Source organism: Cajanus cajan, chromosome 4, assembly GCF_000230855.2.
Source record: "Cajanus cajan strain Asha chromosome 4, NIPB_CcT2T_4, whole genome shotgun sequence".
Lineage (NCBI taxonomy): Eukaryota > Viridiplantae > Streptophyta > Magnoliopsida > Fabales > Fabaceae > Cajanus > Cajanus cajan.
The window spans coordinates 61,904,118-61,976,206 of NC_138520.1; the positions used below are offsets into that span (position 1 = coordinate 61,904,118).

General features: G+C 34.8%; 3 protein-coding genes and 1 long non-coding RNA gene across 8 annotated transcripts; all 4 read right to left on the reverse strand.

Moving 5' to 3' along the window:
- Nucleotides 1-11,338: 11,338 nt before the first annotated feature.
- Nucleotides 11,339-19,630, reverse strand: LOC109800085 (delta-1-pyrroline-5-carboxylate synthase). Of its 3 annotated transcripts, none has more exons than XM_020360772.3 (20): nt 19,467-19,630; nt 18,722-18,793; nt 18,252-18,355; nt 17,731-17,833; nt 17,428-17,589; nt 16,998-17,293; nt 16,312-16,462; nt 15,987-16,151; nt 15,737-15,814; nt 15,425-15,514; nt 15,151-15,237; nt 14,934-15,020; nt 14,773-14,869; nt 14,585-14,688; nt 14,360-14,435; nt 13,484-13,634; nt 13,319-13,387; nt 11,952-12,018; nt 11,794-11,864; nt 11,339-11,662 (listed from the first exon to the last, which is right to left on the reverse strand). In XM_020360772.3, exons 1-20 carry the CDS (start codon nt 19,515-19,517, stop codon nt 11,581-11,583), a joined length of 2,163 nt encoding a protein of 720 aa, XP_020216361.1. In that variant the 5' UTR covers nt 19,518-19,630; the 3' UTR covers nt 11,339-11,580. The 3 variants fall into 3 exon arrangements, with proteins under 3 accessions (XP_020216361.1, XP_020216363.1, XP_082928875.1); XM_020360774.3 differs by having other exon boundaries at nt 16,998-17,275; nt 19,467-19,628; XM_083072749.1 differs by lacking the exon at nt 19,467-19,630 and adding an exon at nt 19,102-19,368.
- A 5,067-nt stretch (nt 19,631-24,697) lies between these two features.
- LOC109801524 (uncharacterized) lies at nt 24,698-29,134 on the reverse strand. Of its 3 annotated transcripts, none has more exons than XM_083072750.1 (5): nt 28,541-29,134; nt 27,685-28,455; nt 26,854-27,519; nt 26,649-26,740; nt 24,698-25,347 (listed from the first exon to the last, which is right to left on the reverse strand). In XM_083072750.1, the coding sequence occupies exons 2-5, from the start codon at nt 28,315-28,317 to the stop codon at nt 25,257-25,259; spliced, it is 1,482 nt and encodes a 493-aa protein (XP_082928876.1). In that variant the 5' UTR covers nt 28,318-28,455; nt 28,541-29,134; the 3' UTR covers nt 24,698-25,256. The 3 variants fall into 3 exon arrangements, with proteins under 3 accessions (XP_082928876.1, XP_082928878.1, XP_020218196.1); XM_083072752.1 differs by having other exon boundaries at nt 27,685-28,458; XM_020362607.3 differs by having other exon boundaries at nt 27,685-29,134.
- Nucleotides 29,135-34,824: 5,690 nt separating this feature from the next.
- Nucleotides 34,825-39,037, reverse strand: LOC145957090 (uncharacterized). The gene is made up of 5 exons (XR_014433510.1): nt 38,451-39,037; nt 36,613-36,678; nt 36,403-36,461; nt 36,199-36,243; nt 34,825-35,847 (listed from the first exon to the last, which is right to left on the reverse strand). It is a non-coding gene; the product is annotated as an uncharacterized LOC145957090 (long non-coding RNA).
- Nucleotides 39,038-39,446: 409 nt separating this feature from the next.
- Nucleotides 39,447-41,405, reverse strand: LOC109800465 (uncharacterized). Its single transcript, XM_083073687.1, has 5 exons — nt 40,791-41,405; nt 40,646-40,669; nt 39,740-40,474; nt 39,538-39,629; nt 39,447-39,459 (listed from the first exon to the last, which is right to left on the reverse strand). Exons 1-5 carry the CDS (start codon nt 41,403-41,405, stop codon nt 39,447-39,449), a joined length of 1,479 nt encoding a protein of 492 aa, XP_082929813.1.
- Nucleotides 41,406-72,089: the final 30,684 nt, after the last annotated feature.

A 72,089-nucleotide genomic window follows, 5' to 3' on the forward strand; every position in this document is an offset into this window, starting at 1 on the left:
TGTGTTTTAGAGGGGATTATTTATTTTTTGAAAAATGGATTTTGTAAGAATGGCTTGGCCAATGGTAGGCTTAAGTGTTTAGGCTTGTTTGTTTAAACATTCATGAAGTTAATCAAATCTTGTTATTGACGTTGTGATTTGACAACTTAGATAACTTCCCTTGAACCTTTCTTTTTGAATTCGGTTCATGGTACCATCATGAATTTCTTTCGTTTTTTGATTGTCCTTATTTTTGCCTAAAACACCCTTTTGTGGCGTTTTAGCGGACTTTTGTTTTTGTTCATTTTTTCAACCCTAACTTTTGCCTAGGTCACCCTTTTCGTGGGATTCCTAGCGGGTCTTTTGCTCTTATTTTTGCGCAGCCCCCTTTTTGGGTTTCCTGCCGAGCTTCTTTTATTTTAAAAGATTTCTTTTTACCCATGATGGCACTTGTCAAGGCCAAGGAAAGGTGCTCTAAGTTGTCACGCACACTTCCACATAAAAATGATGCAGGTTTATTGTTATTAAGACAATTTTAACCTCATTCATGCTTATTCAAACAGGGTTAAAAATAATGTGGTCTAGAGATTTATTGCAAGCAAGAAAAGAAGCAATAAGAAATAATAAAGAATGATTTTATTATAATCATATAGGAAACATGTGCCCTATCGAGGCTCGGGGGTCGGGCTGTCCCCGAGGAGTAATCTCTAATAGTCATCGGGTCTATACATCCTTATCGGAAGAAGAAGAGCACTTGATGACGATGACCGGCCTTGACGCTTGTGAACCGGCCTTCCTAAAGATCTGGCTTAAAGAACGTCGAGAAGGATCTTGGTTCCTCTTCGTCCTTTGATCTTTATTAGGGTTGTATCCTAACCCTTGTTTCTCCGGATTATCTTTGATAATGGGTAGCTCTGGAGTCCCTTGGGAGTCCTTGCCAAGTCCTTGTCCGGGCAAGTATCCGTTCTTGGTGAGCATGGAGGCTACCTTCTTCATTTCGCGGGGAAACGTTTCGACATTGGCAATTTCCAATGCTTGGAAGGCGGTTTCTGAAGCTTCCTCCGCTGTATCCACATAAGGTATGGCAGATGGCTTGCTGATGAGTATGTCATCTTCAGCTTGTACGGTCACCAGCTTGTCACCCACTATGAACTTGATTTTCTGATGGAGCGTAGAAGGAACAGCTTTTGCATCATGAATCCAAGGTCGGCCAAGGAGACAGCTGTATGCCGGAGTAATGTCCATCACTTGAAATTTGACGTTGAAGATAGTGGGTCCAATTTGGATTGGAAGATTGATTTCTCCCACTACTTCTCTTTTAGATCCGTCGAAAGCTCGAACGATCATGTTGCTCGGGCGCATTTGGACTCCCTTGATTGCCACTTGATCGAGCGTTCTTTTTGGCATCACGTTCAAGGAAGATCCATTATCTACCAAGACTTTTGCGATGTGATACTCCTTGCACTTTACAGAGATGTGCAAGGGCTTGTTGTGATTTGATCCCTCGGCGGGGATCTCTTCATCGGTGAAAGTGAGGTGATCATTAGCCGTGATGTGACTAACAATCCCCTCAAACTTGTCTTGGGAGATGGTATGCGACACATATGCCTCGTTCAAGACTTTCAACAGAGCTTGTCGATGCGGTTCGGAGCATAGGATCAACGACAACAGAGTAATCTTTGCTGGCGTCTTATGAAGTTGATCCATGATGGAGTACTCGCTCTGTCGGATATACTTTAACAGCTCATCAGTCTCCTCGTCGGATTCTTTATTTTCCTCGGTTTTCTCCTTTTTTCCTTTATTCTTGGGAGCTTTATCATGAAGATCTTCGGGAGTGTAGATCCTACCACTCCTAGTCATGCCCCCAAGTCCAGCGATGTTGGAGATATCGCTGTCGGCAGAAGAATGGATGTCGTATATCCATGGCACAGCCTTATTTGATTCGTAGGGGAAAGGTCTTGGAGCAGTGATCCTTAATGGTGTTGGACCTTCCCCTTTATTCGTCTTGATTACCAACAACGGAGTTGATGTGCGCTCGCTTGGCGCGGTTGTTGGCTTACACTTAATAACAAATGGCGTGCGATCCATCTTGAACATACGCATCGATTATTTCTTTCTTTTTATTAATGTTTATTAATGAATTACTAGGAGGGATGTATGAAATGAATGACTCCTAGATCCCTCCATGATCTATATGCATGATATGAGATGATGATGTTGAATATGCATGCATTGTGTTTATTGAACTAAGCATTATCATGTTTTCGGGATGTCCCTAAGATGATGCATGATATTGCTTGGTTTTGGGTAAATATCATTTTTCTTTGTTTTTTGAATATATATTTTTTTTGTATTTTTAGGGTGAAATGGGAAACTACCTATATGAATGTGATGAAGGTAGATGTTAACACCATGTAATGGAAGATTCTTATTTCTATTTATTCTTATTTTAAAAGAATAGGAATGTTGTATGTTTAAAGAAATGCAATGTATGCTCATACAATGTCACATAATCAATGCACAAACAATTCACTCATCCACGAACAGTCACGAGCGAATCACGAGGTAGGGGTATCCTGCAGAAAAGTGCATTTTCAAGGAGGTTCTAACTGTTCTCACCGGTCTGAGGCCCCCAAGGTGCCCCCATTATAGGGACCCAATTCCTCTCGTCGTAAGCCGATGGAAAGCTCCAACGCACTGTCGGACTCGAGTTCATGGTTATCACCTTGAGTGATACTTTCCGACAACGGTCTACGGGCACCTATAGACCCATTCGACAACCGGCCGTACTAACATCCACTCCCTATGGCTTACCACTCATGCCCCCGGGTATAGAGGGAACTGTTGTGTGCAAAGGTTTGTGTGCAATTTATATTTCAAACAATTGCGGAAAATTAAACATACAACATTTATTAAAGCCAAATAAATAAAGCATGTTATCATACAAACAAGGGGTAATGAAGTAATTTTAACTATTATTTATTAAAAATAATCTGTCACTAAATGGGACTGACTCTCGAGGCTTCCCCAGCGGAGTCGCCATCTGTCGCCACCGGCCCGAAACAGGCTTTCGGCATTCGCGAAGGATGGTTGGACTCTTTTATTTGTTTAAAAATATGGATTGCTAGAATGACTTATTCTCAAACTGAGACCTTGTCAAACGAGCAATTTTATTAAAAGGCTCACCAATCCATGTTAATCCCAAGCGGGACCCTCCATGGATTAGCGGTTTTCATAAAAAGGAAGGGTTCATGGAGTCGCCACCAATGTTTTACTCAAAACATTGGAAAAAGAAGTTTAAGGCAATCGATTCAAAAATCGACTTCGGCCATGACAACCAGAGTCGGGTAAGGGAGTCGGTTACGCGTGGGGAAGGTGTTAGCACCCCACAGCGCCCCTTTCGGGTTCTCTATGACAGATTATTTCTAAAAATAATAGTGCGAAATTACTAAATTACCCCTATTTATTCTAAACAATTATAACTTAACTATCTACATGATGACAGTTAAATATACACACAGAAAGCAGTAAAAGGAAGGACTTAAGAAGAAACCTTTGAAGCGTGCTTTTATATTCAAGTAAAACTGGGAAGCTTTTTGGCGTTCCCTCGCTCTACAAGCCCGCTCACTCCCTCCTAGAAAATTTTAACTATGGAAATCCGGAGATTTCCCTTCGACTAAGTTCGAATCTCCAAGCTAAATGCTCGGAATTCCAGAACTTCGTCGGATCGACTCCCAGAGAGATTTCTAGGGCAGAACACTGCTCAAAAACCCCAGAATACTCAAGGAGGGAGTCAAAACTGTGTGGAAAAGTGTGGAATGACGTCCAAATGACGTCTTATTTATAGGGAACAGGCGCAATACGGGCCCTGGAGTCAATACGGTCCGTATTGAAGTTTTGAACTACAATACGGCCGTATTGAATTCAGTACGGCCGTATTGAAGTTCAAAAAACCTCAATACGGCCGTATTGAGTTCAGTGCAGCCGTATTGAAGTTCAGTGCAGCCGTATTGAGTTCAGTGCAGCCGTATTGAAGTTCAGAAACTTCAATACGGCCGTATTGAGTTCAGTGCGGCCGTATTGTAGTTTAAAATGTTCAATACGGCCGTACTGAACTTTTGGGAGGCCGTATTGGGCTTCATTCCCTCCACTTTCTTATTTTTTGCTACTCTAAGACCTCTAAACCTACAGATTGTCATCCACGATCTTCTAAGAGTTCCTTTGGCTGACTTTCCTTTGATCTTCGGGAGTCTCCGAGTCTTATTTCCGACCCGGACAATTTTAGGGGTCTACAGGACGTACCTTCAAAAAATAGTTAAAGGTTTCCCTCCCGAGTTAGTCAGCTCGGCCAAGGACGTACCTTCAAAAAATAGTTAAAGGTTTCCCTCCCGAGTTAGTCAGCTCGGCCAAGGACGTACCTTCAAAAAATAGTTAAAAGTTTCCCTCCCGAGATAGTCAACTCGGCCAAGGACGCAAATTTCCGAATGACCCCCATTTGGTTTTGCTTGAAAAGCAAAGCATTTCCGAATGACCTCCATTCGGTTTTGCTTGAAAAGCAAAGCATTTCCGAAGACCCCCATTCGGTTTTGCTTGAAAAGCAAAGCATTTCCGAATGACCCCCATTCGGTTTTGCTAGGAAAGCAAAGCATTTCTGAATGACCCCCATTCGGTTTTGCTTGAAAAGCAAACCATTTCCGAATGACCCCCATTCAGTTTTGCTTGAAAAGCAAAGCATTTCCGAATGACCCCCATTCGGTTTTGCTAGGAAAGCAAAGCATTTCCGAATGACCCCCATTCGGTTTTGCTTGAAAAGCAAACCATTTCCGAATGACCCCCATTCAGTTTTGCTTGAAAAGCAAAGCATTTCCGAATGACCCCCATTCGGTTTTGCTAGGAAAGCAAAGCATTTCCGAATGACCCCCATTCGGTTTTGCTAGGAAAGCAAAGCATTTCCGAATGACCCCCATTCGATTTTGCTTGAAAAGCAAAGCATTTCCGAATGACCCCCATTCGGTTTTGCTTGAAAAGCAAGCATTTCCGAATGACCCCCATTCGGTTTTGCTTGAAAAGCAAGCATTTCCGAATGACCCCCATTCGGTTTTGCTAGAAAAGCAAAGCATTTCCGAATGACCCCCATTCGGTTTTGCTTCAAAAGCAAGCATTTCCGAATGACCCCCATTCAGTTTTGCTTGAAAAGCAAAGCATTTCCGAATGACCCCCATTCGGTTTTGCTAGGAAAGCAAAGCATTTCCGAATGACCCCCATTCGGTTTTGCTAGGAAAGCAAAGCATTTCCGAATGACCCCCATTCGATTTTGCTTGAAAAGCAAAGCATTTCCGAATGACCCCCATTCGGTTTTGCTTGAAAAGCAAGCATTTCCGAATGACCCCCATTCGGTTTTGCTTGAAAAGCAAGCATTTCCGAATGACCCCCATTCGGTTTTGCTAGAAAAGCAAAGCATTTCCGAATGACCCCCATTCGGTTTTGCTTCAAAAGCAAGCATTTCCGAATGACCCCCATTCGGTTTTGACTTTGGCACTACCAAGCATAATAGTTTCGCTTAATTATTTCTTGTTAGCAGCAGATACGTGAAGTTAGCAATCATAAGGACGATCCAAATCACCATTCATTCAACAATACGATTCGAACAAAAAAGCATCATTTCATTGACATAATGGAGGCTCTACCGGCCCCTTGTCTACATTCGTACTTAAACCTATGCAAACACCTAAGTAGAATCTATACAACAACAACCTAAACCTATTCATCAGGATTAACTTGGTTATCTTGCACGTCCGCCTCGGGGTCGTCATGTTCGGTAACAGGATTGTCATCTTCTTCACCCTCCTCCTCGGTTGACGCACGAGAATCCTCCTCAACTCGGGGGTTGGCACTCGGTTCTGCGTCGTCAGGACCCGCTCCCTCGGGCATCTCCGCAAACGGCATGTATGACCCTTGGTAAAAATCGCATGCCATGTCAAATTCGAAGTCCTCCGGAAATTGACCGAAGTGCTTCGCCTGCCGAACGGCATGTTTAAACCCAGCTTCGTGCTGAGCAACAATTTTCTCCTTGGCCTTCTCTTTCAGCTGGTCATACTCAGATCGTGCCTCCTCCAGTCGGCGACGTTCTTCGTTAGCGGCTTTCTGAAGCTCCAAACGAAGCGTATCGTTGTCGCGCCTAACCAGGTCCAATTCGGCAGCTAGATCTCGGTTCCTGGCTGTCACCTGTTCGTTCACAGAAACAGCCTCGGCAACGACCCTCTCGGACTCGGCAAGACTTTGTTTCAGAGTCATCAACTCGTTGGTCGGCTCCATTGCTAGATGGTGAGCCAAGGCTAATGCGCGTGTTTGCAGTTCACAAAAATGTTTCCACTTGGTTTTAGCATCAAAACCAGCCAAAAACTCCTGCCCGAAAGGTGACACAGCATCGGACCGAACCAGAAAATCAGCTGTTACATTATCGTCCAAGAAACCCCGAGACATTAATTGAGGCGGCACGACAATGATAGTCCGATTGGGCGAGGCTTCAGCCGTTGCCTTAGCTTTCTTGGAATTGTCCTGTCGCTCTTCAGAACCTTTCCTCTTCGAGCGTTCCCGGTCGGCACCCTTCCCTTTTTTTCCCTTCTTTTTCTTGCGTTCGGGAAGTGGAGGCACTCGGTCATCCCGGTTTGGCTGAGGGGTGGCTGCAACAGTAGATGTCCCTACTCCCCCAGCCTGTTTCACCTGCTTCACTCGTGCAGCAAGCAGGCTCCGAATGTCCAACTCGTCAGCACCACTAGCAACCATGATTCCTGCAAAGAATCCAAGTAAACATCAATAGGAATTAAATTTACAGGCAGAATGGGACAGATCACGTACCTATCAGGTCGTTCCACCATCGTGGAGACTCAACTATGTTAATTAAAGACCTAATCGGCAGACACCGAGGAAGCCGAAGTAACAACTTCAAATCCTTCTTCTCTTCGGCCGACAGCATGCTCTTCGGTACCACATCGTAAGGCCGAGGGGCGCGAGTCCAGTACAATGGAAATAAACTCCCCTTCTCGTCAAAAAAGAAGCGACGTCCGTTCGGCCGGATAGTGACTCGGAAAAAGCCAGCCTTGAAGTTCTTGTAGGAGGAAGTGAAACTATCCAACAGTAGGTGAGTGCTCACTCGGCTTAAAGAGAGCCACTTGGCCAATATAGTGGGTTTCGAGGAGTAAAAGTACAGAAAAAGAAGGGGAGAGAGCTTAATATTAAGACACCTACACAAATGCTTGAACCCTTGCAGTTGTGCCCAGCTGTTCGGATGCAATTGAGTCGGCGCAACATTTAACACCCTCAATACCCCATAGTAAACTCGTCAAACGGCAGTTTCACCTTAAGATCCCGAACCAGACAGTCGTACATGTAGAACGACTCCATTCTAGCGCCACTCTGATCCAAGCAAACCATATCGGGGTCCGGGAAAGCATCGTTTCGGCATGACCGAACCCCAATCGGGTACGGCTCCTCCTTGGTATCAAATGTTAAGCAGCTCGTATAATCCAATAGATTCGTGATCATGCTAGAGTCGCGGTAGCACGAGAAATAAGAAGTTACTTCTCCATTCACCCACTCGTACCCAGGCACATTGGATGGACCATATCGCTGGCGATTTGACACTCGTCTGGTCTCCTCTTGAACCCCTGAACTCCCACTGGTAGAAGCCTCCCCTGAAGGCGAAGTACTCCCATCCGGCCCTTCGGAACGAATGGGAGATTCAATTAAACTTGAATTGCTCGGGTTACTGGACGAAGACCCCTCGGACGACGATGGCCGAGAACTGCTAGCCGAAGAGTGCGCAGAAGAAGTGTTAGCCATATCAATAAAAACTTACCAATTTTCCTCAAGAATCGCACTGGTTCGGCGCGTCGGTCTCGAAAATCTGCAGTCCCCTAGTTCGGCAGAAAGCGATAGGCGTGGGAGGCCCTACCACTCACCTATATATATATAGCAAGACAAAAGGGCGGGAAAATTCAAAATGTAACCGTCAGATCATCAAGATCCAACGCTGGAGATCGTCCCAACCCCTTGACTTCCCACAACTTCATTTGGATTCAATACCCTTACGAAAAGGTACCCTCTTCGCAAGGCTAGGGGGCAAGTGTACCGGTAAGACCATTCGGACACTCGGTTCGGCCATTCGGCCGCCTCATGACCAACGCCTGTTCAGCACCTAAAACGGCCGAATCAGGTTGCCGATTGCCATTCGGCCACTAGGAGATCCATAAGACTTAGACTTACCCTAATAAGAGGAAGAAATTAACTCATAATCAGGGATTAAGGACTAACCACATCAACAAGACAATTAGAGGCGTATTACCTAATCTGGTAATCCTGTTGCAGGGCCCATGGGAATCCAGGCCCATAAATGTCAGTATAAATAGCGCGTGTCACGAGGTAAAGTCACTGTTCATTAATTACTCTAGATATTCGTGCTTGTCCTAACTTGAGCGTCGGAGTGCCTTTTGCAGGTACCTGACCCCTCCTCATATCGGATCGGAGCGCTCGTTCGGCCATCCCCAGACTACGAGAAGATTACTGGTGTACCCTTCAGACAGGTACAGTCAGCATTTCATTAATAAGTTTGTGGAGTGAAAAATATATAGGATAAGTCCAACTGGAAATGATCCTCACCAATTGAAAAATCTGTAGTGTCCAATTTAACAATCATGAACAAGTAGATTAAAATCAATGTTAAGGATCTTGGCATGGTGTCTTATGTTATTTTTTGGTCTCTCTCTACAGTGTCCAACTAAAGTGCTACACCCACTTTGTCCAGGTTATCAAATAGCCACGAAGCTATCTCAAGTCTTAAAAGCATCCATCTATTAAAGCATTGTTAAGTAACAATATCAGGCTTCTGACCTATTCTAGTCATTATAGCATTATATCAAACACATTTTGAGCTTCTCTGTCCCTTCTATACACAATCGACAAACCATTATGTTAAAGGTTTATTAGCCTGGATCCATATTTTCTTTATGCATTTTCCTTTAGAAATTGAGTTACATCTTTTAATTCAACCGCGATGCAGTCTAAACTTTGTAGTAGACAATCCTCAAGTGACACCATTTGCTTTCAGGGTTATGTAATTGTTTACTGATAATACAAGCTAGACAGATTATCTAGAAGAATAACAAAAGTATAAATATTCAGCTTCACAAGAATATGAACCGCTTCAGATGGTCTGTGCCAACAATATATATATATTTCATTTTATCTATGCATTGCTGTATCACAATCTCAAGTAGTACTTATATATATATATAAAGAGAAAAAAAAAAGAGAGTAGATAGCCGAATAACATCCTTCATGCAGTTATTATTTGATGGATTATTTTATTTGTATTTTGTAAAAATATAATTTTTATCAGAAGTGTATAATATAATTTTATTGATGAAGTCTTTATTTATAGAAAAAAATTGTCATACAAAATCAAATATTGATATTAGCTTATTCTAAAAACAAGAAAATAAATCATAAAATAATCAAAACAGCCTAGATCTAAATATTTGAAACATAAATAAAAGATTCTTATAAAAAACTAATTTATTCTCCTAAAAATATTTATGTACATTCCCAACACTCCTTCTCGACTGAATATCTTTATCACCTAATTTAAATTTGAATTTCAAAATCTATCTTTTCTCTTTTTGATCAGTTTCTTCTTTTTGTGATTTTTATTACAATCCTTCTTGAGTGAAACCACTTTATCATTTGTCTCAAACTTCTCTTTCGAAGGTAATTTTTCATTATCTTCATTCTCCTCTTGATCATCAAATTTCTTTTGAAAACATGCATATTTGTGCTCTTCACTTGTATCTTCATTTATAATTGGCTCCTCCTTCTCCAAATTTAAAGCAAAACTCTTGTCTTTCATATGAACATTGAACATTTCTTTATTGTTTATGTCTTTAATCGCACGATTTTTATCTTCAAATAATACTTTATAGCTTTTTTCCAACAACCGTGAAACACTCAACAAATTTTGATTAATATCATGAACATATAAAAACATCATATAATAATTTCAAACCCGAATGACTTTTAATAACAATTGTTTCTTTGCCTTTTACTGTAAAGTGTGCTCCATTCCTCATTTGGACTTTAGAGATATCAGTTTTGTTGAGCTCTTTGAAGAGTTCTCTATCAATAATCCAAGCTTTTGAGGGTTTTTTTGGTCATAAAACATGACATTGAAAGTAGTTGTTCTTCTTCTTGTTGTTGATCTTTAGTAATGTTGACTTCTTCTTGTTGCTCATGAGATTTGCATACATATTTTAGGTGTCCTAATTATTTGCACTTGTTACATTTTGAATCAAGTCTCTACCAACATCTTTAGATGATTAGTCTTTTTGCAATAAGGTCAAGGTGGAAAAATTTTAGTGCTATTATTTTAACTATTCTCTTGGAACAATTCCTTCTTCTTGTTTTTGCCACCATTGTTATTTTTTCATTTGGCTAAATATACACCCTCCACAGTTACTTTTTGTCTCATAAGCCTCATTTGTTCTAATGTTTGCAATGTATGTAACACCTTTGCCAAAGTGATTTTACTCAAGGCCACTATTGAAGCTTCATATCTTTTAGGTATAGTTACTAGAATTTTTTCAACAATTCTAGAATCAAGAAATTGCATTCCTAATAATTGTACCTTATTAACAATACTAAGCAATTTGTTTGAGGATTGTTTGATTGTCTCAATGTCCTTCATTCTTTGTATCTCAAATTCTCTCATTAAATTTAATATTTGCATGCTTCGGATCATTTCATCTCCAACATATTCTTCCTTCAGATAATCCCAAATTGCTTCTACCGATTTAAGAGTCATGATTCTAGGGAAAACATTTTATGAAACACATGCAAAGGGACAACTTTTTGCCTCTGCCTTCTTAATTTTCTTTTCCTTGTGAATTTTCATTTGGGTCACAGTAGGATTGCCTGGCAACGCGAAAACATCATAATCTTCTTCTATAACTTCTCATAGATCTAAAACTTTTAGATATGTCTCCATTCTCATCGCCCAAAGATCATAACTTTCTCCATCAAAATTAGGTGGGGAAATTTGTGAAAAGTTTGTTTCTGCTTCCATCTCTATAGGTCGTAACCTTAGCTCTAATATCAATGATGGATTATTTTATATTTATATTTTGTAAAGATATAATTTTTATCTGAAGAACATAATCTAATTTTATTCATGAAATCTCTACTTATAGAGAAAATTTGTCATACAAGATCAAATATTGATATTATCTTATTCTAAAAATAAAGAAATAAATCCTAAAATAATCTAAAAAAAACTAAATCTAAATATTTGAAACATAAAAAAAAAAGATTCTTATAAAAAACTAACTTATTCTCCTAAAATCTTTAGGCATATTCTCAACATTATTTCCCCTGTGCATGTTCCAGGAAAGAAAAAAAAAATCTGGAGAGGGGTAAATGGTAGTTAAGATATACACTGCCCGCACCACAGCAACTTCCGTACATGAAAAATAGAACAGAAATATTGCTTCTGGTTTAATGAGGTGAACAACAATAATCCTAAGTAGCTTAAACTGATCTCTGGCTGCACATTTATGCTTTAATTGGTAGTTCCTTGTAAGTATAAGTGATCCCTCGATCACCATTTACCACTTGCCCACTACCTCTCAATATCCTGCATTATAGTGTATGATTTAGTCAAGCTTAATTGCTAGAAAATTCATCAATAATTGCAAATGTTTGTTCAGTTAATGTTGTATTTTCTTTGAATAAACAAAAACAAAGAGGCATTGGAGAATTCCTTACCATCTATTGGTTAACAATCCTTCAACTCCGACAGGACCTCTGGCATGAATTCGGCTTGTGCTTATTCCAACCTGATCAGCAATGAAACCAAGAACAGTTGAGAAAATATGAATAACTGTGCTTCTACTATTACAACATGGTTATGGAAAGTACATCACCTCTGCACCAAGGCCAAAGCGTGCTCCATCACAAAACCTTGTACTCGCATTGTGGAATACAGCGGCACTGTTTGTGCATCAAGCAAAAATGCATATTCCTTGGTCAGCAACATCAAGTCTAGAACTAGACTTATTCTAGTTATGCTTAGAAACAAAATGAATCATGAATGCTAATTACAGTTAAAGGAATTATGTCCAAATGAAATATGATAGGAGACCTCAATGGACGTTAGAAGCAAAACTGGAGATTTTCAAGAAGCTATTTGCTAGGGACTTGGGTATTATGCAGTGTCTAAATCCCGTATCGAGTAGTGCTTGGATGCTTATAAATTGGTACCAGAATTGGTTAAAGGTTGAGTGGAGGAGATATGGGTGATGAAAAAAGTATCAAGATCCTCTAAAGTGAAGTGTCCCACATTATAGATTAAAGTGTCAATTAATATTAATAGAAAGAAAATCAACAGAATGAATTCTCAAAGATCCATGATTGGTTACATAGATACTTGTCCAGAAACAACCAACTCTTATGCCACTTAATGGATTTGAAGTTGAACACAACATTATGTTCGGTCATGTAGACTAGATTCTTTATGTCGTGTTACTTCAACATTCTCCCACCATATGGTTTTTTTGTTTCCCTCTACGTAAGAGTTGTTTTCTTTCTCGTGTTATCATGCATCTTTGGAGGACATTTTTCTTCTCTTCTACAACCTGCTTCCTAATGATCTCATTCTTGATCTTATCCATTCTGATATGACCATAACATCTTCATATGTATGTGATAATGTTATGTTCATGGTATTGTTTACCCTACAAATTCTGTTCCATTAAAGGATTAACAACTCTATCTATATACTTGTATTTTATACAATTCTAAGTAATTTTTCTTTCTTTCTTTTTTATCAGTAGTTATCAACCTCACACTTTACACTTTAGAAGTGCACTGCACACATTATAGGATCCAAATACAAATAAAAAATAAAAGTAGACAAAAAGTGTGTTATAAATATCGATAACATACTTGTTACATTAATATTTACATTTTTATTAAACAGACGAAACAAGCCACAACTTAAGTGCCTATGTAATAAAAAGAAGTTCCACTGTTTCAAAAAAGTTTTTTAATCTTTACACTACCAACCTCATGGGATAACCAAATTTTTATTTTCACAAATATATAGATAAGTAAAAGCATCAAATGTAAAGATTAGAAGTTGGGACAAATGAAATATCCAATATAAATGACATGTTCAAATTTTAGAAATTGAAGAGGATAGTGATTCAGACAAATTATTAGTATCTCTTGGAACTTGGCACTGGCAGCAAGGGTCAAAAATGTTTTCTGAAGAAAAAAAATCAACATTTACCTGTCAACCTGACGCAAGAAAGCTTCAGCAACTTCAGAATCTTCGGCAACAACGCATTCGGTATGACCACTGCAGAAACAGGAAAGAAATAAATAGATTTTTCAGATAATACTGTTTATGTATAGAGAATCAAAACGTAGATTTTGCAGGGAAACCGAAACTTGCCTTCCATGATGATGTATGTGGTCAATGGCCGCAGATACATCATCTACAACTTCAACTGTACAAGCCAGTGTGCTATACTCCAAGTGAAAAGAGTGCGTTTCAGAAATGTTTAATATAGCACTGGCTCTTGGTCCACCATATAATTGAACGCCTGCAAATTGATTAATGTACAGCAATCATGTTATCCCTTTTTACATGTTTTCCTGTTTAACAGCATGGTCTAGACCATCCATGTCCAAATAATCTTTTAGAAAATAAAACCACTTCATTTAAATAAATAGAATGAAATTAATTTTCAGTTTCATAAACTCTCAAACTGTTTCCCTCAGGAAGTCAACAAAATGATCACCTGCAATTATATATGATAACAGTTAAACTTTTTTCTCTCTCTAATGTCTCAAAGTTGACAATCAATGTGTAATTTGTCCTCTCGTGGGCAATTCACCCTTTAATTAAAGTTTCTTTTAATTATTTAATATACATATTTTCTCTCTTGATTTTAAATGGATTCTCTCTTAAGTTATAGTTATATTCTTTAAAATTCAAACTATTTTTTAAGAAAATAAAACATGTTCAATGCACCGAATAATCATATTTATAATCTTTAAGATTTTTTACTAACAGAAAATATTACAAAAACAACAAAACTCAAATCTAAAATTTTGTGCATATTACCTTAACCTTACCACTAAGCTAAATGACAGGATTAACATTTAAATACCAATATTTACGATATCAGAAATCATAATTTTTTCATCTAATTATGTAAAGGTTGTTAGAAGAAGCCAAGAAGAATTAGAAAAAGAGTACAAAAACTCTAACTTGAATGCATGTTTTGTTCATCATAAATTTATTCGTAATAACCAAAGGCAAAACCTTCACGCTGGAGTTCAGCAACAAGCTCATCAAGTCCACCATTCCTTGACAGATCTATGTGTACAAGAAGGGTTTCCTAAGAACATCAGCACACAATATTGAAATAAGCAGACCCTATAGATTCAATATACATAATGAATGGCAAATGAAGAAAACTCAAGGAAATATGGATGTAGATGAACATGCAATAGAGGAGGCATTCCAGGGGATGTAAAGTGTAATTACCATTGCATTGCATGCCGCAGGGTAATCAGTCTTTGCATCCCTAATAATCTTCTTTGCCATATCAATATTAGCTGTTTTGTCTACATATACATGACATATTCCATCTGCATCATAAATAAAAAGAAATTTAATAAAATCCTACAAATGTAATTTTAACAAAAAATAGGAAACGTAAATACATATATTACCAGCATGACCAAGAACAGGAATCTTTGTAGAATCCTTGATTTGAGAAACAAGCTTATTACTGCCTCTGGGGACCACAAGATCTATCACATCATCAAGCTGTGGCAAAGTATAATTAGTTGAAAATCATCTAAAACAAGTAATTTTTAGGGATTTTACTTGCCTTAAGCAGGTCTGGAATTTCTTCTCTTGAAGTCACAAGCCCAATGATTTTGCTGCCAACTGTATCTGGAATAACTGAAGTAATGACCTACAATAATGACGAAACCGAAGATGAAAACATATTTATAAACCAAAATTATGGCAAAATACAACAGACAATTCTTATTTAGATTAATCAGATTAAAAACACAACCTGGTCTACAAAAAATTAGACAAACCTTGTGTAAGACTGCATTTGATCGTTTGGCTTCCTTTCCTCCTTTAAGGAGCAAACCATTTCCACTTCGAATTGCCAAAGCAGCTATCTATTAATCCATTTCAACAATTATGTTAAAGATCAATATTCAACACACTGAACAAATTCAAAACTTACTTGATCAGTATCACTAGAGTCAAAAATCAAAATATTAGGTCTCTACTTGATCACATCTTGGACATTTTTATTGAAGATGGAGGATGGATAAGAAGTGAGAATGAATAGGGTCTCCTAACCTGAACAAGGGCATCGGGTCGAGACTCAAATATAACCAGGAGAACACCTAAAGGACATGATATTTTCTCCAGGATGAGTTTATCTGCTAGCTGGACACAATGAGCAGAATCAGAATTGCCAAAATGAATGTTGAGAAGTAGGATGCATGTCTTAATAACATTTTCTATAATTTGTTATTGAATAATTGCAAAAGTCAAATGGTGGAAACAATTGCTGTAAAAAGAAAACTTTCGAATATTAAAACACCACAGAACCAATTTCATGTGTTACTTGTATACTAGCATTAACATAATTATATAGGGGGTTTTGACCTCAGTTCTCTTTAAAATCTGACCAATGGGTTCTTCCATGTCTGCCAGCATGCGAACAGACCTTACAAGACTAGAGATCTGAAGAATACAAAAACCAAGGTCAAACAAAAGCATGCTCAATCAAAGAGAAAATTCCAAAACTAGCTGTGAAAAGTTTGCAGTTGGTGTTGTTTGGATATGACACTAACAAAAAGCTGGACAAGTTATCTTTCATTTTTTCACTTCAGTAAGTAACCAATACAGTTCTTACCTTCTCAGGTCTCAAGGTTAAACGTGATATGAGTGATTTCTCAAATCCACCCTCCTCTGCATCAGCGACGTCAGCTCCATTCTCAAGCCTTATCATACTTTCATGATTCTCGATTGCATCAGCCATTGCCAGCAATATTTTCCTCCTTTCTTCAGACTTTAGGACCTGAAACCCGAAGCACCAATTATATATTACAAACGAGTCTACATGCGTTCACTTTGTTGGCAATAACAAAAAAGAAATTAGTGTAGGTGGAATAGCCACTTTAAGAAATTCATGAAAGTGAACCCTTCCCTTCGCATTTTAAATATGTAACTTTACTTACTTGAAGTCGTCTAGAACTATCACGTGCTGAAACTGCCATTTCATGAGCACTGACTTCCTTTATGCTAGTCCACAAATGAGCATCTTTGTGAAAGACGGTACCAATTCTTTCGCCTCGAAGCACTCGTATGATGTTGTCTGTAGCATAGCCACTTCAACAGAGGTTGAAATGCAATTTGAAGTCAGCTAAAATGAAAAATTCCTTATGCATGCTTGTACATAGGAGGTCCATGTATGTATATTGGTAGAAGAAAGAAAATTACTGAGAACAGAATTCTGAATATGTTTTTATCACTTGAACTGGAGGGTAAAAATGGAGTGCTCCTTTTTCCCAATTAACAAACAAGGAAATGAGTATGGAGTGGACATGATCACATGAAGTTAGTGGAACATCTACATGGTCAGATCAACCGGATGCATATCCATTAACTTAAAATGAAGAATGCAGTTTAACAACCAATAAAAGGAAATAATCCTTTGAATCCTGATGCGTTATCCACAATTTTATGATTGGGAGAATTAAGTAGTCGACAACTCTCTCCAATAGTCAAAACAAATATAAATTAATTAAAATTTAAAACAATGTCACTCTAGGTATGTTGGATCTAAAGTAAAATGGAAAGTAGTTAGTTTCAGTTTCAATATTTCCCTACATCAGTAAAATTTTTAGCTTAAAATCGAAGGTACCTAGTAATAATCACAGGTGTGCCAGCATAAGCAGCACAAACAGCAGCATTAACTTTAGCAGTCATTCCCCCTCTGCCCAATCTTGATTTGTCTCCAAAAGTAATTTCTCTTTGATGCTTTTCTTTTACATATGTATGAATTAACTTTGACTTGGGGTCAGTTGGAGGGCCACTATAAAGACCCTCAACATCACTCAATAGAACAAGGAGGTCAGCTTTAAGTTCCAGAGCCAATAGTCCAGCCAAACTGTCATTGTCCCAGAAGATACCAGAAGAATCCTGCAGACAGTTCTTGCCCTTAAAGGTAATTATTAAATGTCACAAAACCAAGAAAACCAAACTAATATTTCTTAAAAAAAGACAGAACAAAAAGAGAGAGAGAGAGAGCAAGTTTTCTGGAAGGAAAATTTGAGTAAGGAAAAGCAGCATACCTCGTAGGGCGCCTTCCTAGTACTAACAGCATCATTTTCATTGAAAATGGGGATAACCCTTAAATCTAATAACGAGTTCACAGTGTCTGACAATTGTTTTCTGAAAGCTGTATCCCTGAAAAACCCATCATTCACTAGAAGTTGGGATGAAGTTACATCAAGCTGCACCAGACAAATGACATATCAACATCTATATAGAGGAAACGATTAGATTTATAAAACACCTGTAATGCATTATCGCAAAATATACAAATTTAAGATTCGGGACATATTGAATATGCAACTTATTAATTTTGTGTGCACCTGACTAAACATGATATCATAGAGAGCCATGAGACTACTCTGCCCAACAGCTGCACATGCTTTTCCATCAAGATCTCCTTGTGGCTTTTGAAGATCTGAAAAACTGCAATAACAAATGAACGCTTTATTTGAGACTTACCTTTTCCTCCTCTATCTGTCAATCTACCTGGCTCAAACTGATAGAAACATGAAAAAGTTTGTACAAGTTCCTTCTCAATCCTATACTGATCTAATGCTAATTCAACATTACAAAAGGAACAAAACTACAAGAAGCATCCAAAAAAGTTGAATTACTTCTTCATAAACAATGTTTTTAAGAATTTACCACAACTTTTTTTTTTTTTTTTTTTTTTTCTGTTTGATACAAGAACAGAGCCACTATGAATAACTCACAATTTTTTTAAGGAACATAACTTTTACAAATTGATGTAACTGAAATATGTACTAGTTTTTGAGGGAAAGTTTGATGCCCGTCTTTGAGAAATATGTCATTACTGCAGCAAAAGAGGTATTACAAAAACCTGCTATTGACCAATCTGCGATATCTTAGTCTTTGCCGGCCAAGACCAACTGCGCCTGAAGTCACCAATATAACCTCATAATCCATATTATTTAGTTCCTTAAGCTGCAGGAAAAATTGCTTTCAGTTACAACAAAAAAATACATGATCACTGAATATCAAACACATGTAAACTATGTTTAGTCCAGCCAGCTATCCTTCCATAGAATGAATTATACGGGTAAAGGAATTAATTAGAGCCGCTTCACCTATTCACCATATTCCTTATTTCGTGAAGTTTTTTTTATTTTATATTTTATTTTATGTATATATTAATACAGAAAAAGAAAACATTCGAATAAATATTAGGGTATTTTGCTGGATTCGGATCTGCTAGGTCTTTAACGTGCTATTCAGATACAAGTTTGAATTCATTATACGAATGTACGGATGTTATCAATTAGAGTTTCTATGATATAAATAATACTGTACCTGCTCGCAGAGAGCTCCAAGTCTTCCCAATGCTAATCTTCCATCACTGCGAGTAACCACAGCTGTTCCAACCTATAAGCACGAGTAATAAATAAATGATTTATTAAAAGAACGATATTAAAATAAATAGTTTCACTGATGATATACTAAATTATTAACACACAACATGTGAACTATCCCATAGAATCATGTATAAAAGTAAAAATCCAATTTGATTTAGTTCAACAAAAGTGACAATTTCCAGGCAATCTCATTTTCCTAGTTCATCAAGGGAAGAAATATATTAATTATAAAAACATACAATTAATAAATATTTCGAAAACAAAAATCATGGCCATAGCCAACAAAGATCAGTCTAAATATCAGAATATTACTCATACCTCACAAAAATCTAAGTTTCAATCTTATTGCTAATACAAGAATTTTCTGATAGAGAACAAAAATAATCATGGTTGTACTATATCATAATCTTGTTGGCGTATGATAAATCACGTTCTAACTTTCGTAAACTGTTAAGATCAAAATCGTGCAAACTTTTATATATGAACAAAAATCAAGGCATCACAAGAGTTGATCTTGATCCCATGCAGACGTAACACCAATCCCATAGTTTTCAATTTTCAACTTTAAAAATAAGAGAAAAATTATTTTCTAGGTTTCCTACAGACAACACAGATTTCACATAACGAAACAGTTGATGTGTCGTTGTTGATGGTGCAATGTGATTGATTAAAGTGAGAGAGACCTTGACGACAACGCGCTTGACACTCCTGACGAAAGCTCGAGTGGGATCCATTGGTGAGAAGTGAAGAAGAAGAAGGAAGTGTTGAAGTGTTGTGTTTGTTTTTGTGATAAATGAAGCAGGAGTTTGAGGGTACGACAGACGCGACGAGCCTACCACGTATTAAAAGGCCTTTTCTGTTGTACATACAATGCACTCACGGATTCCCTTGGGTGGACACAATCCGTGATGCACCTGACCCACTGCCTAACTAACACCTGGCTAACGCACCCACCTTCTGATTAAGCTTTTCACCGTCCTACGAATAATTTTTAAGCATGTCATGCATTTTATTTATTAGAATAATTTTGGATGAGAATCATTGTAGAAATTTTTTTTTTTTGGGAATATTTTTTAATGAGAAGATTTTTATATGTTTTATTTTAATATGTTTTATGTTTATTTTTAAATTATATTTTAATATAACATTTTCATAATATTTGAAAATAAATTTATATCAACAATTTAAATTATTCATCATAATTTTATAGTATAATTTATATTTTAAAATTATTTAATTATTATTGTACTTCTAGTGGCTCATAGCTTGCCTTTAGTTCGGCCTAATGTTGATATGATACACATAAGTCTTTCTTGTTGAAGTTTCTTCTCCTATTGCTTGAAGTTTGTGGAGTTGTGTACCCTCGACAACTCAAGATCGACCTCTAGCTTGAATTGAAGGCTCAATGCCAACCTCTAGATTGGCATGATGGCTTAAGGTCAACCTCAAGCTGATCAACTTGATCCCAACTCGTACGGTCTAAGACTAACCTGTAACTCATTTTGGAGAATATCTTTTTAGATTGATCACTTTCAGGTTGATCACTTTTGAGATGATCTCCCCTAGCTAAATTGCCTTTAAGTTGAACACTCCAAGTTGACTACCTCAAGTCAACCTCCCCAAGAGCTGACTACTTCTAAGTTAACCTCCTCAAGCCAACCATTTTTAGGTCGATCTTCCCAAATCAATCACCTATAGGTTGAATGCTCCAAGTCAACCACCCCAAGCTAACCTCCTAGGTTGACCACTTTCGAGCAATGAAGTGCCTTGGTTGGATGTTGACACTATAGACCTTATAATTAGTAACTGGTACGATTATTACCAAAGACCAAGATGTAAACTTTTATTTTAGTAGGCAACAAGGTAACTACCCACGTCTTGTGTTATGTGATGAGAGTGGAACTTGTTGTAAACGAAAAGGGCGTCAAGGAGGAAGTTAAAAGACGAAGGATTTTAGGTTAAAACTAGGTTTTATTTCTAATGATTTAAACATATTGTCAAGTCAAAAGATGATCTCCTGAATTTAGAATTTTAGTACTAACAAACAAAGTATTTTTATAAACAAGAAATGTTTGTGAAAACATCTTTGAACATATGTTTGAAAAACTTATTAGATAAAGTGTAAGACATAGATCGTCTATAAGATGTTGAAAAACTTATCAAGCTTTGTTATTTAGTATGGAAAGTTGATAAGTATCTTCCTTGATTAGATAAGAGAGACCATTTGATGAAATTCATTTAATACTCATATTAAATGAGTCAAACGGTCACCTGTTACCACAAGGAAAGATGATAAAGATAGATGAAACAAACTTGTGAGTTGGATTTAGTGTTATAATGGTCATCTTCCTTAAGCTACTATATAAGAATATTCAAAACACAAGAAAGATAGAGACAATAATTTTAAGTGATACATATGCTTTCTATAAAAGCATACTCTCTATAAATCTATTCTTTATTGTAAACAATTATTACTCTGTATTGGTTGTATAATGTCTAAGTGAAACGAACACAACATTTGTATAACTTTCATAACTATTGTTATAAGATTGAGGTTGAAGATGTTTATTTGTAAAAGAATACTTAGTTTGAGTTTAGAGAGGTTTGTTTGTAAAATAATACTTGTTTTAAGCTCGGAGAGGTTTGTCTATAAAAGAATACTTGTTTTGAACTTTGAAAGACTTGATTGTAAAATAATACCTGATTATTAAGCCTGTAGAAACTTATTGTTAAGAGAATACTTGGGTAGTTATTTAAAGAAACAAGTTAAAAAATACTTAGGATTAAACAAAAAATGACTTGTTAAAAGAATATTTGTATCTTTATTTAAAAATAGTAGAACTTAATCTAGTTAAATTGAAAGTTAGACGTAATTTCAAAGGTTGAGACGAACTAATATAAAAATACTTAATGTTTCATTTAATTGTATTTCATCTCATTAATTAGCGTTACCACTTCATTACAAAAAATGTGAGTTTTTTACACTACTCAACCTCCCTTATATTGATGCATGATGTGATGAATCAATATGAGTGATGTAGTGAATAAGTCTAGGGCTACGATGTAGCAAATCTAATTGATGATTGTTGCATATATGTGATGATGTGATCTAGGGCTACGATCTAGCAAATCTAATTGATGATTGTTGCATATATGTGATGATGTGGTGTGGTTGGTGGAGTCCATTTCGTTTGGTGAATTGGTGTCGAAGCCACTTGTCAAGTAGGTGTGGTTTTGTGGTTCAAAAAATGTCGTTCTCAGTGAATCCGGCAGATCTTCTGGAACACGATATGTGCTCTGATTTGAGAATATTGGTCGACGTGTACAAATTTCACGTAACACCCAACACGTAAGAGAAAAAAAAACACGTGGATGTCTGAAATCAGAAAGTTACGGGAACGGCATGAATCATGATTCATATATATATATATAATTTTTATTAAGTATTATACTGTTAATAACTTTATATTAAATTTTATATTAAATATGAATTTTATAAACCTAATCGTTAGATTAAAAGTTTATATTACTGTATATATTTATATTAAATTTTGTTAAAATTAAACAGTAATTTGAAGATAATCAAAATATTCATATTTTAGTATATTTTCAAATGTATATATTACGTTAATTTTGTTTTATAATAATGAAATATTAAATCATCTTAGATTAATATAAAATTTTATGTATATGATCTAAGAGCAAAATTTTTTTAATCTAACGGTTGGATTTATAAAATTCACATTTAATATAAAGTTATTAAACAGTATAATACTTTATAAAAGTTACACCAATGTTATTATAACCCCCTCATATATATATATATATATATATATATATATATATAAATTAATCTAAATTTATTTCGTTCAATAATTTATGTTCTACATCTTTAAAAATTGAATTTAAAGTTCTAAATACATATATTAAATATGTAAATTGTTAAAAAATTTAAAAATTATTTGATACTTCGTTTCATTAATTTAAATTAATAGATAATCATAAAGTTATTTTATACACTGACAAATATAAAATATTTTTATGATTATCCATCAATTTAGATTAAAGAAATAAAATATTGAATAATTTTTAAATTATATATATATATATATATATATATATATATATAGAGAGAGAGAGAGAGAAGAAATTCGTTTATTTCAAGAACAAGCCTACCTAGCTAGACTTATTTCATATATTTTACATTAAATTTCAATGATCCAACTATTGAAATTAAAGTTCTTAATACATAAATCCCTTCTCATTTAGGTAGGGTTACTATTGGAATAAACGCATTCCTCCTCCTCTCTCTCTCTCTATATATATATATAATTTGAAAATTATTCAATACTTCATTTTTTTAATTCAAGTTTATGGATAATCATAAAAATATTTTTATTTGTCGTATAAAAGACTTTTATAATTATTTTGTTAATTTAAATTAATAAAATAAAATATCAAAGAATTTTTATTTTTTTTAAAAAAATTTTACCGATTTAATTTATGCATTTAAAATTTAAATTAATGATCCAACTATTGAATTTAAAATTATTAATGCATAAATTAAACCTGCAAATTTTTTTAAAAATTTAAAAATTATTTGATATTTCATTTCATTAATTCAAATCAACGTATAAAATATTTTTATGATTATCCGTTAATTTGAATTAATGAAATGCAGTATTAAATAATTTTTAAATCTTTAAAAATTTGCATGTTTGATATATACATTAAAAACTTTAAATTCAACGATTCAATCGTTGAGATTTGATGTAAAATATGAGTTATTGAACGAAGTAAGTCTAAGTAGACTTACTTTAAAAGTAAACAGATTCCTCTTCTCTTTATATATATATATATATATATATATATATGTGTGTGTGTATATATATATATATATATATATATGTATGTATATATAGGAAGCATATCAAGTGAGAAGAATTTATTATGAGAAGGTGAGAAGGTTAAAATATAACCCTTAGATTAATCAAGTGAGAGAAAATTTGGGATTTAATCAAGTGAGAGAAAATTAATCTAAGGGTTATATTTTAACCTTCTCACCTTCTCATAATAAATTCTTCTCACTTGATATGCTCCCTATATATATATATATATATATATATATATTTCTAAAAAAAATATGACATAGAAAGGAATGAAAATATAATATTGTTTTGTTAGCAACCCTGTAGTTTCAAGTAATTATTACAAAGCTTATAGTTAGAAATTAGAAGACTTGATTATGAATTGATAAATATATGATTAAATTGATTGAGTCCTCCAAACTTTTTTTTCTTCTAGTTTTAGCCTAATAAATTTTAAAAAAAATTGAAAAGATTTTATTATCATTTAGTGGTGATGTAACATGCTTCAAATTATATTGCGTGGAACACAATACTGTAGATAAAAATCAAATTCGACAATATATTTATAAAGATTAAGAACATTTAATCGGTTGGGTATAGTTTTCAAGGGACTGAATAGAAATAACAGTCTATGAATAAGTATCAATAAGTATGTTTATCACGTAGGGTATTGAAGAAAAATAAGTTATCAATAAATTAAAATAAAAATTTTAATACAAATGGACATATGAAAGTGCATGTACAACAATATAAAAGTAAGCCTAGACACTGTTTTCACCGAACCACTTAACTCTAAATAACCCTTCCTACCAAATCAATGGTTTGATTAATTAATTTGCAAGCCAAAACACTAAAGAATAGAGGCATAACAACAACCTATTACTAGGTTGACATACTATGTATGTATCCATCTGTTAACCCAAACTTCCTTCTAAACAGAAGTCTTTCGGGTCATGCAATGTCAATGGGTATATGCTTCTGTTCCATTGACTAATTAACACAACTAACCAGTGAATGTAATCAAACAAGCATTGCTCATGCACATAGTCCAAATCCCATCAAAGAAATTATCTCAGTTGGGGAACAAACAATTAAGTGCAGTATGCATAAATAGGGTCTAGCACAATTGTTTGAATAGAGTGCATGAATGTTGTAAGGTCCTATGGTACCTATGTTCAATTCCCAAGGACAAAAAAACCAAAAATCTATTAACTGACAAAGAGAAACTAACGAAGAAAGTTAAGGTTAAGTGATGGGGATGCAAAAGATGCTATTAAACAATATCTCTAATTCAAAGGAAGTCCATATCAATAAAATATGGTTCTTCCAGCCTATGCTTTGAATCTCATCAAATTTGGTGTTTTTTTTTTCTCTCTCTCTCTAGGTTTTACTCCTTCGTCCTTCCACTCAGATTTTCTCTCTTAAATACCAAAAATAAGATCATCTCTTCCTAAACAAAATGGGACTCCAAAACTCCACTAAAACCAAATAACACGTCCTGTAGCATGAAACTAGTGCACCGCATCATTCTGGTCATAGGACATCAGCAGAATGTTGGACATAGCGTGATGCAATGCATGCAACTGAGCGCCAACACATAATTACTCAACTACTCTTTCGTTTCTTCTTCAGGTGGCTCTCATTTGAGTCAATTCCTCCTTCTGTGGTCTGTTTTTTGCTTCTTGTAATTATATTGCTACAATGAAAAGTCATTATTTAAATTAGATCTAAAACGATACCAAATTTCAAAGATTTAGCAAAAAATTTACCAATATCAATAGCACTAATGAATAAGGAAGAAAGTTGTTGCCATCAACTCAAGGATAAAGCAAGACGATTATATACAAAAGTATGACTTAAATAACTCCATTCATTTATGCCTTAAATAACACCATTAAAAAATTATGAATTGTAAGAAAGTCTTGAAAACTAACGAGGTTTTACATGGTGTCCAAGGAGAATTGACCACAAATAGAAGTGAATCAACCGATAGCTTAGGTGTACAGAGAGGAATGAAAAGAAACGTAACAAAGGAACTTAAAAAATTAACTTCGGGAACGAATTCTATCAACTCTGTGAAGGATATGCATGGACATATATAGGGGCAAGTATCAAGGTAGAAATTATCATAAAAATATGCATGAATAATAACTCTTAGGGTGTGTTTAGTTGGCATCACAAGATGAAATTGTGGAAAGCGTCACAGGTTCCTTTCCCGCAAAATACAACTTTAAGGAAAGGAGAGGCCATAACTGTGACTAAGCTCCAAATGATTCATCTGTGCGGAAGCAAAACACTAAAAACAAATAAATAAATAATGTCATAAAAAAATAATAAGATGGAATGGTCTACACCCAAACCAAGGTTTCAACGATACAGAATACAGTAATTTAAATTAATAAGAAAAACATACTTAAAGAAAGTGTCAGATAATTGGAGAGAATGGAGTAACAGTATTTATTATTTAATACCAAAACAAAAGTACTAAGCAACGAAACTTAGTTTTCTCTACGGAGGATTCCTTCTCATCAAATGAATATATACGTCTCAACTATCTACCATAACATTGTTTAACGTTAAAAATGTGATACAAACTTTTAGAATAAGCTAGATTATTATAGAAAAATACATAAGTATATGCTAGTAATTACTAGATAATACAAATTCTAGAATTATATATAGATAAAAAATTTTAAAATAAATATATCTAGAATCCTCTATATAAAACATGAATAGTAGTGTTGAGTCCTATAAATAGGCTATATATCAACATTTATAATCAAATAACTAGGAAGTCATTTTTACTCAAATTTATCCCAACTATTCCTCTAAGTTAGTTTTCCTTTCGACTAAACTTATCGATATAAATTTGTCTCCCTATTCTTTCTACCAATCAAAGAAGATTTTACTATTTGATAATTCATAAAGTAACATTTACATACAACAATCAATGAGGCTAGAATTTAAAAAACACCAATATAGTAATGTTAACCATACCATTTCTCCTCCATGACTTCAGTTAGCAAGTGGCTGAGACCTTTTGTCAAAGCTGACATTGAGGTTAAAGATGCTTTCAATATGTTTAAACCCTGTACCATGTCAACATCATAAAATAAGTAACAGCAACATAATCTGCAGAAAATCAGTATACCATGAAAAAAACAATACAAATCAGATAAGGTATAGTGTAAGACTTTCTTACTTCCTTAATGCCAATGACGACAACTTTTTCCTTCAAGTCATTAAGAGATAAGTTTAACTGGTTGAGTAAAGATAAACCCAAAATTGGAGACATTGGCGTCACAAACAAGTCATCAGTAGCCATGAATATTGCTGGTCCCTTGGCAAAACCTTTATGACTTCCAGTAGATGACTTGGGATCCACGAAGTTCATATCTTTGTAAATATCATCCTTAACATGACAATCAAATTGTGCAGTCTGTTCACAAATCGGTAACATCTGCTTGCTTATGCTTGATTGGAACATTGCAGTAATGCGAGGACCAACAAGCATGTTCTTCTCTTCCTTTGATATATAATATTTTTCATCTAAATCAACTACGCTCTTATACAACGCATCAATGCAGCCCAAAGAAGAACATCCTCCTAACCTACGCACTACTCCCCCCAAAGGTAAAGTGAGAAAACTTAGAAGGAAGTCAGCAAAATCTTCTTCCCCTTCAGCAAACAATATCTTCCCATCTGATTTTCTCATAACTAGCTTCACTTTGATTTGAACATTACTACTGTTTTCGACAACAACAGGAGAAAAGCTCAACTTCTCAGTATCATCCAATAAATTCTTTGATAAGAACAAATCCGTCAGAGCTGACTTGGACAATAAAGAACATTCGAGCATATCCAGAACCTATACAAAGAATAATCAATAAATAAAAATCACATTATATAGCAAGGTATTGGTTAATAAATGAATTGAAAAGAAAACTCCGTAGGTGACATGCATAAAGGAAGTAATAATAAACAACCAATAAGTCCATAACCAAGCAATGCAAAACTCCAAATGTAAAATAACCTTTGTCCTGGTGACATTCACAGTCATTGTCCGTACAGAACTCAAGTTTTCTACTCCACATTTCTGCAAGAAACCAAGGTCTGTATCCATTGTGTTTGGAATGACAACCAGATCATCCGTGATGATAAAAGTAGAACCAACATTTACAAATCCATTTAAGGCATTCCTTCTGGCTGCTATAGCACGGTCCATCGGATTTCCACATTTGCATCGTTGATTTTCAAAGTTAGACAACATGTAATGGCTGCAATAGGGTAACTTAGTACACAAGAAGTACCTCAAGGGCTCCATGTCCTCATCAATGTTGATTTTCAGATCCCTGCAATAATCTTCGGCGAAATTCGTCGGCCGCATAAGCATTTGTTTACATGTCTCAGTCCCCACACACCCTGGGTCAAGTTTCTCCACACATTCAAGGAGTGAGCTTAGACAACCAAATCGAATTGGACCCAAGTCTGATATTTTATCCACAAGCCTGGCGATGGTTCCTAAAGGCATTGTTAAGAAGCTAAAGAGAATATCCACAAAGTCTTTTCCTGCCTCTGCAAATATGACTTTGTCGGTCTCTTTGTTCACCAGAAGTCTTAACGAAACTTGTTCAGACTCAGCCATGGAATTATCAGACTCAGACATGGTAGCAACAACCAACAAGAAGCAAAGTTTTCTTCTATTATTACAGCTTTGAACGACTTTTGAATATAACCAAACAAGGATGCAATATGATCCAACGCTGAATTCACTTCGTATAAATTAGGGTTTTGCTAACAGTGACTGCTATAAATCAAATGATACACAACAAATTTATCAATAAGTATAGCAGAAATGATCCAGAAAGTAGAAAGCAGACACATCAAACCTAGAAATGCCACCAAGGCAAGTTGCTTCCTTTCTACGGTGACGAGAGAGAGAACCCTTCGTTCGTTTCTTTCTTCAATATCTTTGCAACTTCGTTGAAGGAGAAACGGAAAAAGCAGAACTTCATAAGAGGAATATGGGAGCAAAAGCTTGTGAAATGTGAAATGAAATGAAGATGAAATGGGTGTCGGATGCATTTCATCAACGCGCAGTGCTATATTTTGCGTCGGAAAATAAATTTTGATCACCCATGCCAATATGCCATGACGCAAACATCGTCCATCACACGCATAAACATATTACTAAATAAACAAAAATTATATATGATATTAACAATATTATTCATAAATTATTGATAAATTAAAGTTTAATATTATTATTCAAATAGTTATAAGTAAACTAATAATTTGATACATATGAATTAAAATATATTTAATATATACTTTTAAAGAAGTATAAATATATAATATGTAATATAAGTATTGAGTACCTAGTTTTTATATTTTGGTTATTAAAATTTATATTTATTTTATATATTTTAAATTTTATCACATGTATTCGAAAAGATTATATCATATATTTTTATAATCAGTTTTTTAATATAGTTATATCATTAATAATATTTTTATATTTTAAAAGTACATTAATATATTTAAATGTTATTTATTTAATAATACTAAATATACTTTTTTAATACATAAATGAAATTTATAATTTATGTAACTTAATTAATTAATCTATAAATATACAATAATACTATCAATAATTATAAAAACTATTAATATATTAAAAAATTATTTACTAAAAGTAAATCCATGGTCTTTGTTAAATGAGTTTAATTATTATAATCTATACAACTTAAACTCAATAACTATATAATTTAAAAATATTTGACAATAATAAATTAACATATTAATAATCTTATTAATAATAATATATTAATAATATTATCAATATTAATATATCAATAATATTTATTTAATAATAATAAATATACGTGTGATTTTGATTTCTATATATATATATATATATAAATTTTTATATTAAAAAAATCATTAGTTTAGATAGTTAAGTGTTATTATCGAAATTGCACACTTTTACGATTGTAATATTTGTGGGACTTAATTTGATGAATATTGAAATTTCAAAAATTAAAATCGTACAATTTTCTAAGGAGAAAAAACATGATAATATTTTTTTTAATGATTAAAATCTATTTAGATGGCTATAAATGCTTTTGTAAATTTTTTTAAACTTAAAAACCAAAATATTTTTACTAACAAAATTTTCTTTTTAACTTAAAATTTTTAGTTTCTCAACTTCTCATAAAAATAACTTTGTGGAAGTATATATATATATATATACGAGTTAATCACTTATACACTGTCCGTGTAAAGTTTTTTTACACTGACAACTAATTATATCTTTTAATTGTGTCATATCACTGTAAACACATTTATTTTTTATAGTGACATGACTCAATTAAAAGATATAATTGGTTACTAGTGTAAAAAGTTTTTATACTAGCAGTGTATAAGTGATTAACTATATATATATATATATATATATATATATATATAAGGAGGGTTCAAACGACACCGGTATAACTTTTACTAAGTGTTACACCGCTCAATAACTTTATATTAAATGTGAATTTTGAAAATCCAACCGTTAGATTGAAAGTTCATATATCTTATATCATATATATCAAATTTTATATTAATCTAAGATGATTTGATATTTCATTCTCATAAAATAAAATTGACGTATATATATATACATTTCAAATATACTAAAATATGAACACTTTGATTACCTTCAAGCTACTATTCAATTTTAACAAAATTTGACATATATAATCTAAGAGATATGAACTTTCAATCTAACGGTTAAATTTTAAAAATTCACATTTAATATAAAGTTATTAAGCAGTGTAACACTTAATAAAAATTATACCGGTGTCGTTTGAACCCTCCTTATATATATATATATATATATATATATATATATCCACCAAACCTCGTTTCTTAAAAAAATCCTATTTTTTTTAAGATGATAAACTAAATATAAAAAAAGTAAAATTCTCATATTCAAATTTTTTAAATGGTAAAAATTTCTGTTGACCAAAATTTCAGAAAAGGTGTTCACCGACAGGTATATAACATTTAATCTCGAGTATAATTTTAAGGGACATAATAGAAGTAATATTGTAATATTGTCATTCAATTACAACAAATTTCTTATCAAAGCGCAAATTAGCAATGATGGTTATAAAAAAAAGTATTTATAAAAATAAAACATTGAACCATTTGGAAATAGTTTTCATGGGACTTTATAAAACTAACACTATTTATCAGAATAAGACAATGACATCCAGTTAGTTAAATTATGAGTAACATGGCTAGTACTAGGTCAAAATAAAAATCTTGAGATAATTAAAAGCCTACTACTATGTTAGTTTAACTATGAGTAACATCGCTTAAAACACAATGACATGTATGTGTACCCAAACTTGCATCATCAATCGGGAGTGTTTTACAACAAACAATGTCAATGGGTATGCTTCTCTCTGATCACGGACAAATTAACAGACCCAAACACTGAATGTAGTCAAACAAACAAGCATTGCTCATACGTATAAAAAAAAAAAACCCTGAGTGCACTACAAAAATTAATGTAATTAGCAGGGGTTTTTTTTCTGGCGGTTTTAAAAAACCGCCACAAAATATTATATTTATGGCGGTTATTTTAACCGCCACAAAAGAATGATATTTTCAGCGGGTTAAAACCGCCACAATCATTAAATATTGTTACACGTGACGACCATTTTTTTATTTTATTATTTTCATGTTAAGGAAAAGAAAAATTACAAATGTACCATCAATTTTTTATTTTCATTTTTTTAATTCGAAATAGTTTCAATATTTCCTTTCATCCCAGTTCCGCACACCCTCTTCTCCTTCTTCACCAGTTTAATAATATAACATTCTTTTCCTTTCGATCCTAATTTCGCACACCATCTTCACTTCAGTCTCTGGTGTGAAATTCTCTATTCACTATCACGCAGATATAATAACATCAATATACTCCCATATAATCGATCAATACACTTATAGTGACCATAGATTTAGGGTTTCACACTTCCATAACAAAAAATCACATCAATTTTCTTTATAATAATAATAATTATCATTTTGATTTAACTAAGCTTCAGCTATCACAATAATAGTTTTGGAGAATGGAGAAGAAAAAGGTAGCAGTTCCCCTTGTGTGCCACGGCCACTCTCGCCCCGTCGTTGATCTCTTCTATAGCTCTGTTACGCTCGATGGATTTTTCCTCATTAGTGCAAGCAAGGGTACGCTCTCGAAACCACTTTTATGTTTTATGGATTTGAAATGATTTTCGATTTCTGAATCTCAGGGTTCCTTACTTTCACTTTTAGCTCTCCAATTAAGGCACATGAATCTCTGCAAGAGAATCAGAGGATTGAATTTGTTCCTCTGAAAAGTTGATTTCCTATTCATTGAATCTCTGCAAGAGAATCAGAGGATTGAATTTGTTCCTCTGAAAAGTTGATTTCCTATTCATTGGAACTTTAAAGAGTAAGATTTCAAGCACAAGATTCTGGAATGTATTTTTTTTCTTATTTGCATTGATGCAAACATCAAAAACGAGATTGCTTAAGGCACATGAAGTTTAATGGAAAATAATCATTCTCCTACAATAGATTTAGGTAAAGGTAAACAAATTTCTGATGTTTCTGTTCATGCCTTCCAACCATTGAATATAGCAACTACATTTTTCTGAACAAGATTATTCAGTTTAGCATCAAAATCATAGTTAACATTGGAGATTTTACCATTTCCACCTTTTCCATCCTGCTTTGATCAAATGGAGAGTTAACTTCAACTTTTATTCATACAAATCAGCATGTAATATAAGCCAAAAGCAATAGTCACCTACTCAGTATGTTTATAATGCTTTAGGATGTTTACAGAAAGCTTTACAATCAATTCAAATTAATTTAGAAATGGCATGGTGTTCAAGTTATAAATAGTTAATTTTAGCTTATGAAGAAGAAAGGTACAAACATGGTTTTAATTGATTGTGCTGGAGCTGGTGATATAATATCCGTTGCTGGCCTGTCAAGTCCGTCAATTGGCCATACAGTGGCTATTGTGGAGGTATTTATTTTTTTCTTCATATATGTATATAATATATTTGGCTTGGTTCCTTAATTATTTTTTATTGTCGTTTAACTTCTTGAAATTGGCCATCATTCATTTGATGTGGCCTTTGCATTTTTTTAATTCTTTTAAGCCAATATGTAGATAAATATAATATTGGCATAAATTGATTTGTTTGTTTATAAAATTTACTTGTACTTAATTTTTATGAAAAATATTCTTGTATTTTGAGAACCTTTTTACTTTTTAGCATGTAATTGGTGATTGTAGTAAATCTTTTAATGTCCCAGGTTATGTCTACTTTGCCCACAATTGAATGGGACCCTCCAACAATTTCCATGACTTTTGGTGTAATGACTCGCCATTGGCTGGTCGTGATGGTACTCATGTAAGTGTTATGTATTTTACTTTTACTTTATCTTGCCGCCTTCAGTTACATGTGTGAAAAACTTTAGGTAAGCTTTTCAAATCCCAACTTGGATCTACCCTTTTGTTGTCTTTGAAGCTGCGTTCTCTAGTTTTTGCACAAACAGTTCTTTTATGTTTGTAATTATTGGTTACTTTTTGAGTAAATAGGCTGATATTGAATTCTTTGTAGTTGACTGGGGGGAGAATTGGTGACCAACTGATGGCTGAATATTGGTCTATTCTAATCATTTTGGATGTGTTTCCACTTTCTACTTTATCAGGAGTCAATACGCTTGCTGTCTGTCTTTATTTATCATCCATCTCTGTACTACTTTCACATCCCATTTTGTTATGGATTTTTTCTTATAAAAACAAAAAGGAAGTGACAACAGAGTTCTATGCATTGCTATAGAGTTGCTCTTGATTTTACATAAGTTATTGATCTTGGTGTAGGCTAAGTCTCTCTCAGATAAACTTCAAGAAGTCATACTATCTGAGCAAAAAGCAATCAAAGAGTTCACTTACACTGTTTCTGGAGTACTAAGTTCTAGTGCTAGCAGTACATCACGAAGTGATAATCTTCAGGATCTATTGGGAGACAATGAAAAATACACCATATATAGATTTAAGAGGTAAAAACTTGTATGTTTAAATCTATATCTTAAATCTTGACCCCCAAAAAGATATATATCTTGAACAGTCATTTCACTAGATGAATGCAAAGCTCATATCTGGTTCTAGCTTCTAGGTTGACTCCTGCACCAGTCCTGAACTGTTGTTCTTGTACAAGTTTACCGTGTGAAATATCAATTTTTTTCATCTAATGTAAGAGTTTAATTTTAATGCTCAGATCTTGCATGCATTTTTTATATGAGGTAATAATAGATTCTGTAAAAAATATACATGCTGTTAGTTGCGGCTAGCACTTAAAAGGATAGAATCTAGAGCTTGGATTATAATGGTATCATCTAGAACCTTCTAAACCCACTCAATGGTTGGTTAGCAGAATGTAACATTTCTTATTCTTAGAAACAGAAGCATGGTGTCTTTCTCCCATCTATATTAACTATTTGCTGTGTTGCTGGGGAATATATCTTAAATTTTGCAGATGACAAACAAGTCAGAAACTCTGAATTGGCAAAATTAAAATGAATTTTGTGGGGGTTTTAAACCGCCAAAAAATGATAAATAAATCAAACAAAACTGAATATTTGTGGCGGTTTTAACCGCCAAAAAATGTCAAACAAGTCAAACAAAAATGAATTTTGTGGCGGTTTCAAACCGCCACAAAGAGATTGAATTTTCTGGCGCTCAAAACCAGCGTTTACAAACTATCCGCCGCAAACGGTTTTTGGCGACCGTAGATCCGGCGGATGTTGATGACGCCGGTAATGCAATTTGTGGCGGTTTTTAACCGCCACAAACTACCAAAATAACCGCCACAAATCACACATTTTTTTGTAGTGGTGTATAGCCAAACAATTAAGTGCACTATGCATGTATAGCACAAAGAAGCAAACCAAAAACCCACTAACAAACATAAAAAGAATTTAAGAAGAAAGTCAAGCTAAATGATTGGATCTAAAAGATTCTCATACAATCACATTAACAAAAATATGGTTCTTCCTCCCTATGATTTGAGCTCTTCAATTTTGGTGTTTTTTTTTTCTCTCTAGATTTTACTCCACTCACAGATTTAAAAGAAAATCCTAATACCAAAATAATAATCGCTGTAGGATGAATCTAGTGTACTGCACCATTCAGGTCTCAGGACTTGTTGATGTTTAGAATGTTGGACAAAACATGAAGTACAGTGACATGCAACTATGCGCCAACGCGAACTTCCTTAACTCATCTTTCATTTATTCTTCTGGTGGCTCTAACTTCCTCCCTATGGTCTGTTTTTTGCTTCGTGTAGTTATATCCCTACTGCTAAAAGTCATAATTTAAATGAGATATCAAAAGACACTAAAATTAAAAAATTTATCCAAAAATTACCAATCTCATATAGCACTAATGAATAAAGAACAAAATAGTCACTACAAAAAAATGTGTGATTTGCGACGGTTATTTTGGTGGTTTCTGGCGGTTAAAAACCGCCACAAATTGCATTACCGGCGTCATTGATAACCGCCGGATCTACGGTCGCCAAAAACCGTTTGCGGCGGATATTTAGTAAACGCTGGTTTTGGGCGCCAGAAAATTCAATCTCTTTGTGGCGGCTCAAACCGCCATAAAATGCATTTTTGTTTGACTTCTTTGAAATTTTCTGGCGGTATAAAACTGCCACAAAATTGTAGTTCTATTTGACTTGTTTAGGGTTTTCTGGCGGTTTTTGACCGCCACAAAATTATTATTATTTTTACTTATTACATTTTCTGACGATTTAAGCTAATGCTAGTAGGGAATGACGAACTAGACAACCAATAATAAATGCAAGTCAAGTAATGTTCCCACCTGTACCCTCCCAAGCAAACAAAATGTCGAAACCAAACATTACACAATTATTTAGTTTAACCTTGATTCTTGGGTTCAATAAACAAATTCTCGAGAGTTCACAACTTACAACATGAAGAGACAAAAAATTATACCCTGAACCTATGATAATCAGACCAATGCAAAATTGGCATGGAATTGTCAGATCATCATATCAGATTTGATTGGAATGTGCCACCATGCTTGTGAAAGAATGGCCACTTCTGTAAATCCAACCTACACATGTCCCTTTTTGTATTACTCAAACTCAAGAAAATAAGTAGATATTCGAGATATTTATGACCATGAAATTTGCAAAGCTTAAACAGATATTCTAAGTGTTATTGTAAGATAATTTAATCAAACTAATTCATAACAGCAGGTATTCAAACATCATTGTTTCTTTTCCCAAACATAAATTTGAAACGGAATGAAAATCATGAAAAATTATTTTTAAAAGTAACAACAATCAAAATCAAAGTTTATTATGTTATGCTGTCATAAATTAATTGGTAAATCTATAAATTCTAACAAAACAGGACAACAAGGGCTCAGGAAACAGAATTTCAAGGATTTGATAAAGCATACCTGACCCAGGTCTTCTGGAAAAACAGAATTTCTTTCTCCATATACCTGTGTTTGAAGTGAAAAATAAAAAATAAATAAAAAAGAAGAAACATTCCCTTCAATTATATTCTAGTACAAACAATATAGGTCATTTTTGTCCAGTTCAAACTAGTGCGTCAAGTCTTTGCGAGAGAAAGAGAAAGACTTTGGAAAATGGGTACTCACAAACTGTTGATTTCTCATGTTTTTTGAATTTGATGCATTGTCCAAGGAGAGCTGAGTGCCTGCATCCAAGTAGGGAAAAAGGGAATAAAATTTTATAACTCCCATAACTGAAGAATGTTTTGGGAGAAAAACATATATAAATATTGATGAAACTTTAACTACATGCTCTAGCTGCTTGCAGTAGTATAAATAATTTGTGGAAAACATCACCTCAATTTGACCTTGTAGGAACCTTATATATCCAATGGCTTCTAACAACACAGAAGTTGTGTCAGTCTACAAAAGTCACAAAATGGCACCTGATTCAGATTTATTACATTAAGAATAAGAACTCTAGAAGTAGTATTAAGAAATTGGACATCCCAATTTTTCGGCTAAAAATGACTGAAACCAAGTTTCTCTTCTTCTCCCGGTTATCCGGTACTACAAAACAAACACAATTCCCAAAATGCATACTAGACACAATTAATAACTATGGTACAAACCTAAAAAGTTCTCAAAAACCATTTTAAAACAAAGCCTAAACTAAATTCTTATTATACCTTTGAGTAAATGGCTGCCTTTGAGACGTATCAAGTTATATATGTGATATTTATAGAATGGGGAAATTCTATAAATATCACATATATATAACTTCTCATCACTTACATCAAAAGCTCAGCTGCGAGTTAACAATGCACACAGAGGCCAACAAAGGAAGGTCAGAACAGGGGCTGTTCACTGAAGGGCTGACCTTAGCTGGAAAATGCCAGAAAATGTGCAGCTGGCTGGAAGTGTGACACAAGAAAGTTGTTGATGGCAATTAAGAATTTCTCATCATAAAATGGTTCTGAAGGAGAATATGATGTGGAATCATAGATGTAAACTAAAAAAATGGCTTATCAAAGAAATGACAGGAACAATATGGACTTTCTATTTCTAGTTGTCATAGAACCCATATCCTCTACATTTCAGCCACAATTTTGGCTACTACCCAAGCATTGTTAAGTTCCCAATAGCAGGTCTCCACCACAGCCCAATAGCAGAACTATACTCTAAGTCAAACACGGGAAAAACTCTAGTTTTTCTGATTATTGACAGTGCAAATTATACATTTATCATACTATACCAAGCAAACTAACATCACCAAATCTACAAATCTAGCTAAACCAGGTACTCAAGCACTTGTCTTTAATAAGAAACTGGGATTACCATCAAAAAGAGAGCTTCTAACCTATCACAATAAGCACCCAGAATTTATAAATATCAAGCCCCCAAAAACATATCCAAAAGTGGAATATCATGAATTTGTAATTGTATTAAATCTCCCAAAGAAAATTATAATTTGTCTGTTATTGCTATTGATATAAAATTGAATGCTGAAAGAATTTTCAATTTATGTATTCATTTATCTTTCTGACTATAGGAACACTCATGCCAATAAGTTAAATCTCCATTAAACTTGTGGTATAGCCAAAACGATATTACAGAATCAAGTGTTAAATAGATAACAAAGGAACCACAGATATACAGTTTATTGCTGCCATGTCCATTTCCATGCCACGCAGAACTATCCGCATTGTTTCCAATTCTGTCTCTCACAGACCGCTTAGTACCAGTCAACGGAAGAGAAGAGAAAGAAGAATCTACAGTAGATATATCCCTCTTCACAACCTAAACTCAAGTGTTAAATAGAAGATGGGAAATTGAAAATTGAACTGCATTCCTTTATTCCAAATAAATAAATTCAACAAAACAACTTAGTACAAGCACAAAGTCATGCCGAATGTAGAACTAGATGTCAACAACAAACAAAAGCATTCTGTATCAACATACTTATCGGAAAACAAACAAAAAACTTCGAAAAAGGGTAAACATCATTTTCATTGATATCTTTCGAGAAAACCATTTGACGAAGCAAGTAGAAACAAGTCGAATCCAAAAAATAGTGAACAGAATCGAAGTAGCGAAAACACACACAAAGAAGCTCCTTGTATAGAGAGCATTAACAACAATCTAGGCGAAACAAGAACGATATAGATTTCGAATTAGATGAAATTGCAAACTACCTGACCGCTACGCCCAAGAGTAATGGTAACGCGAGCCCTCGAAGGATCGGACATGTCGATAACCGAAACCCTAAATTATCAATTGAGCAAAAGCTTCCGACACGAACACACCAACATGATCAATCAACAGCCGCAAAGAGTTACCCTAACCCTAATCCTAATCACATTGCCACGAGTCGAAGTAGTGATAGAGAACACAACGATGGTTAGAAGAGGAAGGTGTTTGGAGATTTGAGTGATTCAGATTCCGATTAGAGAAAGAGAAAGAAGGGGTTGGTGGTGGAAGAGAGAGAGAGGCGACTTTGCTGCTTCAACGCCAAATAATAATAATAATAAATATAGTAATTAAGTTTGAGAGAAAAGAGAAGCGTCCATTTAAATTGTATTTATTTAAAAATAATAATAATAAATATTGTAATTAAGTTAGTTGCATGTGGAATAGGTATTTAAATATTGTGGCGGTTTCAAACCGCTGAAAATATTGTTCTTTTGCGGCGGTTAAAATAACTGCCAGAAATATAATATTTTGTGGCGGTTTTTTGAAACCGCTAGAACAAAACCCCCACTAACTACATAATTTTTTGTAGTGAGTTAATTCCATAAGAATAAAGCAAGACAGTTATACACGAAATTACGGGCTAAATAACTCCATTTATGAATTTTAAGTAAGTTGATAAGAACTGGCTGGCTTTACTGATAAAAAACAAAGAACGCTCCTGCATTTGAGAACATTCATTTCAATCCTTACTTTATTTAATAAATAAAAGGATAAATAAGAGATAGAAAGATGAACAATTATTATTTCTGTATGATTAATTAACATCTGGCTATAGCACCATGACTGTTCTTATATTTTATTTCGAAAGCAAAATTATTTTGCAGAAAAGATGGCTATCCACTGATGTATTTTCTATCACGATAAAGTATACTTCAAAACAGGGAGAAAAGAAAAATGCTCTTACTAATAAATTCGTTGTCACTTCACTTGTTAACATGTCACTCAACCAAGCTTGAAACAGAAAAATATAACACAATAGAGATATATAAAATTTTAAAACCAGAACAAAATAATGCTAACAATACATACCATTTCACCTCCACAACTTCGGTTAGCAAGTGGCTGAGACCATTGGTTAGAGCTGATCTAGAGGTTAGAGAAGCTTTCAATATGCTAAGAGCCTGCATTAAGAACATTGTAAAATGAGTAACTGCTGCTAGAAATCAGTCATCTAGCGTGATCACAAAATGAAGACAAAGAAGTAAAAGCAAATAGTTTTACTATTGCATACCTCTTTGATACCAATGGTGACAACCTTTTCCTTCAAGTCATTAAGAGGTGTCTTTAAACGGTTGATTAAAGATAAACCCGAAGTTGGAGACATGGGTTCCACAACCAAGTCATCTGTAGCCATGAACATTGCTGGACCCTTGGCATAACCTTTAAGCCTTCCAGAAGATGACTTCAGATCTACTAATTTCAAAACTTTATAAATTTCACTATTCTTATCATCACTCCTGCAACCATTAGCTATATAGAATTTATTATAATAAATGCTTTCTCTAAAACCACTAGGATGATAATAACAATAATATGGTGAAGCTTCTTGTTCATCAATTGGAAACATCTGCATGCTTAATCTGAACTGTGGGGGAAGGCTAGGATCAACAAGCCTGTTCTTCAATCCCTTTGCTATCAAATATTTGTTTTCATTTAAATCAACTATACTCTTGTACAATCCATCAATGCTGCCCAGGGAAGCAAATCCTCCTAACATCCTCACGACTCCACCCAAAGGGAAGGTGAGAAAACTTAAAAGGAAGTCTGCAAAATCTTCTTCTCCTTCAGCAAACAATATCTTCCCATCTGATTTTCTCATAATTAGCTTCACTTTGATTTGGATTGTACTACTATTCTCAACAATAGGAGGAGAGAAACTTGAGTTCTCCAGCAATTGTTTCTTAATTAGGAACAAATCCGTCAGAGTTGACTTGGACAATAAAGAACATTTTAGCAGATCCAGTACCTAAAATAAAGGAGAATTTATAAATAAAAAGACTAAATAAACATAAATACAATGTCGTAGGTACCATCGGTAAGTACCGATGTTGTACTCCGATTAATAATACACGTTATTAAATAGAAATGCTTATCATGCATATTATCAAATTATCAAAGTAAAATCGCAATTAATAACAGTATCAACAGTATCTTTGGCATACTGTATCAATGAAGAAGCAAACGTTGAATTGAAAAATAAAAATTTGCGAGTGTTGCATGTATAGAGCAAGTAATAATAAGCAACCAAATATCAATATGCATAACTGTAAATGAAAAATAACCTTTTTCTTTGTGACAATCACAGTCATTTCTTCTACCGAATCTGAGCATTTTACTCCACACTTCTCCAAGACACCAAAGCATGTATCCACTGCGTTTGGAATAACAACCAGATCATCGGTGACAATAAAAGTAGCGACATCGTTTACAAACCCGTAAACCTTGTCGCTCTGGAAAGAAACTAAACGACTCAAAAGATGTCCACAATCACATCTTTCATTTTTGAAAGTGCTCAACAAGTTATGGCTGCAGTTAGGCAAGTTGGTACACATGAAGTACTTCGTGGGACGAGTGTCATCTATGTTAAGTTTCAGACTCCTGCAATAATCTTCGGAAGAACTCCTTGGTCCCAATAGCATTTCTTTGCATGTTTCTGTCCACAGATACTTTTGAAGATTTGTTACACTTTGATGCAGTGAACTTAGACAACCAACTTCAACTGTTCCCATATCTGAGTCCTTCTGCACAAGTCTGGAAATGGTTCCTAAAGGCATTGTTAAGAAGCTTAAGAGAACGTCCACAAAGTCCTTCCCTGCCTCTGCCAATACAACTTTGTTGGTCTCTTTGTTCACCAGAAGCTTCAATGAAACTCGCTTTTCTTCTTGAGGCGCAGCCATAATGAAAGAACTATAGCGAAGTTGGAAAGTTTTCAAAACTTAGAAACAAATAGTTCTTCTGTTCACAACTACTACTCTGATTGCCGTTTAGCCTACTGCCTCGGGTTCTAGATATTGCTATAACACTTTTTTAACTAGTCATTCGCACACAATAAGAAAATTGTTTTTAAATTGTTGAGACTCATCATTACACTTTTTTTAACTTAATTATATTTCACAAGTGTGTGCAAGTTATCTTTTCTATTTCAAAAGAGGAAATTTATTTATTTATATTCTCTCCGATTTCGAATATATGCAATAAATAAACAAAATCAAATTAGTTAGTTCAAAATATAAACAATTTTCAATTAAATTTACTATTTAATATATATAATGCTAACATCTCTAAAATATTCTTTCTTTTAATTAAGATTGTATTTCTTATGATCAATTTTTATTCTTATTATCAAATTCTAAAAAAAAATATATTTTAAGAAATTAGATTGTATTTTATCATGCTCAATGAATAGGGATAACAATAAGCTAAATTTTAAATAAAAAATTATGATTAAATCTATTTAAAGTCTGATTTGATCCAACTAATTTAATAGAAAAATGTTAGGTTTAGACTTTTAAAAAAATTATTTATTTAAAAAGTTGAACTTAAAGTTTATAAAAAAATTTATTAGATCTGATAGGTCGGACTATTTATCTATATGATATTACTAAAAAATAGTATACACATTATATTAATAACAATAAAATTAAATAAATAAATTTGCAATACAAAAAATAAAATTATTAATATTTTTAACATTTTCACTACTCTTAAACGCTAGTGTACATGAGTGTGTATGAACTGTCCCTCTTATATTAGTTTTTTATTTTTATTTTAAACTCTAAAAATTAATAATAATCGAGTAAACTTTATTTTATCATACAAACTAAAAGAAATATATACTAGCACGTATATTTAAAAATAGATTTTTTTTAAACTTATTTAAAGTCAAGTTTATAACATTGTTAATGTAAAAATAGATTTTTATATATGTCAATAGATCATACAAGACTTTTAAAAAGATAAGTCATGCCTAAAAATAATCTATGATAAATAATAAAGTCAAATTTAGCTTTTAATTTTATAACTTGTATATTCAAAGTCTGATTTATTCACAAATTAATCTTTGATTATTAGCTTCGAAACATTGCATGAACCATATTTATAAAAAAAAAAAAGCCTAATTCTTTTGGTTAGCGAGAATTTTTTATTATTTATATTCAGATTAAATGGAATAATATTTATGTTATATATATACATATATATATATAGTAATTAAAAATATTTTAATACAAAATTATAAATGCAAGAGAAAATTTGATATAAAAAATATATATAGGAAGAGTTAATAAAATAAGTAATAACATGAGAATACAACTTCCCACCGCATAAATAACTGTACATTAATCTATCACTACATAGATAACGAGTAAGAAATAACAAATTAATAAATACCGGCCGTCCTTGTTACAAGACACGATTTTAGAAGGAATTGTGGGTAATTTTTATAAGATATTTTATAATTTTTTATAAAATATTAATTTTAGGGTTTAGGGTGTATGTGTTTTTTTTTTTCTTCACTTTTTGTCTTTTCAATTGTTATTTAATATTATCTTCATCTATAATTATAAAACTCTTTTAACTAAATTACAACTTTTAAAAAATTAATTTAATTAAGAGGATTAAATTTATTAATAATTTAAACTATTTTTATAAAATTATTCTTAACATCTCTTAAATTAACCTTCTCTCTTTTCATTTAATCATTTTTCATCTAATTAATTAATTTTTTTTGGAAGAAAGATATTCATGTGTCAATTTATTTTCTCCAATATTAATAAGAGAATTTTTTTTATCTAATTAATGTTAAACATTTATTACCTTTTGTCTAAAAGATTTGTTAAATAAATAAGAGTATTTCATAGAATATATAATTAATGCAATTAACAATTAGAAGAGGACCTCATTAAAAGAAACAAGCAAAAAAATGAAAAAAAATCTTATATATAGACGGATGTTTCATTTTTATTAATATTGATATATATCGAGCAATATTTTCACCTCTCATTATAATTTAATGACAAACAAAAGAGTAAAATTGATTAATCACGATTTTATTTTATAAATTTAATAAAATTCACTAATATAATTACTTAATTTAATGTATGATTGAATTAAAAGTGTTTATTAATAAATAGCCGAATTAGTACAATAAAATCTTATTTTAAGTATAGACAACATTTAAAATTATGAGAAAGTGCATTGTTAATTTTGTTATTACACGACCTTTGTATTCACTAGTAGTTGAATAGGCGAAGAAAATGATTTGACCAATTGCTAATGTATAGCAATAACCCTGTGTTGAAATAAGTGAGCATGCCTGAGGTGGTGATTAACAAATACTACATTCTATTTATTGTAAACATTTATTAAGATTAATGTAACTTATATGAAGGTAAATTATAATTTTTTTTACAAAGATAAACACTGCGCAACACACAGGTACACATGATAGCCCATACTTCCCTCATCATGCACATGTCTTTTAAAGTGTTATTTCTCTAAATGGTATAACTTACACCATTAATATAATGGGAGTGTTATAGTAAATTACCACTTCATGCAGGCTCACTTCTTTCGATATGTGGTCATTAAGATAATCACATATATAGAAGCCGTTTAAGATGCTACCCAGTAGCAATTGGCTTAATACAAGTAATTTTTCGATTAACTCAACTACTTGATAAATGTAAAGGTCGTGTAACAGAACGCACTTTTGCACGATTTTAAATGCATGCTGTACGAAAACTTTTCATTAAATGCTGTAGTGACCCGTTAACATACCTTTATTTATATGGAGCGACTTTACATCTCCCATTGTGGATTTTTTATTTTTAATTCATTGGTTAATTAATTCTTCTATATAACGTGTTTTTTTATATATCTATTATTCTTTTGTAAGGTTTTGGATCTGCTAAAGTGTTCTTTATTGTCCAAGTCAACTCTGACGGAATTGTTCTTAGTAAAGAAACCATTACTGTCGAAATCAAGTTTCTCTCCTCCTGTTGTTGAGATCAGTAGTACTATTCAAATCAAAGTGAAACTGGTTATGAGAAAATCAGATGGGAAATTATTATTTGCTCAAGGGGAAGAAGATTTTGTGGACTTCCTTTTCAGTTTTCTACCTCTCCCTTTAGGTAGAGTAGTGCGTATATTTGGAGGGTATTCTTCTCTTGGTAGCATTGATGAATTGTACAAGAGCATAGTTGGTTTAAGTGAAGACAAATATTTTAATGGTATAATAATATCCATTAATAATAATAAAATTTATATCTAGATTAAAAATAAATGTTAAATTAATATAATATATAATTAAAAATATCAAGATATACAAAATTCTAAATTAATATAAATTACTAAAGTTCATCTTTATAAGAAAATTATGAAAAATAATTGATAAAATAACTTATTTCAATTTATAATCCTTATTATTTATATTTTTATTTGGATTAAGTTAACCAAATGTCTATTTTAAGTTTGTTTTTCTATGTAATATGAAAAATATTTCTTTAACGAAAACATTAAAGTTTGCTAGTATTTAAACTTATATTCCAAGAGATTCAAGATTGTTTTTGGATCTAACAATGTCTATTTTATACCATTAAAATTTTAATAAATAAATATTTTTAAATATATTAAATAATTATTCAAATATAAACTCATTTAAAATAATTATAATTTATATGCAGAGAGGATATAATATTAAAAATTAATTAACTTATGCAATACACAAGGTAAATGTTTTTATATATATATATATATATATATATATATATATATATATATAAGTATTTTATCTATTATTATTGAAGTGAATGTTAGAATACAAGAAGGGGGTTTGAATTGTTTTATTTTAAAAAATTGTTCCTTTTTAAATCAATTTCTTAAAAGACAACTCGTCTGAGTAAACAAAAGTTTTGGTACTTAGTGTCTTTCTTTGCAAATAATTTTTGAGTTTACTTGTTAATGAATTATTGTAGATACCCAATTTCGTCCAGGGGGCATACAAACAAGATAGGACATTAGAGGGTCCAAAAACCCAAATTAACTTTTTTTAGTGGCCCGGAACGGGCCGTTCCAAAATCAGAACAGGCAGTTCCCAAGTCCGGAACGGTCCGTTCTCGAGTTGGAACGGGCCGTTCCTAGGCTTCTCAATGGCCTAAAAATTGTTAGCTGGAACGGGCCATTCTAGACCAGAACGAGCCATTCCAAACCAAACAAATGGTCTAAAATCTGTACCCGGAATGGGCCGTTCTGAAATCAGAACGGGCCGTTCTAGTTCCCCAGAACGTGCCGTTCTGATTTCAGAACGAGCTGTTCTAGGGTACGAAAATGCTACATAACATTCAGATTCGGAATGGGACGTTCCGAATCCAGAACGGGCCGTTCCGGCCCATGTCTGATGCCTATAAATAAGAAATCTCGGGCACAGTTCAAAGGAGCTCCAAAATTTCGTCCAAAGCTCCTTAGAGTTCGAAATTTCTCTCTCTCTCCTATTGTATTTCTTGAGTTTTGTGAGACTTACTGTAGTGTGAAAGGCATGCCACAAAGCACCTAAATCTCCATATTTGAAGATTAATAGAGCTCGTTCAAGAGGTATTTCAGTTAATTTTCTTCTCTCTCTTTTATTTCTTATCTTTGATAAAAATTGTTTATAATAAAAGCAATCATGTAGACATTTTAGGGTCAATTGTATAATTTAAATTTCAAGCATGTAAATAGTTATTAATAGGCTAAAAACCTAATTTGGTCCCTTATAATCTTTTTTTGTTTCAATTTAGTCCCTCATTAATTTTTGGTCTCAATTTGGTCCCAAACTAATTAATTGGTTTCAATTTAGTCCCATATTAATTAATTGGTTTCAATGTGGGACTTTCCGTCCAAATTGCTTTAACGGTGTTAACTTTTGGCCACGTAGACGCCACGTAGATGCATACGTGGATGCCACATGGATCAAAATTTTTTTTAAAACACCTGGACCCAGAACGGCCCGTTCTGAAACCGGAACGGGCCGTTCTGGGTGCACTTTTGGTGTGTTAATTTTGCATCCGGAACGGCCCGTTCCTGGTGCAAAATTAACACAACGAAAATGCAACCAGAACGGCCCGTTCCAGTTTCAGAACGGGCCGTTCCGGTTTTATTTTATTTTTTTTATATATAAAATATTAATAATTTTATAAAATATATATTATTAATTATATTTTAATTATGTTATTATATCTAATAAAATAAATATATTAATATTTTTTTATATTTTATTTTATTATGTTTATTTTATTAATTTTTATCATTTTATTCTTTTAATCTTAAATAAGTTGCAAAAAATTATAAAGTGATATTTAAATATTTCTTCAAACAGAAAGAGAAAGAAAAATTATTACTCTATTTATAAGATAATTATATTTTATAAAAATAAGTAATTTTAAAATTTTTACCATAAAAAAATATTTTTCAAAATTATTATATTTTTTAATAAAATTAATCAAGAATATTGGTTTAATTGCATTTTATATCTCTCAAACAATTGTGCAGTTTTGTGATCTCCAAGATTTTAATTGCATAATTTTAGTGCTTAAAGAATTACAATTGCGCGATTTTGGTCCTTCAATTTTTAATTGAACAATTTTAGTCCCTCGAATATCATAATAGTATGATTTTTGTTTCTCCCATTAAAAATTAATAATTTTAATATATATATATATAATGTTTTAAAATTAAATAATTATTTATCTATTCAAATTAACATATATTATAATTTTTTGTAATGTATCAAATGATATATATTTATTATTACTAAATAAATAAAATTTATATATTATTAATATTTTAATATTACTAATAAATTAATATCAATAATATTTTTCCTATATTTATAAATAAACTAATAATTTGATAAATATATATTAATATATTTTTACAAAAATATAAATATATAAGATCAGATATATTTTTCTAATTAAAATACTTATATTTTTGTAAAAGTATATTAGTTTATCTATAAATATATTAATAATATTATTGATATAATATCAAAAATTATAACATATGTTAATTTGAATAGATAAATAATTGTTTAATTTTAAAACATTATATATATATGTTGGATATCAGCACATATCAATCAGAATCTGTTGGAAATCAGCATATATCAATCAGAATATTCAATTCTGATTTGTAAAGATTTAATGTTAATAAGATCAATTTTATTTCCCCTCCTTTAATTATTTAGATACAGCATTTATAGGGAGAATTATTTCCCAGATTTTTAGGGATAGATTAGCGTGCAGATTTATTCCCTTGTATTCTATTTATACCACTTTTGTATTTTTCCCAAATCAGAGAAATATACATTGTATTTTTCCGCAATATATATATATATATATATATATATATATATATATATATATATATATATATTAAAATTATTAATTTTTAATGGGAGAAACTAAAATCATATTGTTATGATATTCTTTATTAATTTTATTAAAAAATATAATAATTTTGAAAAATATTTTTTTATGGTAAAAATTTTAAAATTACTTATTTTTATTAAAATATTTATTTTATTAGATATAACAACATAATTAAAATATAATTAATAATATATATTTTGTAAAATTATTAATATTTATATTTTTAAAAAAAAAAAAGTTAAAACCGGAACGGCCCGTTCTGAAACCGGAACGGGCCGTTCTGGTTTCACTTTTTGTGTGTTAATTTTGCATTCGGAACGGGCCGTTCTGAATGCAAAATTAATACACCAAAAAAGAAACCAGAACGGCCCGTTCCGGTTTCAGAACGGGCCGTTCTGGGTCCAGGTATTTTAAAAAAAAATTTATCCACGTGGCATCCACATGGCATCCACGTGGTATCCACGTATGTATCTACGTGGCATCCACGTGGGCAAAAGTTAACTCCGTTTAAATAATTTGGACGGAAGTCCTAAATTGAAACCAATTAATTTTTAAGGGACCAAATTGAAACCAATTAATTAGTTTGGGACCAAATTGAAACCAAAAATTAAAATGGGACTAAATTGAAACAAACAATTAATATAAGGGACCAAATTAGTGTTTTAGCCTTATTAATAAAAGGGGATTTAATATTTACATTATTATTGTTTATAACGCTAACTTCATCATAGGGTACCAATTAAGGGCGTTGTAGGGGTGCTTAATACCTTCCCTACACGTAACCGACCCCCGAACCCAATTCTGGTTATCAAGACCATTATTGGATTTTTAAAAACCTTTTCTTTTTCTAATGTTTTGAATAAAACATTGGTGGCGACTCCATGAACTCATTTTGCAAAACCATTAATTAAGGATTAGTCTCGTGTCTGGGCATTCCTTAATTGATGAGACTTTTAAAAGGATGTCTAAACCATTAGTCGCAAGATCAGAAATTTTTGGGTTGCGATAGATGGCGACTCCACTGGGGACGTTTAAAGAAGGCCAGACCCATTTAATTGATGAAGTTAATAAAATAAAAATAATAATTTAAATATTTTTCCCCTTTACTTTATTTGTTTTATTTGTTTGGCTTTAATATCTGTTTGTTTGTTTATTTAAATTTTGCACCTGTTTGAATAAAACTGTACACAATCCTTTACACACAATAGTTCCCCCTACACCCGGGGGCATGAGGGTAATAAACATAGGGAGTAGTTGACGTACGACCGGCCCAAGTTTGGCCTTGGAGCCTGCGAGCCTTGTCAGAAATCACACTCAAGGTGATAACCGGTTACTCTAACCCGAAATACTGCGACAGACCTTAGAGTTTGTCAGGTGACGGCGACAGAGATACTGAGTCCCTATAATGGGGGCACCTTGGGGGCCTTAAGACTAGTGAGATTAGAACCGTCCTATACAATGCACTTTTCTTACAGGGACCACAGACCAAGGATTTAAATGTGACTGTTCGCAGGTGTACATTTGTTTGAGCATATGCGTGTTGCATTTGTTTGTATTTATTTATTTCAAATAGATAAGAATTACAAACAAGTAGATATTAATGAAAAAAAATATGATAAAAATTTTAACTCCCTTCTGTATACCCTAACTCTAAAGCATCATATAGGGTAGTTTATTTCAACAAAAATAAAAATAAAAAATAAAAAAAATATAGCAAAAAAAATCATGCATCATAACCCTTAGTTAAAAACATATGATAAAATTTAGGTAGAAAACAAATATCATGCATCTTTTAGTTTAGCATATACATTCATTAGAAATGGAAGACACATAGTATGCAAAGATTTTTGAGAAAGGAGAACATTCTAAAGTACAAGAATCGTGTGCCCTTATACTAAGGAGGCCTACTAGACTTTGGACTCTCGTCATCCTTTCAACAGAAGACAAAGTCTACATCTTCTTAGACTTCTTCCAATTTAGAAAGATTTCATTCCTCAACCCAAATAGGAAATTATTTGAAATTTCGAAAAGAAGGCACGCAAAAAAGGGAAATTGAAGCAAAAAAAAAAAAGAATTTGCTTCAAAAGAATATAGTTTGGGAAGTTAAAGAAAACTCCACTGATGAACGAGAAATCATGAACCTAGGGAGTTTTAAAAAAAAATTGATGATAAGATCCCTTACACCTCCAATTCGTTATCAAATCACTCTTAACTTCATCTTTCTTCTCTGACTCATCAACCTCGTCAATAAAGATGAAAATTTTGGCAATCACCAAAATAGTGGTGAACCCGAAGATCCTATTGACAGTTACTTCTGATGGGAATAGCAAGAAGAGAATCTAAGAAGAAACAAGAACTAATTACAAATCAACGAACGAGCAAGCATGTCTATAAGGACATCATTCAAGCATTAGCTTCTGTAGCCTCAACAACATCATCAAAGTGCACCGAAAGATCTTGTACAAAGAATGTTCTCTAAACAAACAAATCAATGAGAATGATATTTTTTGAATTTCTCAATCACCTTTGCATCCTATTTTGCACTTCATATAGATAATATGTCTTCCTTGTAAATAATAAATAAGAATAAAAAAGGAAACCTAACATGTGCGTGTTAATCAAATAATGAGATCACTGGTAATCAAGTGCAAACTCGATACATCAAATTGGAAGCACTTAAAAACAAGTAATTGTGCAAGAAGACTAGGGGGCATCACACGCCCAAATCGACGATTCAAACACCGAGACTTTTCCATGTGAAAATGACAATTGCCAGGATAGGAAGAATGATCAAGAATGGACGAATCCTTGCTTCTAGGGAATTACAAGACAAAATCCAATTGAAGGATGAAGGCATTGCATGATGAGGACCCGCTAGGATGAAAACCCGTAAAGGGTGTCCTAGGCAAAAATTAGGGCAAAAAAAAAAAAAGGAATCAAAATTCCGATAGGATACGTCCTATGCAAAAGTTAGGGATACACAAAAAAAAAAGCAATGTCTGCTCGCGTTGAAAACCAAAAGGCAACTTGAGTATTTCCCTTTAGAAAGCAAGAATTCATAAAAGTTTCACTCCGAAGTCGAAACACCCACATTCGAACAAGTGGGAATGCGTTTTTAACGTAGTTCATCCAATCGTCAACCATGCCTCTATAAGGGGCAACCTCGGTTAATCTCTCTGTGTACGAATCACGAACTCGGGGCATGTCCGGGCCTCCGAGCTTTGCTAAAGGGGCACGTGTAAATTGAAAGTACTGTTTTAAATGTCATAGCACTCTTTCGTTTCTCTTCTCCCTTTAAATATTCACTCTAGGCCTCATCCATCAACCCTTAACAAACAAAACATATTTGCGACAAAGATGTTACTCAATAATAGCATGGAAAGGATAACAAAGGAACAATCAGAAATCCAAACATGACTAGGGTTCAATAAAAATAAGGACGTCCCACACAAATGCTGCGAAAAAGAAGGCCCGACAGGAAACCCACTAAGGGGGCTGCGCAAAAGTTAGGGCAAGATCTGCTAGGCAACCCACAAGTAAAAATGGGTAACCTAGGCAAAAAAAGAAAAGAGATCAAAAGAAAACTGTCTACTAGGAAACACATCCAAAGTGACCTACGCAAAAGTTAGGACGTTAAAGCAGTAACCTGAGTTGAAAACCGAAAGACAGCTCAGGAGGGATCATTTAATCAGAACACGACCCCAAGTCATCACTCCACTTTCCAAAAAGGCTAAAACACAATGATAGCTTCTTTGTAGCAAATATGCTTTGTTTAATAACCCTAAACACCAAAGCCTACCTTGGCCAGCCATTCTTCTAAAAAAATTCTTTTTGAAAAAATCCCTTCTAACAACCCCTTTTGAAAAAAAACAAAATAATAATAATAACATTCCTTCCTTCTTTTCTCTTGACCCTTATGGCATTAAAATGGTACCGAAAAGATACACGAAAAATGCACAGTGAATACTCACAGAGGGAAGATTGAGATGTCCCCAAACAGAGCTGGGAGACGCTTGACTACACATCGAATGGATAGTCAAGGAGCCACTGAAGCTTGGGCTCAAAAGAACATATCTCGACAGTAATCAAGATTGGCATGGATAGAAAGAAATCGTCAACATTAACCTTAACACGTACAGGATAATTTCCCGACAAAAAAAATTGAATTGCATATTTAGGAACAAACACATGAGCATAAACTACATTGCATGCATATGAGGTAGGGGCATATGGAAGGGTGTTACACAAAAAAAATGAAATAAATAAAAGAATCATTCATGTCTTGCATTTTCATTGCATTCATGGATCCATACATTCTACTTGCTATGGGTCAGAAGGACTCATTAGGAAAAAAAACTTGTAAAAGCTCAATAGCCAAGCATGAGTCGAAGCGGTGTTAAATGGCAACCCCAAGTGATTCTATGTGCCCACTAAGCAAAGACATATCAATAGTGGAATAGAATGAAGTCAACCAAATAAGCAAACCCATAGCATGAATAGGCCATCGCGCCCTACTCCTCAACCGAATGATGGAAGATTCACGAAAATGCCAAGACCAGGAATGTTTTCCTAACAAAGCCAGGAGTGGCTTCCAAAATAATACTTATCAATGAAGATTGAGAAAATAACATCATCATGGGATGAGATCCTTCCACCAATGATGACAACAAAAGATCAAACAGAAAAAGGCAAGCTTCATACATGTTGAAAAAGCTGAAGCATTTAGAAAAATAGTAGAAAAAGGCAAGCTTCAAACATGAAAAAGCCGAAGCTAAAAAAATATAATATTCAGAAAAAATCTATTACAAGCAGAAGCCTGGAGAGGCATCACAATACTCACCTTGACAAGAACAACACCAAACTCTTACCAACCATCCCACAATAAAGACGCCTGGAGAGGCATCACAATACTCACGTGGCAGGGGCAACATTGGAATCTCTACCAGCCATCCACTTCTCTGCCTACCAACATAGGGGCACAACAAACATCTTCTGCCCATCCACCCAGGGGCAGTCTTTCATTCCACAACCATCCATCAACAATCAAACGATCAATCATCAATAAATCAAATACTCAACATTTACTCTTTTTCTCACCATCACAAGAGCACCACCTACCAGCAATCATCGTCTTCATCAGACGTCCTCCCACAGAAAAGAGGTAATCACATCATCAGCATTAGCAGGCGGCCTGGAGAGGCCGACATAATAATACTCACCATCAGCAGGTGTTAAGTCTCAATTTTACCTCTTTTTGGATGAGACTTATACAAGATTTAATGATCAAATTCTTCCATTCTTTGTATCATTGCATATAATTGTTCTCATTTTGGTTTCTTTTGTATATGCAGGTATTCAAGTAGAGAATTGAGGAAAAAAAGGGTTAAAGGAGTGGAAAACAAAAGAATTAAGGAGCAGAGCAGGCAACCGCGCCAGGCGCCGTATTAATCTCGCCGGGCGGGCATAAAATAGAGTACTCTCAGCCTTTGGGAACCTCGCGCCGGGCGCAATTTATAATTGCGCCGGGCGCAATTCAAGGCCGAGAGCACATTGAGCATCAGGGGAAGCCCGCGCCGGGCGCGAAGTGTAACGCGCCGGGCGCAATAACCCTAATCTGTCTCCTCGGGCTGCATAAAAGGAAAATTTCGAGGGTTTTCTCCAGAATTGGCCGAGGGGCGCCTCCAGGAGCTCTGCAGGAGGGATTCTCAGGCTTCGGAAGCCTCCCATGGTGGATCATTCCTTCGGTTCTTCCTTTCCTCTTCCATCTCTATTTTAGTTTTCCCCTCTTTGTTTTGAGAGGTTCTATCCATTGTATTGGGGTTTTGATGTAACCAACAAACTCTATTGTAATCCCTTTGTGTTTAATGTTATATATGTTTTGTTTCATTCCTTGTTGTGTATGATTCTATGCTTAATGCTTGCTTTGGCTTGATCACCCTTTGCATGATTTAAGGTTTCATTGAGTATTGGGAAATATCCTTGAAACTAGTTATGAACATATGCCTAATGGGAATTGTACCTAGGGATAGGGCTTGACCCATTAGTAGTCTTAAAACCCTAACCGGTAATGCGGGTGGAGGTATTGAGTACTCAAGGGATTGATATTCAATATTTTGCACCTAGGCTCTTTCTCTAAGGAATTAGGTCTGAGTAAATTTATGGTTGACTGAACAATGAATGTAACAAGAGACATAGGATTCACTAGTGTTTCTTTGGTGAAATCAAACCCCCACAACTTCAAGTGTCCATTTTACCATTTCTCACCCCATTTCATTTCTAATTCATTTATTTGTGTTTTAACAATTCCAGTAGTTTTGTTCTTAAATTCACATTCATATTTATTGGGATTGTTCTCAAGTCACAAGTAGCCAATGAATGCTTAGTTTACCTTCTAATCCCTGTGGATACGATATTTTTACTACTTGTACGGCCGGTACACTTGCCGTGTTTGAGTCCGTTGAGGGAAGTAACCTAATCTATAATTATAAATAAAAGTACTTCAACGGAAATCTCAACAAGTTTTTGGCGCCGTTGCCGGGGATTAGAATGACAAATTGAGTATTTATAGTTATTTGTGACTTGTTTGTTTATATGTAAATATGTTTTGTGTTATATGTTGTTTGTGTTATGTATTGTTTGTGTTATTTGTTAAGTGTGTGAATCATGTTTGAAATGAGTAAATATAGGCTATACTTTGTTTGGAGTGTGAGATATGAGGTAATTCTGGTTCTGGTTGGTTACAAGGTTCCCTTCAAAGCAAATTTAGGCAAAATGTAACCATTTCAGAGTACCACGCCCGGCGCGAGTTTGTGCTGCGCCCGGCGCGGTATCAGAATTTGAACCTCGTTGGCCTTTTACTGATATGGTGCCCGGCGCGAGTTTGTGCTGCGCCCGGCGCGAGCACTCTCCTGAACCTATATTTCTCTGTTTTCAAGCATGTTTCTTTGTGGTTAATTTTGGTCTAAGGTTGTTCTTCATTTTTGATATAATTGAATGGTCATCATTGTATACTATGCTCACCATGTTCTTCATGATTATACTCTTTCACAACTTCTGGTTACTAGGACTTGCAGGCATATACTGGTTGGCCTGGGGACCAGGCTTCTAAATGTGGGGGAGTGGAGCTGCTGATGCAGATGCGGTTGAGCACTTACTGAGGAAGATGACCAAATTTGATGGAAATAGATGAAGCCCACCTTAGTTCACCTCTGTTTGCAATTTATTTTTCTGTTGTTAATTTCAGTATTTTAATTGTTTTTGGATTACTCTGGTTGGTACATCTTTTTGAATATCCTGCTAGAGCATGGTTTTTAATCTTGTTGAATACTTGTTTTGTATGTGATCAATTTTGGATTGAGGTTTGCTTAATGTTTATGGTGTGTGTACTTTAGACATTTTCAAGTCATATTAGAGCTTTAGTTCATGATTAGTTGCATACGGGTTTCAATGTTGATCATAGACTGAGCTGAGTGTGATAATCTGTGGATGCCAACCGAGTGAGGTCTGAGCCTAAATACTGATGAGAGAAACTACACTTATGTTGCATGATAGACTTTGCTTGAGTTTCCCGGGTGGTTTGCTAGTGTAGTGTATTTACATGATCAAGGCATTTCTATATTTTGATAACCATCTAAGCCAAAAAGCCATATTTATTTTTCTTTTGACCCATATCTTCCTAAGCCTAAACACTCAACCTTCCACTTATCCCAACTTTGAAAAAAATTAACCTTAAATCCTTGTTTTGGTTAAGAGAGTATATTGATGACATCAAATAAGTTTGGGGGAGTTGAAGAATGAAGAAATTTGATAAAGAAGAAGTATGTGGTCAGTAAAAAAAAAAAAAAAAAAAAAAAAAAAAATATTTGAAATAAGATGCAAAAGTGTACAGATGCATCATATAAAGGCTAATGGCTGGAATTGGTTGAGGGCATGTGCTAAAATGATACATTGGGGTATGGAGAAAGAAATTATTGAAGAAATTTCAAGTACTCTCTTAAGCTATAGCACCCTTATTCCTTGAAAAACCATGAAACCGCTATGCTTGACCCTAATTACCTTAAATTGCCCTAATAAAGCCCTTGTGATAAGTGCCTGCATATGTATTACCATTGGTTTCATTTGGAAACGAAGAGCAAAGTTGAATCCTGTGGCGTGAGTAGTAGATATGAGAGAAACAATCACCCCTATACACTAGTGTGCATATGAGAGAAACACTTTCCTAGTGAGGATGCATTCATAGATAGTCATTAGCTTTTCTCAGTTCTTTGATCTCTTTTGAAACTTTTGTTTGCACATTGTCATGTTCCATTGCAATAATTGTGGCTGAAAATTCGTTTAAGGTTCATGCTTGTGAAATGAAATTGTAAGTGAACCAAGAATAAGGAATTTGACACACATGCATTGCTTGTTATCTGCTTGATTAATTACCTTTTGCTTGAGGACAAGCAAGGTTCTAAGTTTGGGGGAGTTGTTAAGTCTCAATTTTACCTCTTTTTGGATGAGACTTATACAAGATTTAATGATCAAATTCTTCCATTCTTTGTATCATTGCATATAATTGTTCTCATTTTGGTTTCTTTTGTATATGCAGGTATTCAAGTAGAGAATTGAGGAAAAAAAGGGTTAAAGGAGTGGAAAACAAAAGAATTAAGGAGCAGAGCAGGCAACCGCGCCAGGCGCCGTATTAATCTCGCCGGGCGGGCATAAAATAGAGTACTCTCAGCCTTTGGGAACCTCGCGCCGGGCGCAATTTATAATTGCGCCGGGCGCAATTCAAGGCCGAGAGCACATTGAGCATCAGGGGAAGCCCGCGCCGGGCGCGAAGTGTAACGCGCCGGGCGCAATAACCCTAATCTGTCTCCTCGGGCTGCATAAAAGGAAAATTTCGAGGGTTTTCTCCAGAATTGGCCGAGGGGCGCCTCCAGGAGCTCTGCAGGAGGGATTCTCAGGCTTCGGAAGCCTCCCATGGTGGATCATTCCTTCGGTTCTTCCTTTCCTCTTCCATCTCTATTTTAGTTTTCCCCTCTTTGTTTTGAGAGGTTCTATCCATTGTATTGGGGTTTTGATGTAACCAACAAACTCTATTGTAATCCCTTTGTGTTTAATGTTATATATGTTTTGTTTCATTCCTTGTTGTGTATGATTCTATGCTTAATGCTTGCTTTGGCTTGATCACCCTTTGCATGATTTAAGGTTTCATTGAGTATTGGGAAATATCCTTGAAACTAGTTATGAACATATGCCTAATGGGAATTGTACCTAGGGATAGGGCTTGACCCATTAGTAGTCTTAAAACCCTAACCGGTAATGCGGGTGGAGGTATTGAGTACTCAAGGGATTGATATTCAATATTTTGCACCTAGGCTCTTTCTCTAAGGAATTAGGTCTGAGTAAATTTATGGTTGACTGAACAATGAATGTAACAAGAGACATAGGATTCACTAGTGTTTCTTTGGTGAAATCAAACCCCCACAACTTCAAGTGTCCATTTTACCATTTCTCACCCCATTTCATTTCTAATTCATTTATTTGTGTTTTAACAATTCCAGTAGTTTTGTTCTTAAATTCACATTCATATTTATTGGGATTGTTCTCAAGTCACAAGTAGCCAATGAATGCTTAGTTTACCTTCTAATCCCTGTGGATACGATATTTTTACTACTTGTACGGCCGGTACACTTGCCGTGTTTGAGTCCGTTGAGGGAAGTAACCTAATCTATAATTATAAATAAAAGTACTTCAACGGAAATCTCAACAAGTTTTTGGCGCCGTTGCCGGGGATTAGAATGACAAATTGAGTATTTATAGTTATTTGTGACTTGTTTGTTTATATGTAAATATGTTTTGTGTTATATGTTGTTTGTGTTATGTATTGTTTGTGTTATTTGTTAAGTGTGTGAATCATGTTTGAAATGAGTAAATATAGGCTATACTTTGTTTGGAGTGTGAGATATGAGGTAATTCTGGTTCTGGTTGGTTACAAGGTTCCCTTCAAAGCAAATTTAGGCAAAATGTAACCATTTCAGAGTACCACGCCCGGCGCGAGTTTGTGCTGCGCCCGGCGCGGTATCAGAATTTGAACCTCGTTGGCCTTTTACTGATATGGTGCCCGGCGCGAGTTTGTGCTGCGCCCGGCGCGAGCACTCTCCTGAACCTATATTTCTCTGTTTTCAAGCATGTTTCTTTGTGGTTAATTTTGGTCTAAGGTTGTTCTTCATTTTTGATATAATTGAATGGTCATCATTGTATACTATGCTCACCATGTTCTTCATGATTATACTCTTTCACAACTTCTGGTTACTAGGACTTGCAGGCATATACTGGTTGGCCTGGGGACCAGGCTTCTAAATGTGGGGGAGTGGAGCTGCTGATGCAGATGCGGTTGAGCACTTACTGAGGAAGATGACCAAATTTGATGGAAATAGATGAAGCCCACCTTAGTTCACCTCTGTTTGCAATTTATTTTTCTGTTGTTAATTTCAGTATTTTAATTGTTTTTGGATTACTCTGGTTGGTACATCTTTTTGAATATCCTGCTAGAGCATGGTTTTTAATCTTGTTGAATACTTGTTTTGTATGTGATCAATTTTGGATTGAGGTTTGCTTAATGTTTATGGTGTGTGTACTTTAGACATTTTCAAGTCATATTAGAGCTTTAGTTCATGATTAGTTGCATACGGGTTTCAATGTTGATCATAGACTGAGCTGAGTGTGATAATCTGTGGATGCCAACCGAGTGAGGTCTGAGCCTAAATACTGATGAGAGAAACTACACTTATGTTGCATGATAGACTTTGCTTGAGTTTCCCGGGTGGTTTGCTAGTGTAGTGTATTTACATGATCAAGGCATTTCTATATTTTGATAACCATCTAAGCCAAAAAGCCATATTTATTTTTCTTTTGACCCATATCTTCCTAAGCCTAAACACTCAACCTTCCACTTATCCCAACTTTGAAAAAAATTAACCTTAAATCCTTGTTTTGGTTAAGAGAGTATATTGATGACATCAAATAAGTTTGGGGGAGTTGAAGAATGAAGAAATTTGATAAAGAAGAAGTATGTGGTCAGTAAAAAAAAAAAAAAAAAAAAAAAAAATATTTGAAATAAGATGCAAAAGTGTACAGATGCATCATATAAAGGCTAATGGCTGGAATTGGTTGAGGGCATGTGCTAAAATGATACATTGGGGTATGGAGAAAGAAATTATTGAAGAAATTTCAAGTACTCTCTTAAGCTATAGCACCCTTATTCCTTGAAAAACCATGAAACCGCTATGCTTGACCCTAATTACCTTAAATTGCCCTAATAAAGCCCTTGTGATAAGTGCCTGCATATGTATTACCATTGGTTTCATTTGGAAACGAAGAGCAAAGTTGAATCCTGTGGCGTGAGTAGTAGATATGAGAGAAACACTCACCCCTATACACTAGTGTGCATATGAGAGAAACACTTTCCTAGTGAGGATGCATTCATAGATAGTCATTAGCTTTTCTCAGTTCTTTGATCTCTTTTGAAACTTTTGTTTGCACATTGTCATGTTCCATTGCAATAATTGTGGCTGAAAATTCGTTTAAGGTTCATGCTTGTGAAATGAAATTGTAAGTGAACCAAGAATAAGGAATTTGACACACATGCATTGCTTGTTATCTGCTTGATTAATTACCTTTTGCTTGAGGACAAGCAAGGTTCTAAGTTTGGGGGAGTTGTTAAGTCTCAATTTTACCTCTTTTTGGATGAGACTTATACAAGATTTAATGATCAAATTCTTCCATTCTTTGTATCATTGCATATAATTGTTCTCATTTTGGTTTCTTTTGTATATGCAGGTATTCAAGTAGAGAATTGAGGAAAAAAAGGGTTAAAGGAGTGGAAAACAAAAGAATTAAGGAGCAGAGCAGGCAACCGCGCCAGGCGCCGTATTAATCTCGCCGGGCGGGCATAAAATAGAGTACTCTCAGCCTTTGGGAACCTCGCGCCGGGCGCAATTTATAATTGCGCCGGGCGCAATTCAAGGCCGAGAGCACATTGAGCATCAGGGGAAGCCCGCGCCGGGCGCGAAGTGTAACGCGCCGGGCGCAATAACCCTAATCTGTCTCCTCGGGCTGCATAAAAGGAAAATTTCGAGGGTTTTCTCCAGAATTGGCCGAGGGGCGCCTCCAGGAGCTCTGCAGGAGGGATTCTCAGGCTTCGGAAGCCTCCCATGGTGGATCATTCCTTCGGTTCTTCCTTTCCTCTTCCATCTCTATTTTAGTTTTCCCCTCTTTGTTTTGAGAGGTTCTATCCATTGTATTGGGGTTTTGATGTAACCAACAAACTCTATTGTAATCCCTTTGTGTTTAATGTTATATATGTTTTGTTTCATTCCTTGTTGTGTATGATTCTATGCTTAATGCTTGCTTTGGCTTGATCACCCTTTGCATGATTTAAGGTTTCATTGAGTATTGGGAAATATCCTTGAAACTAGTTATGAACATATGCCTAATGGGAATTGTACCTAGGGATAGGGCTTGACCCATTAGTAGTCTTAAAACCCTAACCGGTAATGCGGGTGGAGGTATTGAGTACTCAAGGGATTGATATTCAATATTTTGCACCTAGGCTCTTTCTCTAAGGAATTAGGTCTGAGTAAATTTATGGTTGACTGAACAATGAATGTAACAAGAGACATAGGATTCACTAGTGTTTCTTTGGTGAAATCAAACCCCCACAACTTCAAGTGTCCATTTTACCATTTCTCACCCCATTTCATTTCTAATTCATTTATTTGTGTTTTAACAATTCCAGTAGTTTTGTTCTTAAATTCACATTCATATTTATTGGGATTGTTCTCAAGTCACAAGTAGCCAATGAATGCTTAGTTTACCTTCTAATCCCTGTGGATACGATATTTTTACTACTTGTACGGCCGGTACACTTGCCGTGTTTGAGTCCGTTGAGGGAAGTAACCTAATCTATAATTATAAATAAAAGTACTTCAACGGAAATCTCAACAAGTTTTTGGCGCCGTTGCCGGGGATTAGAATGACAAATTGAGTATTTATAGTTATTTGTGACTTGTTTGTTTATATGTAAATATGTTTTGTGTTATATGTTGTTTGTGTTATGTATTGTTTGTGTTATTTGTTAAGTGTGTGAATCATGTTTGAAATGAGTAAATATAGGCTATACTTTGTTTGGAGTGTGAGATATGAGGTAATTCTGGTTCTGGTTGGTTACAAGGTTCCCTTCAAAGCAAATTTAGGCAAAATGTAACCATTTCAGAGTACCACGCCCGGCGCGAGTTTGTGCTGCGCCCGGCGCGGTATCAGAATTTGAACCTCGTTGGCCTTTTACTGATATGGTGCCCGGCGCGAGTTTGTGCTGCGCCCGGCGCGAGCACTCTCCTGAACCTATATTTCTCTGTTTTCAAGCATGTTTCTTTGTGGTTAATTTTGGTCTAAGGTTGTTCTTCATTTTTGATATAATTGAATGGTCATCATTGTATACTATGCTCACCATGTTCTTCATGATTATACTCTTTCACAACTTCTGGTTACTAGGACTTGCAGGCATATACTGGTTGGCCTGGGGACCAGGCTTCTAAATGTGGGGGAGTGGAGCTGCTGATGCAGATGCGGTTGAGCACTTACTGAGGAAGATGACCAAATTTGATGGAAATAGATGAAGCCCACCTTAGTTCACCTCTGTTTGCAATTTATTTTTCTGTTGTTAATTTCAGTATTTTAATTGTTTTTGGATTACTCTGGTTGGTACATCTTTTTGAATATCCTGCTAGAGCATGGTTTTTAATCTTGTTGAATACTTGTTTTGTATGTGATCAATTTTGGATTGAGGTTTGCTTAATGTTTATGGTGTGTGTACTTTAGACATTTTCAAGTCATATTAGAGCTTTAGTTCATGATTAGTTGCATACGGGTTTCAATGTTGATCATAGACTGAGCTGAGTGTGATAATCTGTGGATGCCAACCGAGTGAGGTCTGAGCCTAAATACTGATGAGAGAAACTACACTTATGTTGCATGATAGACTTTGCTTGAGTTTCCCGGGTGGTTTGCTAGTGTAGTGTATTTACATGATCAAGGCATTTCTATATTTTGATAACCATCTAAGCCAAAAAGCCATATTTATTTTTCTTTTGACCCATATCTTCCTAAGCCTAAACACTCAACCTTCCACTTATCCCAACTTTGAAAAAAATTAACCTTAAATCCTTGTTTTGGTTAAGAGAGTATATTGATGACATCAAATAAGTTTGGGGGAGTTGAAGAATGAAGAAATTTGATAAAGAAGAAGTATGTGGTCAGTAAAAAAAAAAAAAAAAAAAAAAAAAAATATTTGAAATAAGATGCAAAAGTGTACAGATGCATCATATAAAGGCTAATGGCTGGAATTGGTTGAGGGCATGTGCTAAAATGATACATTGGGGTATGGAGAAAGAAATTATTGAAGAAATTTCAAGTACTCTCTTAAGCTATAGCACCCTTATTCCTTGAAAAACCATGAAACCGCTATGCTTGACCCTAATTACCTTAAATTGCCCTAATAAAGCCCTTGTGATAAGTGCCTGCATATGTATTACCATTGGTTTCATTTGGAAACGAAGAGCAAAGTTGAATCCTGTGGCGTGAGTAGTAGATATGAGAGAAACAATCACCCCTATACACTAGTGTGCATATGAGAGAAACACTTTCCTAGTGAGGATGCATTCATAGATAGTCATTAGCTTTTCTCAGTTCTTTGATCTCTTTTGAAACTTTTGTTTGCACATTGTCATGTTCCATTGCAATAATTGTGGCTGAAAATTCGTTTAAGGTTCATGCTTGTGAAATGAAATTGTAAGTGAACCAAGAATAAGGAATTTGACACACATGCATTGCTTGTTATCTGCTTGATTAATTACCTTTTGCTTGAGGACAAGCAAGGTTCTAAGTTTGGGGGAGTTGTTAAGTCTCAATTTTACCTCTTTTTGGATGAGACTTATACAAGATTTAATGATCAAATTCTTCCATTCTTTGTATCATTGCATATAATTGTTCTCATTTTGGTTTCTTTTGTATATGCAGGTATTCAAGTAGAGAATTGAGGAAAAAAAGGGTTAAAGGAGTGGAAAACAAAAGAATTAAGGAGCAGAGCAGGCAACCGCGCCAGGCGCCGTATTAATCTCGCCGGGCGGGCATAAAATAGAGTACTCTCAGCCTTTGGGAACCTCGCGCCGGGCGCAATTTATAATTGCGCCGGGCGCAATTCAAGGCCGAGAGCACATTGAGCATCAGGGGAAGCCCGCGCCGGGCGCGAAGTGTAACGCGCCGGGCGCAATAACCCTAATCTGTCTCCTCGGGCTGCATAAAAGGAAAATTTCGAGGGTTTTCTCCAGAATTGGCCGAGGGGCGCCTCCAGGAGCTCTGCAGGAGGGATTCTCAGGCTTCGGAAGCCTCCCATGGTGGATCATTCCTTCGGTTCTTCCTTTCCTCTTCCATCTCTATTTTAGTTTTCCCCTCTTTGTTTTGAGAGGTTCTATCCATTGTATTGGGGTTTTGATGTAACCAACAAACTCTATTGTAATCCCTTTGTGTTTAATGTTATATATGTTTTGTTTCATTCCTTGTTGTGTATGATTCTATGCTTAATGCTTGCTTTGGCTTGATCACCCTTTGCATGATTTAAGGTTTCATTGAGTATTGGGAAATATCCTTGAAACTAGTTATGAACATATGCCTAATGGGAATTGTACCTAGGGATAGGGCTTGACCCATTAGTAGTCTTAAAACCCTAACCGGTAATGCGGGTGGAGGTATTGAGTACTCAAGGGATTGATATTCAATATTTTGCACCTAGGCTCTTTCTCTAAGGAATTAGGTCTGAGTAAATTTATGGTTGACTGAACAATGAATGTAACAAGAGACATAGGATTCACTAGTGTTTCTTTGGTGAAATCAAACCCCCACAACTTCAAGTGTCCATTTTACCATTTCTCACCCCATTTCATTTCTAATTCATTTATTTGTGTTTTAACAATTCCAGTAGTTTTGTTCTTAAATTCACATTCATATTTATTGGGATTGTTCTCAAGTCACAAGTAGCCAATGAATGCTTAGTTTACCTTCTAATCCCTGTGGATACGATATTTTTACTACTTGTACGGCCGGTACACTTGCCGTGTTTGAGTCCGTTGAGGGAAGTAACCTAATCTATAATTATAAATAAAAGTACTTCAACGGAAATCTCAACAAGTTTTTGGCGCCGTTGCCGGGGATTAGAATGACAAATTGAGTATTTATAGTTATTTGTGACTTGTTTGTTTATATGTAAATATGTTTTGTGTTATATGTTGTTTGTGTTATGTATTGTTTGTGTTATTTGTTAAGTGTGTGAATCATGTTTGAAATGAGTAAATATAGGCTATACTTTGTTTGGAGTGTGAGATATGAGGTAATTCTGGTTCTGGTTGGTTACAAGGTTCCCTTCAAAGCAAATTTAGGCAAAATGTAACCATTTCAGAGTACCACGCCCGGCGCGAGTTTGTGCTGCGCCCGGCGCGGTATCAGAATTTGAACCTCGTTGGCCTTTTACTGATATGGTGCCCGGCGCGAGTTTGTGCTGCGCCCGGCGCGAGCACTCTCCTGAACCTATATTTCTCTGTTTTCAAGCATGTTTCTTTGTGGTTAATTTTGGTCTAAGGTTGTTCTTCATTTTTGATATAATTGAATGGTCATCATTGTATACTATGCTCACCATGTTCTTCATGATTATACTCTTTCACAACTTCTGGTTACTAGGACTTGCAGGCATATACTGGTTGGCCTGGGGACCAGGCTTCTAAATGTGGGGGAGTGGAGCTGCTGATGCAGATGCGGTTGAGCACTTACTGAGGAAGATGACCAAATTTGATGGAAATAGATGAAGCCCACCTTAGTTCACCTCTGTTTGCAATTTATTTTTCTGTTGTTAATTTCAGTATTTTAATTGTTTTTGGATTACTCTGGTTGGTACATCTTTTTGAATATCCTGCTAGAGCATGGTTTTTAATCTTGTTGAATACTTGTTTTGTATGTGATCAATTTTGGATTGAGGTTTGCTTAATGTTTATGGTGTGTGTACTTTAGACATTTTCAAGTCATATTAGAGCTTTAGTTCATGATTAGTTGCATACGGGTTTCAATGTTGATCATAGACTGAGCTGAGTGTGATAATCTGTGGATGCCAACCGAGTGAGGTCTGAGCCTAAATACTGATGAGAGAAACTACACTTATGTTGCATGATAGACTTTGCTTGAGTTTCCCGGGTGGTTTGCTAGTGTAGTGTATTTACATGATCAAGGCATTTCTATATTTTGATAACCATCTAAGCCAAAAAGCCATATTTATTTTTCTTTTGACCCATATCTTCCTAAGCCTAAACACTCAACCTTCCACTTATCCCAACTTTGAAAAAAATTAACCTTAAATCCTTGTTTTGGTTAAGAGAGTATATTGATGACATCAAATAAGTTTGGGGGAGTTGAAGAATGAAGAAATTTGATAAAGAAGAAGTATGTGGTCAGTAAAAAAAAAAAAAAAAAAAAAAAAAAATATTTGAAATAAGATGCAAAAGTGTACAGATGCATCATATAAAGGCTAATGGCTGGAATTGGTTGAGGGCATGTGCTAAAATGATACATTGGGGTATGGAGAAAGAAATTATTGAAGAAATTTCAAGTACTCTCTTAAGCTATAGCACCCTTATTCCTTGAAAAACCATGAAACCGCTATGCTTGACCCTAATTACCTTAAATTGCCCTAATAAAGCCCTTGTGATAAGTGCCTGCATATGTATTACCATTGGTTTCATTTGGAAACGAAGAGCAAAGTTGAATCCTGTGGCGTGAGTAGTAGATATGAGAGAAACACTCACCCCTATACACTAGTGTGCATATGAGAGAAACACTTTCCTAGTGAGGATGCATTCATAGATAGTCATTAGCTTTTCTCAGTTCTTTGATCTCTTTTGAAACTTTTGTTTGCACATTGTCATGTTCCATTGCAATAATTGTGGCTGAAAATTCGTTTAAGGTTCATGCTTGTGAAATGAAATTGTAAGTGAACCAAGAATAAGGAATTTGACACACATGCATTGCTTGTTATCTGCTTGATTAATTACCTTTTGCTTGAGGACAAGCAAGGTTCTAAGTTTGGGGGAGTTGTTAAGTCTCAATTTTACCTCTTTTTGGATGAGACTTATACAAGATTTAATGATCAAATTCTTCCATTCTTTGTATCATTGCATATAATTGTTCTCATTTTGGTTTCTTTTGTATATGCAGGTATTCAAGTAGAGAATTGAGGAAAAAAAGGGTTAAAGGAGTGGAAAACAAAAGAATTAAGGAGCAGAGCAGGCAACCGCGCCAGGCGCCGTATTAATCTCGCCGGGCGGGCATAAAATAGAGTACTCTCAGCCTTTGGGAACCTCGCGCCGGGCGCAATTTATAATTGCGCCGGGCGCAATTCAAGGCCGAGAGCACATTGAGCATCAGGGGAAGCCCGCGCCGGGCGCGAAGTGTAACGCGCCGGGCGCAATAACCCTAATCTGTCTCCTCGGGCTGCATAAAAGGAAAATTTCGAGGGTTTTCTCCAGAATTGGCCGAGGGGCGCCTCCAGGAGCTCTGCAGGAGGGATTCTCAGGCTTCGGAAGCCTCCCATGGTGGATCATTCCTTCGGTTCTTCCTTTCCTCTTCCATCTCTATTTTAGTTTTCCCCTCTTTGTTTTGAGAGGTTCTATCCATTGTATTGGGGTTTTGATGTAACCAACAAACTCTATTGTAATCCCTTTGTGTTTAATGTTATATATGTTTTGTTTCATTCCTTGTTGTGTATGATTCTATGCTTAATGCTTGCTTTGGCTTGATCACCCTTTGCATGATTTAAGGTTTCATTGAGTATTGGGAAATATCCTTGAAACTAGTTATGAACATATGCCTAATGGGAATTGTACCTAGGGATAGGGCTTGACCCATTAGTAGTCTTAAAACCCTAACCGGTAATGCGGGTGGAGGTATTGAGTACTCAAGGGATTGATATTCAATATTTTGCACCTAGGCTCTTTCTCTAAGGAATTAGGTCTGAGTAAATTTATGGTTGACTGAACAATGAATGTAACAAGAGACATAGGATTCACTAGTGTTTCTTTGGTGAAATCAAACCCCCACAACTTCAAGTGTCCATTTTACCATTTCTCACCCCATTTCATTTCTAATTCATTTATTTGTGTTTTAACAATTCCAGTAGTTTTGTTCTTAAATTCACATTCATATTTATTGGGATTGTTCTCAAGTCACAAGTAGCCAATGAATGCTTAGTTTACCTTCTAATCCCTGTGGATACGATATTTTTACTACTTGTACGGCCGGTACACTTGCCGTGTTTGAGTCCGTTGAGGGAAGTAACCTAATCTATAATTATAAATAAAAGTACTTCAACGGAAATCTCAACAGCAGGCGGCCTGGAGAGGCTGACACAATAATACTCAAAATATCAGCAGGCGGCCTGGAGAGGCCGGCATAATAATACTCACTAACAGCAAGCGGCCTGGAGAGGCCGGCACAACAATACTCACAACATCAGCAGGCGGCCTGGAGAGGCCGGTACAACAACACTCACAATGTCAGTAGGTGGCCTGGAGAGGCCGGCACAACAATACTCACAATATCAGTAGGCAGCCTGGAGAGGCCGGCACAACAATACTCACAATATCAGTAGGCAGCCTGGAGAGACCGGCACAACAATACTCACAACATCAACAGGCAGCTTGGGGAGGCCGACACAATAATACTCACCATCAGCAGGCGGCCTGGAGAGGCTGGCACAACAATACTCACAATATCAACAAGCGGCCTGGAGAGGCCGGCACAACAATACTCACAACATCAGCAGGCGGCCTGGAGAGGCCGGCACAACAACACTCACAATGTTAGCAGGCGTCCTAGAGAGGCCGGCACAACAATACTCACAATATCAGCAGGCGGCCTGGGGAGGCCGGCACAACAATACTCACAACATCAGCAGGCGGCCTGGGGAGGTCGGCACAATAATACTCACAATATCGGCAGGCGACCTGGAGAGGTCGGCACAACAATACTCACAACATCAGCAAGCGGCCTAGGGAGGCCGACACAACAATACTCACAATATCAACAGGCGGCCTAGAAAGGCCGACACAACAATACTCATCGTTCAGCAAGTAGCCTGGAGAGGCTAGCCATAATAATACTCCCCCTTAAACAAGCTACAAATAAAGAGACACATTATCACAAGAGAAACAATGGAGCTTCTACTCGAAGACTGAAGATCAGGTGTACAGTTTGTCAACCTTGTTACCTAATGGAGTACGCAATCAATGCTCAACTGCTCTAAAGGGTGAGGATACAAGCAAATACATTTGTCCAAGGGAAGCAACGTAGAAGCATTAACACAGAGACGAGAAGAAGACCCGGACAAAATGCCTACGTCTTTACTTGCCTTTGGAAAAACAACACAGCTATTCCAAAGGACAAGTAAAGAGGGGCAGCTGTAGACACCCAATTTCGTCCGGGGGGTATACAAACAAGATAGGATATCAGAGGGCCCAAAAACCCAAATTAACTTTTTTTAGTGGCCCGGAACGGGCCGTTCCCAATTCCGGAATGGTCTGTTCTCGAATTGGAACGGGCCGTTCCTAGGCTTCTCAATGGCCTAAAAATTGTTAGCTGGAACGGGCCGTTGTAGACCAGAACGGGTCGTTCCAAACCAAACAAATGGCCTAAAATCTGTACCCTGGAACGGGCTGTTCTGAAATCAGAACGGGCCGTTCTGGTTCCCCGGAACGTGCCATTCTAATTTTAGAACGGGTTGTTCTAGGGTACGAAAATGCTACATAACGTTTGGATTCAGAACGGGCCGTTCCGAATCCAGAATGGGCGTTCCGGCCCATGTCTGATGCCTATAAATAAGAAATCTTGGGCACAGTTCAAAGGAGCTCCAAAATTTCGTCCAAAGCTCCTTAGAGTTCGAAATTTCTCTCTCTCTCTCTCCTATTGTATTTCTTGAGTTTTGTGAGGCTTATTGTAGTGTAAAAGGTTGCCACAAAGCACCTAAATCTCCATATTTGAAGATTAATAGAGCCCATTCAAGAGGTATTTCAGTTAATTTTCTTCTCTCTCTTTTATTTCTTATCTTTGATAAAAATTGTTTATAATAAAAGCAATCATGTAGACATTTTAGGGTCAATTGTATAATTTAAATTTCAAGCATATAAATAGTTATTAATAAAAGGGGATTTAATATTTACATTATTATTGTTTATAACGCTAACTTCATCATAGGGTACCAATTAAGGGCGCTGTAGGGGTGCTTAATACCTTCCATACACGTAACCGACCCCCGAACCCAATTCTGGTTATCAAGGCCATTATTGGATTTTTAAAAACCTTTTCTTTTTCCAATGTTTTGAGTAAAACATTGGTGGCGACTCCATGAACTCATTTTTCAAAACCATTAATTAAGGATTAGTCTGGTGTCCGGGCATTCCTTAATTGATGAGACTTTTAAAAGGATGTCTAAACCATTAGTCGCAAGATCAGAAATTTTCGGGTTGCGACAATTATATTGTGTAGTAATATAACAATGAAATGTAGTAAGCTATAAACAAACAAGTAAAGAGATAACGATAGAGAGAATGCTCAAGATTTATATTGTTTCATTCCAATTGGGTTACTTCTAGTCTTCACACAACCAAATGTTGCACAACTTCAACCACCTGCTATTAGTAGCAGCACTCAAACCACTTATTGAGAAAACATAGCCTCACAAACACCTATTACGAGACTACAAACAACACCTGTTGTGATTTCCTTTTCTTTCCTACACCATTACACTCTCGATTCTGGGTAGGAAGTGTTTATAAGAATGAGTTTCTTTTGTTTTTGTAGACCACAAAGATCACAAGTAAATCTCCTTTAATGGAGTTTTCACTAAGGAAGATATCTTGCTTCTATTTCTATTGTAGATTGAAGTAACAAATATGAAGTGGATTTCTCTAAAAAAAAATCAGAGGATGAAGCAACAAAGGATTTAGCTTGTTAAGCTTGTTAAGCAACAAAAGATTTAGCTTGTTAAGCTTATGTAATCTTTCTTCAAGTTGGTGAAGTTTTTTAATACGTTCTTTCTATTTGTCTTTGGCCTCCTTAGCCCCTACCTCTACATCGCATGTCTTTTCTCATAGTCAAGCCACTTTAGCCTCCAATGCCAACTTCTCAATAGTAATGATGTCATTGATCTCCAACACTTTCTTCATCAATCGTTGAGACTTCACAAGTACAAATTTCAATCTCTCAGCTTCCATAATCGACTCAAGCATAAGGTTATGAGCAAGCATGGTCAAACGAGCTTGAAGTTTGCAATATCATGCCCACATAGACAAATGATTGATGCGAATCAAGAACTCATAACCATCTGAAGACACCAAATCAAATCCCAACAACTACTTACATCAAAATGAGAAGGGAAAATTCAACAAAAGTGAGTGTCATGGGCATGACCAAGATCAAAGCAAACTCCAACAATTTTTGCCTCATTTTCTCCCATGATAACGATCCACACAACCCTCCTCTTTGCTTTTGCTACGATTGTCCTAACTTCTCTTATTTTTTTTGTCTTTTCCTTTTTTCTCAAAAGTAGTTGGGGGAGGTTGGTTAGTTGGCAGAGGTCGACCCTCGATCATTGGTTGCACGTTTGTTAGAGGAGAGGGATTGTACGACTCACAAAAATAAACATGTCTTTAGCGGGCATTATAGTGGGAGAACATCTCAAGTCCCCTATCAGCCATTATACTTGCCAACATGCAACAAGTCAAAATCAATACTTAATACCAATAGCAACATTAGAAAAACACATAAGATTGAACACATACCATCTAGATCAATTCTAGGTTGCAAGGATTTTATCAGAACAACTAGACGACGAACCAAAAGTTCTCAATGAAAAGTCTCAAGAAACCTTAAATTCTCCAACTCCTTAGTAGTCAACATTAATTTAGGATACTCATCATACTTTCTTGACACCCTTTTCCAATAAAAGGGAAAAAGAGGGCCACCTTCTCGATCATAAAAATATTTCCTCCCAACAATCGGATCTATCATTACATTAAAAGAATTGGCCTTGAAATTCTTATAAGAAGAAACAAATTGTTTAAAGAGTGGTCGATCCATCCTTGTAATCAAGGATATTCCCCTTTAGGGAAGACCAAATGCAAAAAAAAAAAGAGTAAAGAAATAGAATAAGAGTGGGTTTGATATAATGAAACCGACATAAGACTCAGAAGGCCTGAATGGCAGCCCACCTATTTGAATGTTGTTGTGTTGGCGCTACAATCAAAATTCAAAGGACAAATATCTAAAATTCATCAAATGGAAGCACCACCAAAATTTTCCAAAAAGACACTCATAAATGTAAAAAAAAAATAGAAAAAAAGTCACCCTAGCCTATTTTCTTTCCTAAAAATTCATAGTTCAAGTTGGGCAAAGCATCGGTTTGGTAATCACGCAATGAAATCGGACAGAGATCCTCATCCTCAAACATAGCTACAATACACATTCAAGTTTTCTATAGACCCCTACCAATGAAATTTAGAGTAGTATGAAACTACTTCATTGTCTACCCAAGTAAAATCGGGCAAAGTAACTAGGAAAAACTCCCCTTTTCCACTAGTTCAATTGTCAACGTTGCAATTCGAGACCTCTAAAGAACTAATATTCTTAAAGATCTAAACATGGCAAAAATAAAAAACAAACACTTTCAGATCATTCTCATAATTGCGGAAATTAAAAGAGCAACCTCCAGCCATTGTTGTTTGCTTGTTTTTTCAGGTTTCTGAACCCTTGCCCTCAATACGCGATGGTGTTGTATACTGAAGAGGAGAGTAGGCTCAGGGACCCAAAACAGAGATACGCGTTCAATTTATAGAACTCTAATCCATCGTAGAGCCTCTTTGAACGTTGGAGAAAATGTGCGGGAATCACGGTACCATATCCGCAAGTTATTTGATAATAGGTTGAAAAATGGACCACATTCATGATATGTTAACCGCAGCAAGTAAAAGAATCAGGAAAGCAACGTGAAAATCGGAAGCACGTTATTTCCTTTTACGTGGATGTTGCAAACGTGCT

What these genes read in the sequence shown, in the direction of transcription:
- LOC109801524 (XM_083072750.1), bottom strand. Translation starts at nt 28,317, where the DNA reads ATGTCTGAGTCTGATAATTCCATGGCTGAGTCTGAACAAGTTTCGTTA. An exon ending in TGAATGTCACCAGGACAAAG is followed by an intron (nt 27,520 to 27,684) that starts GTTATTTTACAT and finishes TTCTTTGTATAG; the next exon opens with GTTCTGGATATGCTCGAATG. An exon ending in GAAGTCATGGAGGAGAAATG is followed by an intron (nt 25,348 to 26,648) that starts GTATGGTTAACA and finishes TTTTCATTGTAG; the next exon opens with CAATATAATTACAAGAAGCA.
- LOC109800465 (XM_083073687.1), bottom strand. Translation starts at nt 41,405, where the DNA reads ATGGCTGCGCCTCAAGAAGAAAAGCGAGTTTCATTGAAGCTTCTGGTG. An exon ending in CCAAAGATACTGTTGATACT is followed by an intron (nt 40,475 to 40,645) that starts GTTATTAATTGC and finishes CCTTTATTTTAG; the next exon opens with GTACTGGATCTGCTAAAATG. An exon ending in TCACCATTGGTATCAAAGAG is followed by an intron (nt 39,630 to 39,739) that starts GTATGCAATAGT and finishes TTCTTAATGCAG; the next exon opens with GCTCTTAGCATATTGAAAGC.
- LOC109800085 (XM_020360772.3), bottom strand. Translation starts at nt 19,517, where the DNA reads ATGGATCCCACTCGAGCTTTCGTCAGGAGTGTCAAGCGCGTTGTCGTC. An exon ending in TCAAGCGCGTTGTCGTCAAG is followed by an intron (nt 18,794 to 19,466) that starts GTCTCTCTCACT and finishes TCGTGCTTATAG; the next exon opens with GTTGGAACAGCTGTGGTTAC. An exon ending in AGATTTTAAAGAGAACTGAG is followed by an intron (nt 15,515 to 15,736) that starts GTCAAAACCCCC and finishes CATTGTGTCCAG; the next exon opens with CTAGCAGATAAACTCATCCT.